Source organism: Amblyomma mixtum, chromosome 1 (genome assembly GCF_055824585.1).
Source record: "Amblyomma mixtum isolate Tamu chromosome 1, ASM5582458v1, whole genome shotgun sequence".
In the NCBI taxonomy this organism is placed as follows: Eukaryota; Metazoa; Arthropoda; class Arachnida; order Ixodida; family Ixodidae; genus Amblyomma; species Amblyomma mixtum.
In genome coordinates, this window is record NC_143012.1 from 203,304,693 (window position 1) to 203,365,640 (window position 60,948).

At 49.1% G+C, this 60,948-nt stretch overlaps 1 protein-coding gene across 1 annotated transcript; it reads left to right on the plus strand.

Moving 5' to 3' along the window:
* Nucleotides 1–53,650: 53,650 nt before the first annotated feature.
* Nucleotides 53,651–60,512, plus strand: LOC149370582 (uncharacterized). The gene is made up of 2 exons (XM_089578039.1): nt 53,651–55,164; nt 60,334–60,512. Exons 1-2 carry the CDS (start codon nt 53,901–53,903, stop codon nt 60,510–60,512), a joined length of 1,443 nt encoding a protein of 480 aa, XP_089434165.1. The 5' UTR covers nt 53,651–53,900.
* The last annotated feature ends 436 nt before the right edge of the window (nt 60,513–60,948 follow it).

Below are 60,948 nucleotides of genomic sequence, written 5' to 3' on the forward strand. Positions count from 1 at the left end.
CGCTGACAAAGAATTCCAAAAAGAATTTCGACCTTTGAAACGTTTCTTTTTGTGAAATCAGCAGGATACGTTGATTTTTTAAATTATTTTTAATATGCCGCTGTGAGGCCTCTCCTACAAGGTTAGCATAGTCAAGAGAAGATTGTACAATAAATATGCACGCCTTATTGAAGCAAAATCTCCACTACGGGTCGTCGTGTTTCGATCGCCGGGTGCCTAGTTTTGACTTTGAGATGGGCTAAAGGTCAAATCAAGAAAAAAGAAAAAAAAGTAATGGCATCACTATCCATGACAAAGAGTCGTACCTGCAGCTGCGCGAACAGATCTCCTTTAAGGGCGGCTCAGCGAGACCGCTAGGCTATCGCATTTTTTTATTTTGTGGTATTTATTCTACATGCAGCCAACACGCCTCCTGTTAAACTGCACCGCACTCTCGCGCTGTGCATTGGAGAGCGTCATTTTCATCAACTTCCACCGGCGGCATTGCCTGCTCACCGTCGTCTTCGTAGCACAAATCGGTGCTTTGGTTCCGACTCGAATGGAGTAAACATTCTCTGCAGTTTTATTGAAAGGAAGAGTGCATAACTGGCTCCCTAGGTCAGTGGACGCTTGAGTTGCGCTTTGAGCTACGTGGGGTGATGAGAGAGAGATGTGGGCTGCATGCGTTAGCGCTGGCAACGTTGTGGCAGACAATCGATTATTTGGTTTCCAAAAGTTCATTAATCATCCAGGACTTGCACACACACAGGGGTCGGTTTGGTTCCAGCTCAATTGGTGACCTCATGTTTATGTGGGAAACAGATGTGTGAAAATACGCTGCCCGAACACACTCGCGCACGTTATTAAGTCTCCAAAAAATAAAGCAAAAGAAAGCTTTCTAACCATGCATGCTGAAAAAATTCCGCGCCTCACAGAAGGTAAGCACAGCGACGAATAAAACGTGTCAGCATTAACGTACCATACTAAGCACCTTTCTTAAGGAAAAACAGTGCAGCAACACGAGACAAGAAAGAGCACGATGGCACAACGCGTCATGTTCTTTGTCGTCCCTGTTTCTGCGCTGTTTCTCATTCTAAAGCATGATCTACCATCTTTCCCACGCCTCAGCCTTAGCACCTCTCTTGCTTTGCCGGTTTTCGAAGAATAGGTCTAGGTTTGAAAAGTTTGCAGCTTTGCTTACGAAATCATTTTTATAGATGAAATGGTAGTGAACTAAAGCTCTATAAAGAAAGCTGGCACACCCAATCGCAACATTGGTTTACAAACTGGGCTGCTATGACTCTACTACAGAGCAGAAAGCCACGTCAATCACTGAATAACGTGCACGCAGATTTCCGCATTGGAGACTAGCAGAACAACAAAACTGCGCATTTTTGTTTAAATTTTAGGCTATTCTGTACCCTAAACAGACGCTAATAGAAAACACGAACAGGAACAAGAGCCTACGTTACACTAATCGATAACCCAAAATGCACTTAAACAAGTGATACCCTTTACAGCTCATCTTTGTCTAAACATGCGAAACGCAGTCGTACGCTAAATGACTGTTAAGCCAGCATAAACCGGCAACAGCAGATATTGTATATTAATTTTATCTAACCTCGCGCCACACCTCTGTCAAGCATCCCAGAAAATGCTTGCGCTTTGGGGCGACAACGCGTATGCTGCACTCACCCGCAAGAACGGACAATGGATGGGCCCATAACAAAGACAGCGAGGCGGTGGCGATGCAAGCAACCAGAAATTTAGGCATCCTCAAATATGGCAAAGGTGTGACGAAAAACATTGCATGCAGATGCATGCGAATTTCTTCTGCACGTTCGTCATGCAATGGACTGCAAAGCTCGAGGTAAGGAGCGCGGCTTCTTAAAATAATGGGTGCTCCAAGGTTCCAGCAGGTCTTCCCGAGAAGAGATAGTCTTTAGTGTAGCTGCCCTCCTCGCTATTTGTACTTGTGTCCTGCGTTCAAGCAAAAAATGAAGTTATGAAGAATTTTCTGCTCCAAGGGGTCGTTATCATCTCCGCGTCACTCTTTCTTGGGATTATTTCCTCCTCTGCTCTTTTCGATGCAAGCGTACCGCTGTAATGATAAGGGGCCGCCAAAGGGCGAGGCCTCCTTACCATAGGGGAGGAGGGCAGCATTGCGGAGTGCTGATACATAAAGAGCACATGGTGCCCTTTCCTGTGATTCGTTAACTATGAATTTTCCCACAGATACTGCATCGGGTGGTGGTTTTGCACGTATTCAGTATACCTTGTCTCCGTCCCGTCCACCGCACAAGCAGTTTGAAAAAAAAATAGCGACATTATTTTAGACAGAGTGTAGTTGGAGAAAGCTGTAGACTGGTCGTGCCAGGAAACTTTCAGTAAAGTACGGTCACGTATGCATCGGTGCTTTACAAAATAGCTCACACTTGGGCGCAGTGACAGTAGGGTCATCACTTATCCATCGTAGTCATGATCCACAATTTCAAGTGTGCGTAATCACCGCACTCTGATAAGGCAATGTCTTCACAGTAACAAACAAGCAGGACTGCAACCTTGTAAGCGAATTTCTCTGCTCTGAGTTTGGCCTTCCTGAATAGAAAATGAAGCTTCCAGGCTTTCCTGCCGTTTCATTCGATTAAGGCAAAAATATAGCAGCACCGCAGCTCCTCCGTAAGCACCCCCTCCAAATACCTCAACATCGTCACCAAACGCTACGGATATTTCAGATCGCTCACTTTCTAAACTGCGTGATGTTCGTGCCCATATTTACTTTTCTAGTCATCTCTCTGGCTACCTCGTGTGACGGATACGCGCGACAGTGAAGAATTGTACCACAGGATCCCATAAAGTAGATACAGCTATAAATTATAAGCCACCCAGGCTTCCGTCGGCGCTCCTAAGGCAGCACAGGTTTCAGAGCAGCAAGTTTAAGCTGCTTAGCTGAAAGCATCATTCTGGTATCTTATCGGCATTGATTTTTTTTTGCCAGTTGAACACACCAGTACCTGCATTGTTGGCCGTAGTCCACACAGGCAGCGACCGCGTATAGTGGTTGTCTTTCTTACTGTTTATACAAATAAATATATAACTCTCCTAAAATGGCTAACTTTCATGCTGGGAGACATTGTTTTCAATGTGTTGAGCGCAGCGGTTCCTTCTTTATTTGGCTACTTCCCCTTTATCCGAATGCTTAATCACCATTCAAAAATTGACTGCAATAAAACTGTGCCATCGTGACGCAAACCTACCCGTAACTGCAACGTCGCCTTCAATTCTTACCCTCGTACTGCACCTGTACTCACTCGGCCTCTTTTGTAGATTTTTCTATTGGCTTCAGAGACCATTCGCCCATTTATTTCGCAATTTCTTACACTAATCTCATCGCGTGAGAGCGATCAATTTAATGCGAGGCTGTGCGAAGGCTGATCGCAAGAGAGCTGTTAGTCAACAAAAAATTTTTGATTATTTCTGATCGTGAGTAAGCGCGCTTACAAAAAGTTTGTTTCTTGGTAAACTGAAAATATTACGGGATAAGTACCCTCGAGTATCACATACGCACTCAAGGAAGTGTAAGCGAGGTGGTCTGTTTTTCTTCGATATATGTACCGAAAAGTAAAACACGTGTATCTCGTGTGAATTATTGTGTACTCTGTCCATCGTAGGCGAAGACAATTTCTGATTAAACGCCAGCAGAAAAGAACCTTCCATTTTCACTTACGGCTTAACCAGAACAGTTAACTGCTCTCTTAAATGATCTGCTGCTCACTGCTCTCTGAAAGCGCCATTTCTTCATGTCAACGCCATTCTGTCACATAATGGGTTGCGCTTACCTTCTCCGAATTCTTGATTTTCGCTTGGCCCCTTAAGCGCAGGATGACAAGCCTTGGTGGTTTTTTTGTTCCTTCTAAGTATAAGCATTCCCCGCGCTTCGCCGATCCCGGCGAGGTTTCAAAGGAATTCCCAATAACCTATTATCTAAAACATCCAGTTTCTCCATCCGCCTGATGTTTGCTTCTCGAAATGTCAATCTTTCTCTCCTCGGCACAAAAGTCAACCACAATTGACGCCATCGCCTAAGGTCTCGCTTCCTGATTTTTTTCTTACTTTGTGGTGACAGCATTGACCATGCTTAGCTTTCTGGTAAATTGAACAAGAGACATGTGCCGTCTTAATGCGTGCCTTTGTGGAAGATGTGATATGTCATTAGTGGAATGTGATAGGACATGATATGAATAGGCCTTGCGAGATAGGCGCGTGCACGTTTGGCCCCAGGCCACTGATCAGCGATTTGCTATCAGCACCCCCCACCCCATTTTTAGCTCTCTATTTTGCAACCACCGGCGGCTCGCAGCGTATAAGAGGATGTGCTGCAATATTTCAGGGAAGTCAACAACGCTGTCGAGGGAACGTTGTGAAAACCTGCTGGTAAGTGCATTTAATGTACGCATACCACAACCTTCATGTTCGCTACTCCGAGCACCGTGTTATCGGTGCTTATCGTTAAGAGGAGAGCGATGCCAAACGTGAAGGGCACAAGGCGGCAGACGTCGTAGAGAATTACGTGCTTGAGAAGTTAAGTAGACGCGAGTGCAAGCTTGCGGGCACACTTCTGGGGAAAAAAAGCTTTTATTCTTCAGAACGCTTACGTGTGCTCGCAAGAAATACCAGAAAGAATTGGGCACTCGTAAGAGGCTTTCAAAGGGCAGGACATCATCGCCGCTGGCTAAAAGGAACTAACCTGCTACTCAGAGAAGGTACGATACGTTGGCAGTACAGACACATATGATCAGGGACAAACCGAACTTGCGGGTACAGAGAGCAGAGGTAAAAGAATTGTTTATCATTTCACTATATTATTGCCCAAACTTTCCGTCACAGGAATTCGAACCATCGCTTCGCTGTCCACGATCATTCGCTAAGAAAAATACTGTTTTAATGCTCAAAAAAGTGCAATGCACAAAGATCGTTCTCATGTAACCACCATTCCGTCCATTTTCTGCTGGCTTAATTTAGGGTGCCCAAAAAATTTATGCACTATATAAGGCAATCAAGGCAATTATGAACTGTCGTTCATAAGACACACCTTGTTAGCGTCGATGTTTAAAGGCGCAGAAGAGGCGTTTGGGGTGATACCTCATGTGGAGGCTACGCGTCTCCACGGCTAAGCTAAGAGAGAGAGAGAGAAATTTTAATCAAGAAAGGAGACATCTGTATGGTTATTAACCTAGCATGCTACTCCAGAGCTAAGCTAAGGGTAGCCCATATTTTGCAGCCGGTATTTTTTCTTCAATTAAAAAGTTGTGAAGCATCTCCGATGTAGTGTCTTTCGCTGGCTATGGGAAATATCAGTCAGAAGAAGCGCCCTGTCCTCTCAGTTTATCGCTCGTATTCCGACACATGTGCCGCAGAGCAGGTGAATATATCCACGAGCGACTCTACCAGCTGGTTAAGCAAGCTTACTGGGGCATGATTTTATTTATTTATTTATTTATTTATTTATTTATTTATTTATTTATTTATTTATTTATTTATTTATTTATTTATTTATTTATTTATTTATTTATTTATTTATTTATTTATTTATTTATTTATTTATTTATTTATTTATTTATTTATTTATTTATTTATTTATTGGGACATACTGCAGCCTCGGCGAGGCTATTGCAGGAGTGGGCTAAAGTACAGAGAACGATACAAAGAAAGAAAACAATGATGCAACATTAGGAACAGGCTTCACAGAATTATCCTAATGATAACGAACGGGTGTTGCCTGGTAACAAATTACGAGCTTCAATGGAATCAGGAAAAAAGTTTTACTTAAAAAGTTAGTGCGGGTATAGAAGGGCGAGAAATGTTTAGGATGTGGTGACTCCTTGTAGATGAAGAGTTTAAAAATGTCAGATAATTATCTAGCGAAAAAAAACGAGGTGAATGGAATGAAGTGTACATGAATTTGAGGCATCCAGTGCTATGACGTGCGGCAAGCGTAGTGAGGCCTAGTTGGGGAAGAAAAAGCAGCGAAAAATCCATGTCAAATCGCCTGCAAACGAAGCGTACGGCCTTCTTTTGCACAGATTACGGTTGGTTCATCTCATACTGCTTATAGGGGTTCGAACCAACACAAGTGTATTCGAGGATGGGCGAGTGAGTGTTTTATACGTTAAAATCTTGGTTTCTTGAGGAGCAGCGCGCAAGGTACGATGTAAGTGTCTTAGTCTTTTAAGGGCCTTACTCCAGATGACCACAATGTGTTTTGACCATGACATGTCGTGCGTTAGCAGAAGATCGAGATGTCTGTATGCGTACACTGTGTAAGTTGACTGTTTATTACGAATATGTGAAGGAGGAAGGTCGTCAAAATGACATACAGACGGTCTTAGAAAACTTAATTCATTTGCCACGTCTTGCACCAGTTGCAGAAATCAACGAATGAATTTTTTTAAGAATAACATGATCAGTTGGTTATTTAATAGTTCAATATAAAACGCACTCATCGGCATAAAGGTGCACTTTTACTGAAGCGTGAAATGGTAGATCATTAATGCACAGAAGGAACACAACAGGACCAGGTAGAGAACTTTGGGGAACCCCATATGAAACGTTAGCTGAAGAGTTTGTTGAATTGAAGTGTGCATACCGGGAGCGCTGGAAAAGAAAGCCCGATATCCAGTTAACCAGGCACCAGTTTTTAGTATAGCAGCCAGCTTAAGGATTAGCTTAGGGTGTGAAACTGTATCAAATGCATTTGCGAAATTAAAAGAATTGCGTCAACTTGCTTACCTGTATAGAGATAACTGCTGATGTCATGTGCGAATTCCGTCAGTTATGATACAGTACTGAAGCTTTGACGCAAACCATGCAGGAAAATGCTTAGTCTAATATCAGGTTCAAAAAATTCCCTGGTATGTTTAAAGACAAGGTGCTCCAGTATTTTGCACTCATGCGCTGTTAAGGATATTGGCCTTAAGGTAGATAACAATTGCGCATCACTAGATTTCAACGAGGGAAAACCTTAGCACGTTTCCACGAGGAAGGAAGATTGCTGGTTGTTAGTGATTTCTTAATGGTCACTCTAAGGTACCAGCTGGACCAAGGAGAGCAGCGAAGGAGAAATGCAGGAGTTGGCAGGGGTTCAAAACTGGACTCTTACTCTCGCAATGACCATCGCACCAATGTCATATTGACGAATCAGTTCGTCCGCCCACGGGGGAGCGTTTTAAAAGCAGATTCAGTGCAGAGGTGGGCAGTGCGGATAACTGAGCAATCGACCTTCGAGATCTGGCAGCTGGATTCGTCGGGTTATAGGACGTCTGACCGTCAAGGAAGAAACTAATTGCACAAGAGGAAAAAGAAGCCAAAAAAAAAGAATGCAAACATTGTTTGTGATCGCCGCTTCTGTTGTATAAATCTTCTTCATTCGTATAGGCAGATTGAGGTTTCCTATACGAATCAATCACAAAGTCCCCAGTAACGACATCACGTCATACCCAGAAGGCGGAGCTTAAGTTTCCACTCCAATATTTCTTTCTTAGAGTTTAAGCGAGTTAGGCAATGAAAAATAGGCACACCCAGAGAGCACCCGACCGTGACAAACACGGCACCACGCATGGATCCTGCATGCAACAGTAGCGGCTTTGCCTTATAACTTAGATGCGTTAAAGAAAAAGATGGCGGTCATGCGCGCGCCTGTGCTCCCATACGAAGGATACACAATTAGCTTAGTGAGCTGTAGGTTGCCTCGGTAAGCGTCGAAGGTGCACAGAGACACCTTGTATTCGGCTCGTTACCGCCACATGGTCGCTCGCTTACTTGTTCGTACCGCTGGGTATATTTTGCTCTCCGTCGTCGACATGAGATCCGCCACTCGTTGGTGTTGCCTAAACAACACTTGAATATATGCGACCATGGCAGACCTTTCACTCTTCTAAACATCAAGACATGATCAACCTCAAGACACACGACCTGGTAAGTACGGCACATGGTAAGGCACTGCAATGTTTTCCCCAGAAAAAAAAATTGAATCCGTAATTTGTTTTTTTGAAGACGCGCGAAAGAACACAGTCACCTTTTAGTGGACCTCGCGGGTGCATCTAGAGCGCATTGCAAAAAATTATGGCTGTGTTGAGGTATGAGAGGTGTTCTTGTCATACATTTCAGGGTGGGTGGTGGTGGTGGTGTAAACGCAAACGCGGGATTAGCCTTACAGTGTCCTATAACTGCAGATAGAAAACCTCAGGCCGATCTCGCTTACGTCATGTCTGGGAAAACTATACGAGCGAGTGGTAACGCAGAGACTTCAAAACTACATGGAAGACAACGAACTGATCCCTCACAGCATGTTCGGCTTTAGAGCAAAATTATCAGCTCAAGACGTACTCCTCCAATTATATGAAGGTGTACTTCGGAACGTTCCTCGGGACGGAGAAAACGTGATAATGGCCCTAGACATCAAAGGCGCTTTTGACAATGTGAGCCACGAAGCAATCCTTACGGGCCTGGACAACCTGAACTGCGGGCGCAGGATTCACAGCTTCGTCAAAGCATTTTTATCCAACAGAACTGCAACCATCGGCATAGGAGACCTTCGGTCCGAGAAGTTTCGAACGCCTAACACGGGAACACCTCAAGGGTCATTTCACCCACGCTATTCAACGTGGCCATGATCGGACTGGCGAAGCAACTAAAAGAAATTGACGACATCCACCATGCCATTTATGCCGACGACATCACAATATGGACTAACACTGGCTCACTCGGCGAGAAAGAGGATAGGCTACAAGAAGCAGCCACCTGCGTTGAAAACTATGTCAAAGCAAGAGGGCTAGCGTGCTCGACCGAAAAATCTGAGCTCTTAGGGGTTTGGAGAGGAAAACGGAACCGAACAGTCCCTACCAGTAAAGAACTTCGACTACAAGTTTACCTCGAAGGAGAACCAATACCAGAGAAGACACTCATACGGGTACTAGGGATGTGGATACAGTCAAATCAACGCTGTACTCACACCCTTGCGCTATTAAAGGCATCTACACTCCAAGTGGCCCGCATGATTACGCGCATCTCACACAGACGTCATGGCATGCGAGAAGAAGACACACTCAAGCTGGTCAGGAGCCTAGTGGTCAGCCGGGCGACATACAGTCTCCCGTACTACAATCATATCAAAAGTGAAATACAACAGGCGGACGCGATTTTACGCAAAGCGTATAAAACCGCGCTTCGACTACCCCATAACACCTCAACTGAAAAGCTTTTAGCCTTGGGACTGCACAACACGTTCGAGGAATTACGGGAAGCGCAGCATGTTGCCCAAATGCGCAGACTACAGCAGACCCCCACAGGCAGAGTTCTTTTAAAGAAATTGGGCTACACCGAACAAATTCGAGAAATATTGAGAACTAAAACGATCCCCGATGAGTACCGCAGCATGCTCAGGGTGGCACCAATACCAAGAAACATGGACCCGAACCTCCACAAAGACCGAAGAGAGGCAAGGGCCGACCGCTTACAGAAAAAACACGCATCCCAGGATACAACAGTGTATGTCGACGCTGCCACATATGCCATGACTAGGGGACAAGGCACCAACAACGCAGTGGCAACTGTAGTCAACTCGGAATTACACGAGATTACCAGCGCCTCCCTGCAAGACTGCACGATAGCTGAGGCTGAAGAAGCGGCCGTCGCTCTAGCGGCAGCGGAGGGCTATCGGACTGGGCGGTCACTGACAATTCTTACTGATTCACAAGCAGCCTGCCGCAACTATCTTTGCGGCAGAGTCGGTCACAGAGCGCTCCGCATACTCCGCTCTGTAGACTGCAAGACGCAACAAACACATGCGAAATCACACAAGCCGATCAAACATAAGATCATCTGGGTACCGGGGCACACGGGGGTGGCAGGAAACCAAGAGGCAGACAGGATAGCTCGAGTATATACTAACTACCGGGCATCCAACGTCAACGACCTCGAGGAATCCCTGCCAGTACCTCAGGAATACTCGGCCATACTCAACAACTACAAAGGCAGCAGGATGCGGTACCCACCACCACACAAATCTTTAAACAAAGAAGAGGCTGTCACATGGAGACAACTTCAAACGGGGTCATATCCAAATCTAAACACACTAAGTAAAATTCACCCCAAACTTTACGCACACAATTGTCCGTGGTGCCATGAAAAACCTACACTGTATCACATCACATGGGCATGTCAAAACGTCGACATCGTCCCAGTTATACAAAACCCAAGTGTGGAGCAATGGGAGGGTCTGCTCTCCAGCGACTGCCGCGATGACCAGATCGGTTTGATACGGCGAGCTCAGCTGACGGCAGCATCCAGCGGAGCCCTGGAATAGGGGCAACCGACCGTTGCGGATGGACTCATCTGACCACATAAAAAAACCTTGTGCTAGAGCCGAATAAAGTTATCCTATCCTATCCGCCTGAGTAATTGATTTAAGTGAATGTGTCAATACCACTGCTTAATAAGGCCACTGCCCTCTAAGAACTTCAAGAGCTAGTCTGGCCGGATCTCTCAATAAAACTTTCATATCAACAAATTATCATTCCCTGATTTAGTATTCTAATTCTTGTTTATTTTTGGCTTTAAAAGGCTCTTCTATGTGATCAGAAAAAGTACCCATAGCTGCATGGAGTTTATATATGATACACAACAATATTTTGCTCTAATGCTGCAACCAAGGAGTGTTTTCAAAACTAAGGATCGTACAAGTCTTGTCGTTCCAAATACAACCCACTCTATGCATTAGCGAAAAATAATGTTCTAGAGAAAAGGGGTTATTTAGTTTGCAAATCAGAAGCGCAGCATCTGATAACCGCAGTTCGTGAGATGATTGCGCGAAACCTGCCAAATCTCATAAAACTGAGTGTGTCGAATCTTTCTATTTTGATTTTAGTCAAGATATAATCTCAAGTGGTTTGTTTTTCTTTCTAATTCCTGTTTCATAACACTTTCCTAGAGTATGCTAATAAACTTCGGGCATTGGCACTTATTTTAATTCTCTTAAAAGTGGTTTGTAATGTTTCAGATATAGAACATGCATTATCGCTTGAACGGCCTTTTTAACACGATGGCGTTAAAGGGCTCGTGCCACAGAATATCAGGCGTGGCCGTCGGCGTCATAGACCGTGAGCACGACCCCTTCACCGCGAGCTCCTCAGCAGGCCGCTCCCGAGGAATGTGCACCCGTCCCACCATGAGCAGCGCCGCAGAGCAGGTGCGAAGGCACTCCATCGAGCGTACGGCCCCGAGCCGGAAGCCGTATGGGTGGACGCTGCCTGCACGAGTGATGAAGCGACAGCAGCTGCGGTGGACTCCTCTTTACCCGCCCTCCTCACACTACCTCTCCCTCCAGACACGTACCCAGAGTCTGGAGAGGAAGCCGCCATAGCACTTGCTATCACCCGCACGGAAGCCCGGTACATTTTAAGTGATTCTAAAACTGCGGTTCTAAATTTTGCTCGAGGCCCAGTCGTCCATATCCCTTCTTTTGGCATACTGGACTCGCCCGATGCACCCCCGCCCCGTCAAGTGGAGTTGATATGGGTGCCCGCGCACTCCGGGAATCCCGGAAACGAGGCCGCCAACCTTTTAGCCCGAGGTTCTTTAAACCGGGCCCAGGTGGCCTCGGATCGGGGATTCACGAAGGAGCGCATGCACTCATTCGGCGAGCTGACCCAGGCCTACAGAGCCTCACGTCAGCTCAACCCCCCGCCCCACCCCTCCCAAGATAACAAACAAGCAACACTCTGGCGCAGACTACAGACACGCTGTCTCCCCTCACCCCTTACCCTAGCTCACTATCATCCCTCCTTCCCCACTCAGCCATGCGCCCTATGCCCAGAACCCTTCGCCTCTTCCCTCCACATACTTTCCCTCTGCCCGGCGGACCCTCCCCCGCGGGACCTAGAGAACCTCAAGACCTGGGAGGACTGGGAGACCCTGCTGCGCTCGGCGGACCCGGCCGTGCAGACAATCGCCACCGGCCGGGCTGCCAGTCTTATGGACCTTATGAACATAAACACTTGAGTGCATTGGGGTCTTGCGGGTACCCTGGGGCGTGCCCCGAATTCTTGTTACAATAAAGTTTTTCTCTCTCTCTCTGCACCATGGCTGGTGCCAGTTAAATTAATGATTGGTTTGCTCGTGAAGAGGAAGCTGGGTAGCGCAATCCCCACTGGTGGCAGAACCTGACGTCACAGGTCAGCAGCGCATTTCTTTAACGCTGCAACGTTGCGCCAGGAGTGGTATGATGGCTCCTAGTGATCTATCATTGTTAGACAATGACCAATTGTGCATGTATGGGCATAAACCCATTAAGCTATCGCTTGATATCCTTACGGTTGAGCTTAGGAGTCGCTTCCAATTTTTTTGTGCATTATATGTAGCTGATCATTGTTTCATCAAACGGACATCTCCCATATTAAATGACAGCTGCCGATTATTAACCCTTTGACAAACTCAGTCAGCTTTCCTATAAAACAAAAACCCCTTTACCATGGCGAAGCGGCCCGTCCTAGGTGGAGAAGTTTGGTGCAGCGCTAAACACTTCTACTACAAGCCTTATGCCGTGAAAGGGTGCTGCATTAATTTGACATTAGGCGTCTCCAGTGCTGTACCTTATGGTGAAGGGGCTTGCTCTATGCAGAGAAGCTGTCTTCTGGAATTTTGCAAAGGGTTCATTGATATAGAAAGCGAGTTATAAAAAAGAGTCTTACAGTTACGAGGAGGCAATGCCTCAGTTTTGAAAGAACTCCGGATACTCGGGATATTTTTGTTCGTGTCATGTCTACTTGCACATTCCAAGACATATGCTGTTCAAAGAGCACTCACAAACAGTTAACAAGAAGTACAAAGTCAATGCTCAAGTTATCGAATAAGGAGAGCTTATGTTTCGTTTGCATTCATGACAAGAGAATTTGCGGTGGACTAAGTTGAAAGATTTATTGTATAATTGTTGCTAATACAAAACTTGAGCGCATTTTGATTTCGCGACATATTGAGGCAGAAAACTTACACGACGCTTAAGCGGCCGTAATGAGTGCAATGCAAAACATTACCGCTTTTTCGCACAAGGCCTCTAAACTATGGCACTGTGCGAATGTTCCTCGGTAGTGTAGAGCTGCGCGTTGCAACCCTTCCCCGGTTGCGGCGTCCTATTCCGCCTTCGCTGTCCCCTGCTAGAGGGCATTGCAAAGTGCGTGTGCCTAGAGTCATTGAAAAAAAATCCGGAGTACCGCAAAGGTCGGAATTTGACTGGCAACACTGAGCGGCCACTGCCATTTACATTCCAAGCCAACTGCGTCGCAGGAAGGTCGCCGTGTTGGAAGAGCTTGGTATTCGGTGACATATCGGGTTGAGTGTACACTGAAGCGCAAATACTTCGTGCTCGGAGACAATGGTTACTCAGAAGAGAAAATAAATTGTTATTATGTGCGAAGTAATGCAGCCGGCGGTTGTTTTGCTCCGCGGTTGCGTTTACTGCAGGAACTGTGATATGAATGTGAGCAGCATCTTAGCGCTGCTATCGGGAGCTTGTGCACGCCTTTTTTCTCTTTCCGCGGAGCAAGCTACGAAGGAAACATTTCCCCACTCCGAGCAGCAAAGAGACTAGCTCGTGCTTTTGGGCAGTGAGCATTGTGGACCGCCATGGGACCGCCGTCTCGTTCAAGCAGGACGAAACTACTTGACATTAGCTTCTTCTTCCCATCCACTCTAGGCTTCTCGAAGTCTTCAGCACAAAAGTGGTCATGCAAATGTTTGTTGTACAGTTAGAAGAGTAATGATGGTCACCCGAACGCTGGGCTGCCCAAGGAGTCTCCCAGGGCTTTTTCGAGTGAAGCCCTGTTTCAAACATGTGGAACAAGAAAAACATGGAAGATAGCTGTAATAATAAGCTGAAACACCCAAATAAAGAGGCGAAGAAAAAGAATACGTTATAAAGGTTTCTAAGTTTACGCAGTGACACTTAAAATAGCTCATTTGGGATGTAAACACGCATGTCGCCGCAAACACGCAGCTTCAAGGATTGCTAACATTTGACCTATTTCTTTTTTTCTACCAGTCCCAACACAACTGAACAAAAAGCGGCCGTTATGTGAACGTAAGACTTGCCCGGCCATGCTTTTATTGACTGCGATCGTCACGGTCCGCGAAAAACAAGCGCCACGGGTCGAATGACTCGAGGCGCGGAAAGATCGTGCGAGTGCTTGGTGCACTTTAAGACGCGGAATACTCGCGCGACAAATGTGCCTTCGCGTGCCACAAGCACGGAATAGTCGGAAGAGCCGCGTGTGTTGAGTAACAAGCGCGTACACGTGTACCCGCGTCAAGCGGGCAAGCCGCGAACGATCCCTGCGCGACATGCGCGACGGCCTTGCTGTGAACTCCTATTTTCTTAGCATCCTATCGCTAACACCGCGTGCACTGCGCTTACATACCTTCTAAAACAGCACCAAAAAGCACAAGCAAGGTGCACTTGCCTCGCACAAGCGTGTGGTTTTTGAAGGCTTGAAGTCTTCCCGGCCGATTCTGTGCAACCACGCAGTACGACGCTCTCGGTCATTTTTCCCGGTCGGAATCGAGAAAAAAGTTTTTCCGGATTCGGTTCGGTTGCTGCATCCGAAGGCGCAAAAGGCAGGCTTAATTTCTTCAGTATCAAACACGAGAGCGACAGTTGCAACACGAGAAACGTCGGGAACCTGCGCTCTTCTCAACCGGCCCGACCGGCGCTTGGAAGGTATATGGCACCCCAAGATCACGTGGTACGGTTGGGCCAATGACCGCGTCGGCGGCGCGGGGAAAAGGAATGCGGTACTCTGAAATTTTTTCCAGTGACTCTACTTCCATTGCTTAAAAAAATGTCTGCCTCTCCCGTAACCGAGAGTATAAGCATGAAATGTTTACAGGCCTAATGTCATCTCGGTGGACACCCGAACCGCACCGTACAGGAAGGGAGGAACGCCACCACCCGTTCAGCGCGATGCCTTGCCATTTGAACGCAAGGTTTTTTGAGGAAAGGAAATGGCGCAGTAATTCTCTGCCATCTCGGTTCCAAAGGGTACCCGCAAGACCCCACTGCACTCAAGTGTTTATGTTCATAAGGTCCATAAGACTGGCAGCCCGGCCGGTGGCGATTGTCTGCACGGCCGGGTCCGCCGAGCGCAGCAGGGTCTCCCAGTCCTCCCAGGTCTTGAGGTCCTCTAGGTCCCGCGGGGAGGGTCCGCCGGGCAGAGGGAAAGTATGTGGAGGGAAGAGGCGAAGGGTTCTGGGCATAGGGCGCATGGCTGAGTGGGGAAGGAGGGATGATAGTGGGCTATGGTAAGGGGTGATGGGAGAGAGCGTGTCTGTAGTCTGCGCCAGAGTGTTGCTTGTTTGTTATCTTGGGAGGGGTGGGGCGGCGGATTGAGCTGGCGTGAGGCTCTGTAGGCCTGGGTCAGCTCGCCGAATGAGTGCATGCGCTCCTTCATGAATCCCCGATCCGAGGCCACCTGGGCCCGGTTTAAAGAACCTCGGGCTAAAAGGTTGGCGGCCTCGTTTCCGGGATTCCCGGAGTGCGCGGGCACCCATATCAGCTCCACTTCACGGGGCGAGGGTGCATCGGGCGAGTCCAGTATGCCAAAAGAAGGGATATGGACGACTGGGCCTCGAGCAAAATTTAGAACCGCAGTTTTAGAATCACTTAAAATGTACCGGGCTTCCGTGCGGGTGATAACAAGTGCAATGGCGGCTTCATCTGCAGCCTCTGGGTACGTGTCTGGAGGGAGAGGTAGTGTGAGGAGGGCGGATAAAGAGGAGTGCACCGCAGCTGCTGTCGCTTCATCACTCGTGCAGGCAGCGTCCACCCATACGGCTTCCGGCTCGGGGCCGTACGCTCGATGGAGTGCCTTCGCACGGGCTCTGCGGCGCTGCTCATGGTGGGACGGGTGCATATTCCTCGGGAGCGGCCTGCTGAGGAGCTCGCGGTGAAGGGGTCGTGCTCACGGTCTATGACGCCGACGGCCACGCCTGATATTCTGTGGCACGAGCCCTTTAACGCCATCGTGTTAAAAAGGCCGTTCAAGCGATAATGCATGTTCTATATCTGAAACATTACAAACCACTTTTAAGAGAATTAAAATAAGTGCCAATGCCCGAAGTTTATTAGCATACTCTAGGAAAGTGTTATGAAACAGGAATTAGAAAGAAAAACAAACCGCTTGAGATTATATCCTGACTAAAATCAAAATGGAAAGATTCGACACACTCAGTTTTATGAGATTTGGGAGCTTTCGCGCAATCATCTCACGAACTGCGGTTATCAGATGCTGCGCCTCTGATTTGCAAACTAAATAACCCCTTTTCTCTAGAACATTATTTTTCGCTAATGCATAGAGTGGGTTGTATTTGGAACAACAAGACTTGTACGATCCTTAGTTTTAAAAACACTCCTTGGTTGCAGCATTAGAGCAAAATATTGTTGTGCATCATATATAAACTCCATGCAGCTATGGGTACTTTTTCTGATCACATAGAAGAGCCTTTGAAAGCCAAAAATAAACAAGAATTAGAATACTAAATCAGGGAATGATAATTTGTTGATATGAAAGTTTTTTTTAGAGATCCGGCCAGACTAGCTCTTGAAGTTTTTAGAGGGCAGTGGCCTTATTAAGCAATGGTATTGACACATTGACTTAAATCAATTACTCAGGCGGAGAAATTTCCGATATTACACTGTAAGGCTAATCCCGCGTTTGCGTTTACACCACCACCACCACCCACCCTGAAATGTATGACAAGAACACCTCTCATACCTCAACACAGCCATAATTTTTTGCAATGCGCTCTAGATGCACCCGCGAGGTCCACTAAAAGGTGACTGTTTTCTTTCGCGCGTCTTCAAAAAAACAAATTACGGATTCAATTTTTTTTTCTGGGGAAAACATTGCAGTGCCTTACCATGTGCCGTACTTACCAGGTCGTGTGTCTTGAGGTTGATCATGTCTTGATGTTTAGAAGAGTGAAAGGTCCGCCATGGTCGCATATATTCAAGTGTTGTTTAGGCAACACCAACGAGTGGTGCATCTCATGTCGACGACGGAGAGCGAAATATACCCAGCGGTACGAACAAGTAAGCGAGCGACCATGTGGCGGTAACCAGCCGAATACAAGGTGTCTCTGTGCACCTTCGACGCTTACCGAGGCAACCTACAGCTCACTAAGCTAATTGTGTATCCTTCGTATGGGAGCGCAGGCGCGCGCATGACCGCCATCTTTTTCTTTAACGCATCTAAGTTATAAGGCAAAGCCGCTACTGTTGCATGCAGGATCCATGCGTGGTGCCGTGTTTGTCGCGGTCGGGTGCTCTCTGGGTGTGCCTATTTTTCACTGCCTAACACGCTTAAACTCTAAGAAAGAAATATTGGAGTGGAAACTTAAGCTCCGCCTTCTGGGTATGACGTGATGTCGTTACTGGGGACTTTGTGATTGATTCGTATAGGAAACCTCAATCTGCCTATACGAATGAAGAAGATTTATACAACAGAAGCGGCGATCACAAACAATGTTTGCATTCTTTTTTTTTCTTCTTTTTCCTCTTGTGCAATTAGTTTCTTCCTTGACGGTCAGAGGTCGTATATCCCGACGAATCCAGCTGCCAGATCTCGAAGGTCGATTGCTCAGTTATCCGCACTGCCCACCTCTGCACTGAATCTGCTTTTAAAACGCTCCCCCGTGGGCGGACGAACTAATTCGTCTATATGACATTGGTGCGATGGTCATTGCGAGAGTAAGAGTCCAGTTTTGAACCCCTGCCAACTCCTGCATTTCTCCTTCGCTGCTCTCCTTGGTCCAGCAGGTACCTTAGAGTGACCATTACGAAATCACTAACAACCAGCAATCTTCCTTCCTCGTGGAAATGTGCTAAGGTTCTCCCTCGTTGAAATCTAGTGATGCGCAATTGTTATCTACCTTAAGGCCAATTTCCTTAACAGCGCATGAGTGCAAAATACTGGAGCACCTTGTCTTTAAACATATGAGGGAATTTTTTGAACCTGATATTAGACTAAGCATTTTCCAGCATGGTTTGCGTCATAGCTTCAGTACTGCATCACAACTGACGGAATTCGCACATGACATCAGCAGTTATCTCTATACAGGTAAGCAAGCTGACGCAATTCTTTTAATTTCGCAAAGGCATTTGTTACAGTTTCACACCCTAAGCTAATGCTTAAGCTGGCTGCTATACTAAAAACTGGTGCCTGGTTAACTGGATATCGGGCTTTCTTTTCCAGCGCTCCCAGTATGCACACTTCAATTCAACAAACTCTTCAGCTAATGTTTCATATGGCGTTCCCCAAAGTTCTCTACCTGGTCCTGTTGTGTTCCTTCTGTGCATTAATGATCTACCATTTCACGCTTCAGTAAAAGTCCACCTTTATGCCGATGAGTGCGTTTTTTATTGAACTATTAAATAACCAACTGATCATGTTATTCTTAAAAAAATTCATTCGTTGATTTCTGCAACTGGTGCAAGATGTGGCAAATGAATTAAGTTTTCTAAGACCGTCTGTATGTCATTTTGACGACGTTCCTTCTTCACATATTCGTAATAAACAGTCAACTTACACAGTGTACGGATACAAACATCTCGATCTTCTGCTAACGCACGAGATGTCAAGGTCAAAACACATTGTCGTCATCTGCAGTAAGGCCCTTAAAAGACTAAGACACTTACATCGTACCTTGCGCGCTGCTCCTCAAGAAACCAAGATTTTAACGTATAAAACACTCACTCGCCCATCCTCGAATACACTTGTGTTGGTTCGAACCCCTATAAGCAGTATGAGATGAACCAATCGTAATCTGTGCAAAAGAAGGCCGTACGCTTCGTTTGCAGGCGATTTGACATGGATTTTTCGCTGCTTTTTCTTCCCCAACTAGGCCTCACTACGCTTGCCGCACGTCATAGCACTGGATGCCTCAAATTCATGTACACTTCATTCCATTCACCTCGTTTTTTTCTCGCTAGATAATTATCTGACATTTTTAAACTCTTCATCGACAAGGAGTCACCACATCCTAAACATTTCTCGCCCTTTTATACCCGCACTAACTTTTTAAGTAAAACTTTTTTCCTAATTCCATTGAAGCTCGTAATTTGTTACCAGGCAACACCCGTTCGTTATCATTAGGATAATTCTGTGAAGCCTGTTCCTAATGTTGCATCATTGTTTCATTTCTTTGTATCGTTCTCTGTATTTTAGCCCACTCCTGCAATAGCCTCGCCGAGGCTGCAGTATGTCTCATTAAATAAATAAATAAATAAATAAATAAATAAATAAATAAATAAATAAATAAATAAATCATGCCCCAGTAAGCTTGCTTAACCAGCTGGTAGAGTCGCCCGTGGATATATTCACCTGCTCTGCGGCACATGTGTCGGAATCCGTGCGATAAACTGAGAGGACAGGACGCTTCTTCTGACTGATATTTCCCATAGCCAGCGAAAGACACTACATCGGAGATCCTTCACAATTTTTTAATTGAAGAAAGAATACCGGCTGCAAAATATGGGCTACCCTTAGCTTAGCTCTGGAGTAGCATGCTTGGTGAATAACCAGACAGATGTCTCCTTTTTTGATTAAAATTGCTCTCTCTATCTCTCTCTTAGCTTAGCCGTGGAGACGCGTAGCCGCCACATGAGGTATCACCCCAAATTCCTCTTCTGCGCCCTTAAACATCGACGCTAACAACGTGTGTCTTATGAACGACAGTTCATAATCTCGTGTTTTCATCGCAAACGCGGCCCTCTGCACTCTGGCACATCGCTGTTGATTGCTTTATATAGTGCATAAATATTTTGGGCACCCTAAATTAAGCGAGCAGAAAATGGACGGAATGGTGGTTACATAAGAACGATCTTTGTGCATTGCACTTTTTTGAGCGTTGAAACCGTACTTTTCTCAGGAAATGTTCGTGGACAGCCAAACGATGGTTCGAATTCCTGCGACGGAAAGCTTGGGCAAAAATATAGTCAAACGATAAACAGTTTTTTTACCTCCACCCTCTGTACGCCCAAGTTCTGTTTGCCCCTTATCATAAGTCTCTCCACTGCCAACGTATCGTACCTTCTCTGAGTAGCAGGTTAGTTTCTTTTAGCCAGCGGCGATGATGTCTTGCCCTTTGAAACGCTCTTATGAGTGCCCTGTTCTCTCTGGTATTTGTAGCGCGCCCACGTAAGCGTTCTGAAGAATAAAAGCTTTTTCCTCCCCAGAAGTGTGTCCGCAAGCTTACACTTGCCCATACTTGACTTCTCAAACACGCAATTCCCTACGACATCTGCCGCCTTGCCCTTTGCGGTTAGCTTCGTTCTCCTCTTAACGATGAGCACCGATAACACGGTGCTCGAAAGGCCTATTCATATCATGTCCAATCACATCCCACTGATGACATATCATATCTTCCTCAAAGGCACGCAGGTAGACAGCATATGTCACTTGTTAACTTTACCAGAAAGCTGTGCATGGTGAATGCTGTCGCTACAAAATAAAAAAAAATCAGAAATAGAGACCTTAGGCGATGACGTCGATTGTGATTCACTTTTGTGCCGAGGAGAGATAGATTGACATTTCGAGAAGCAAACGTCAGGCGAGCGGAGAAACTGGGCGTTTTAGATAACAGGTTATTGATAGCACCTTGGAAACCTCGTCGGGATCGGCGAAGTACGGGTAATGCTTATACTTAGAACGAGCAAGAAAGAATAAAACACTATTGAAAACAATAAACACGAAGGCGTGCCATCCTGCGCTTAAGGGGGCAAGCGAAAATCAAGAATTCGTAGAAGGGGAGCGCTGCGCATTATGTGACAGAATGGCGCTGACATGGAGAAATGGCTCTTTCAAAAAGCAGAGAGCAGCAGGTCGTTTCAGAGAGCAGTTAACTATTCGGGTGCTGTCGTAAGTGACAATGGAATGTACGTTTCTGTTGGTGTTTTCATCGGAGATTTAGAAAGTAACGAACTTTATCAAATTGCCTTCGCCTACGATGGACAGAGTAAACATTAATTCACAGGAGGAACACGTGTTTTATTTTTCGGTACTATCTCGAAGAGAAACAGACCACTTCGCTTGCGCTTTCTTGAGTGCGTACGTCATATTCGTGGGTACTTATCTCTCAATAGTTTCAGTTTATCAAGACAAAAACTTTCGTTAACCGCGCTTACTCACGATCACAAATAATCAATTCTTTTTTATTGACGAACATCTCTCTTGTGATCAGCCTTCGCACGGCCTCCCATTAAATTGATCGTTTTCACGCGATGAGATTAGTGTAAGAAATTGCGAAATAAATGGGCGAATGGTCTCTGAAGCCAAGAGAAAAATCTACAAAAGAGGCCGAGTGAGTTCAGGTGTAGTACGATGGTATGAATTGAAGGCGACGTTGCAATTACGGGCAGATTTGCGTTACGATGGCGCAGTTTTATTGCAGTAAATGTTTGAATGGTGATTAAGCATTCGGATTAAGGGGAGGTAGCCAAATAATGAATGAACCGCTGCGCTCAACACATTGAAAATAATGTCTCCCAGCATGAAAGTTAGCCATTTTAGGAGAGTTTTATGTTTATTTGTATAAACAGTGAGAAAGACAACTACTATATGCGGTCGCTGCCTGTGTGAACTGCGGCCAACAATGCAGGTGCTGTTGTGTTCCATTGGCAAAAAAAAACAATCAATGCCGATAAGGTACCAGAATGATGCTCTCAGCTAAGCAGCTTACACTTGCTGCTCTGAAACCTGTGCTGCCTTTGGAGCGCCGACGGAAGTCTGGGTGGCTCATAATTTATACCTGTCTATTTTATGGGATCCTGTGGTAGATTCTTCACTGTCGCGCGTATCCGCCGCACGAGGTAGCAGGCCCAATATACCAGACTCACACAAACCTCCACAGGTCGCTATATCCTGGACTCCCTCGGAATAAAAATACCCGCCAACGACCCAACCCACCTCGCCATCCCACGACCCCTTCACCGGGAGCTCCTCATTAGGCCGCTCCCGAGGAATATGCACCCGTCCCACCATGAGTAGCGCCGCAGAGCCCGTGAGAAGGCACTCCATCGAGCGTACGGCCCCGAGCCGGACGCCGTATGGGTGGACGCTGCCTGCACGGGTGATGAAGCGACAGCAGCTGTGGTGGACTACTCTTTATCCGCCCTCCTCACACTACCTCTCCCTTCATACACGTCCCCAGAGATTGCAGAGGAAGCCGCCATTGCCCTTGCTATCACCCGCACGGAAGCCCGGTACATTTTAAGTGATTCTAAAACTGCGATTCTAAATTTTGCTCGAGGCCGGGTCCATGTCCCTACTTTTAGAATACTGGACTCGCTCGATGCACCCACTCCCCGCCAAGTGGAGCTGATATGGGTGCCCGCGCACACGAGGAGTCCCGGAAACGAGGCCGCCAACCTTTTAGCCCGAGGTTCTTTAAACCGGGCTCAGGTGGCCTCGGATCGGGGATTCACGAAGGAGCGCATGCAGTCATTCGGCGAGTTGACGCAAGCCTACAGAGCCTCACGCCAGCTCTACCCTCCGCCCCACTCCTCCCTAGATAATAAACAAGCAACACTCTGGCGCAGACTGCAGACACACTCTCTCTCCCCTCACCCCTTACCCTAGCCTACTATCAGCCCTCCTTCCCCACGGCACCATGCGCCCTATGCCCAGAACCCTTCGCTTCTTCGCTCCACATCCTTTCCCTGTGCTCGGCGGACCCTCCACCGCGGGACCTAGAGAGCCTCAAGACCTGGGAGACCCTGCTGCGCTCGGAGGACCCGGCCGTGCAGACCATCGCCACCGGCCGGGCTGCCAGTGTTATGTACCTTAGGAACATAAACAGTTGAATGCAGTGGGGTCGTGCGGGAACCCTGGGGCGTGCCCCGCATTTCTCTTTAATTAAAGTTTCTCTCTCTCTCTCTTGCCATATACACGCACAAAAGTGTTCACACCACAAGTGTCCGCAGTGTCCAGAAGTGTCCAAAACACGTGGGGGAAGCACGCACTACAACTAGCTTGCACTACCACCGCGCGCACACAGCACACTCAATAAGGCAGGAGCCGCACCGTCACGAGGCCCCTGTCGACGGCGATGAAGCGGGTGCTTCACCGCCGCAGGAACTCGTCTTCGGGTAGCGTTTGGAAGAGGCGCGCTCGCGCACGCTGCGGCAGGGGGAACATGGCGCGTTCAGGCCGGCCCTGTAAGGACGCGACGCCACGCTGGCGCCACAAAACAAAAGCGCCTACGCAGAGCAATACGTGAACAAAAAAGTCGCGCGGCCTTATGCGCGCGTCTAGACTACAAAAAAACATGCATGACATACGTCGCCAAAATATGCGCACATCAGCGACAATTCTGGTGCCTGCGCACTCCGGGAATCCCGGAAACGAGGCCGCCAACCTTTTAGCCCGAGGTTCTTTAAACCGGGCTCAGGTGGCCTCGGATCGGGGATTCACGAAGGATCGCATGCACTCATTCAGTGAGCTGACCCAGGCATACAGAGCCTCTCGCCAGCTCTACCCCCCACCCCACCCCTCCCTAGATAACAGACACGCAACACTCTGGCGCAGATTACAAACACATACTCTCCCCTCGCCCCTTACCCTAACCCACTATCATCCCTCCTTCCCCACTCCTGCTTGCGCCCTATGCCCAGAACCCTTCGCTTCTTCCCTCCACATCCTTTCCCTCTGCCCGGCGGACCCTCCCCCGCGGGACCTAGAGAACCTCAAGACCTGGGAGGACTGGGAGACCCTGCTGCACTCGGAGAACCCGGCCGTGCAGACCATCGCCACCGGCCGTGCTGCCAGTGTTATGGACCTCAGGAACATAAACACTTGAGTGCAGTGGGGTCGTGCGGGGACCCTGGGGCGTGCCCCGAATTCCTTTGTAAATAAAGTTTTCTCTCTCTCTCTCTGAAAGTTTGACTGATTGCTGTCCGCAGCGCTTCTCCCACGGGCCCCCGTGCGCCTGCGCGGCTTTGCTTCGATGCGCGAAGCCCCTAAGAGACCACGTATGACAACGAAGTGTATCGTGGCATTTATGTGCTTTTTGCACGCGTTATTAGAAATCGGAAATTATAATTCCGTGCATTATCAAACGCACAGCGACTGATATCTTCATAAACATTGAGAAGGCACTGGCAGCAGTTATTTTTTGTGACTCCTTTGGAGACCAACCGGCGCTTGCATGCCGGTCGCGAGCCCCCCCCCCCCCCCCCACCCCCCCCCCCACCCCCACCCCGTGCGTCGTTGCTACGGGAAGCTGATTCTTCTTTGTCCAGTGTACGTTCTATGCACTATAGGCTGTAATTTCTGATATGTACGGTGTGTTAAAATAAGGTCATGGTGTTTCTGGGTGGCCACCCACTTTGTATACATTTGTTTTGCCCTCAGTCATGAGTGTGTTTCCAATGTTTTGTTTGTTTGCACTGTTGAATAAACTTCCCTTTTGTTCATAGCCCGGATGACTGGAATTCAGCGCCCGGATGAGTGGATTTCAGTGCCCGGATGAGTGGATTTCAGTGCCCGTATGATGGCTCTCGGTCTCGGCGTGACGTCACCACACGGCCGACAAGGGGGCTAAAAGCATTTCATGCTTAAAAAAATTACCGACGATTACGTTACTTCCTAATGCGAAATTTGAGCGCAGCAAATAAGCTGTTTCACCTTTTCGATAGATTGAGGCGAAGAAGTCGAGCAACACATGTATGCGCTATCACAGAATTTTTTTTTATTTTTCACACGTATTCACAATTTCGGCTCGGGCGGTGCACATATACAGATCCGCCGCCACCGATCTGGCTCTCTGATTGCCACCGCACAGGGGTTGCATTGGAGGAGTAGCGAAGAAAGGAATTAAGTTCGAGCCGGCGCTTTGACAACCGGAGACTCGCAGGAAGAGGGGGGAGGGGGGCGGCGTGTACACCCAGCGGCAAACGATGGGGGCAGAAGCGCGCGCAGCAAGCGGACAACACGATAAAGGGAGGAGGGAAGAGATAGCAGCGACTGACTGATGCCGCTGACGCCGATAGCGCTGGGGGGATGAAAGGGGGCGGAGCTGGTTACGAGGCCGACGACAACGCCGATGACAATGGGGTAGCGGGGACAGCGGTGGTTCTTAGGACGGATGAGGAGCAGTTCGGACTTCTCTGGGGAGCAATACAGTCCGATGGTCCGTGCATAATTTTGGGTGAGTGTGGCTGCTTCCTGTAAGGTGTTCTCTATGCCGGCGTCACTGCCGTGGGTGGTCCACAGGGTGATATTGTCGGCATAAAGAGTGTGCTTCAGGTGGGGAATAGTTGCCAATTTTCGGGCTAGGGGGATGAGGGTAATGTTAAACAAAAAGGGGGAAAGGACGGACCCTTGAGGGGTGCCTATGCTCTGAAGCGTGTAGGAGGGGGAAGACAGAGGGCCGAAGTGTATCTCAGCCGTGCGGTCAGTGAGGAAAGCCTGAATGTAGGCGTACGTGCGCACACCCACATTCAATGGGGATAGAGCAGTCATGATCGCCTGATGTTGAATGCGATCAAAAGCTTTGGAAAGATCCAAAGCTAAGACTGCCTTGGTGTGACCAGGAAGAAGCGGGTCGAAAATGTCGTGTGTGTGTTGCAGCATGGCTTCCTGTGCCGATAGATGGGGGCGAAATCCCAGCATGCTATGCGGGTAAAGATTGTTGTCCGCCATGTGACTTGTGAGTGTCGCTAACACAACACGCTCGAGGAGCTTCCCGAGGCATGAGATTAGCGAAATCGGGCGAAGGTTTTGGATGGTAAGTGGTTTGTTGGGTTTGGGTATGAATATTACCTTCGCGTGGCGCCACGACTGCGGGAGGCTACCCTCCCTCCAGCACTGGTTGAAGTATTTCGTAATCTGGGTGATCGATCCGTCGTTCAGATTACGGAGCATGGAGTTTGTGATTTGGTCTGCAGCAGGTGCAGAGTTGGCGCGGAGAATCAGGAGGGCCGCTCTGCCTTCCGTCTCCGTGATGTCGGTGTCGAGTGTTGGATTTGCTTGTCCTGTGTAGTGCGGTAGAGGTATGGGGCGGCCTGGAGATGTATACATGGTTTGAAGTGTGTCTAGAAGGGTGTCGGGATCGTCAATGTGTTCGTGTGTGAGGCGGGTCACATGGTGCTGTGTTGCTGATTTGGTGCGTGCGGGGTCAATGAAGTGTCGGAGGAGTTGCCATGCGCGTTTGCTGGACAGGTTTGCGGCGATGCCGTCAGATATCTGTCCCCAGTTGGATCGGCAGAGCTCCTCAGAATGCTGTTGGATTTGTGTCTGCAGCGCTGCCAGCCGCTTTTTAAGCGTTCTGTTGAGTTTGTTGCCTTTCCAGCGTTCCAAGAGGCTGTGATAAGCCTCCCAGAGGTGGGCTAGGCGTGTGTCGAGGGTAGGGGTTTCGGTTGTAGTTTCAATCTGTCGCGTGTTGTGGCGAACGTCATGTTTTGAGTGATTGCACCCATGCGTCGATATCTGCGATGGGTGTGTCTGGGAGTGCGGTGCGTGCAGCGCGAAAGGCATCCCAGTTAATGAGTTTGTGTGTTGTATTTGCGTGACGTGGTGGTTTTTACGCGACAGTGATTTGTATAATGTAATGATCGCTGCCCATTGTATGTTGTGTTCTGTTCCATGTAACGCCGAGGATGCAGCGGCTCAGCGTCAGGTCCGGACTGGTGTCCATGCTGACACTGTTGCCGATCCGCGTAGGCGTCTGAAACGTGTTGTGCACAGTGAGTTGGAAGTTCTGCAGGAGCAGCCAGAGCCTGCGACCTCGATGTGTTGTGGTTGTGTATCCCCAGTCAGTATGCTGACTGTTCAAGTTCCCACCGATGAGTAGGGGATCGTAAAAACCGTAGCGCAAAGAGACGAGGACACAGAAAGAACGAAAACACACGGCGCTAACTTCCAACAGTGGTTTATTACAGAAAGAAAAGTGGGTCTATATCGACATCACGACCAACACACCATCAAACCATGTGCTAGCAAAGCGTATCAGCCAGATATGCGAGCTCTTTTGCCAGCAATGATATAGAGGGGGTACTAACACAATCATCTTTCAAAAGTGATATCCATTCCGCTTATATGATTTCTCGTGTCAACCGGTTATTGTGCACTTTTAAAACCATGCATTGTTCAAGAAGCGGTATGCAGTGACACGAACGGCAATGGGCTGACAACCCTTTTCCACGCATATGATCTACGTCACGCCCAATGAAATGAAAAATGCGTCAATGAAAAAGCGTGTGAAGCTCTGTCCTCCGCTTTTAACTGCCATCCAACTGTAAACATTTTAAAGAAAAAAGCTGAAGCGAAGAAACTTTGCAAAAAGTTAGACCTTGGTTCTGTTTTGAAAAGAATTACGGATTGTAAAAAGGACTTTCTTCACGTTTTCTTCAATGCAAAAACCCATAAAACTGATGTTCCTTTCCGTGTTATTGTATCGGAGAATGGTACTTTGCAAAAATCGGTTGCCATGTGCCTACAAGAAAAACTAAAACGGCTTTCCATTCAGGATCCCTTTCTTTTCCGTAATTCTGAGCAGGTTCTGGATTTTTTCAAGTCACATGAGGGACAAGGCCTATGCGCTTTCTCTGTGGACATAAAAGATCTGTATTATTCCATTCCGCATGATGCTTTGTTATCCTGTATTGAAGAATGTATAGACAAGCAAGGGCCGATTGCTTTCATCTCAGTGAATGGATTTTTAGAAGTTTTGAAATTATATCTCAAGTCAACGTTCACAGTATGGGATGAAAAACCTTATCTTCAGAAAGATGACATCTGTATAGGTTCATGCATTGCACCCATCCTCAGCGATTTGTTTTCAGCCCGTTTGGACAGGTCTTTTGCTGATATTGTAAAAGATACCAATGTAGTCAAGATTTTTAGGTACGTTGACGATTTTCTGATTGTTCTTAACAGTAATGACAGTTCCTTTATGGCTGACGTTCTTAATGTTCGCACACTTTTTCGTAACCATTTTAGTCCTCTTGAACTAACGTTCGAACTACCTGAAAACAGGGTTATCCAATTCCTTGACATCAGCATCACAATGCATCATGACCGGACGTGCTGGATGTTCGAACCTCGCGGCGAAAAACCATTGTTACGTTTCCATTCAGCCCATTCTAAGCTTGTAAAAAGATCTATTGCTAGCCTTTCATTTTTTAATTGTTTGAAGAAGTCTTGCCCGCACCTCATGCACAAGCTCTGTCGGGGTCTCATTCCAGTACGCATTGGAGATGACTCCGCGTACTGCTCTGTCCGGTGGGGCTATGTAAGGTGCGACGGTGAACTCCTTTCCTTGGTGTGTGATGGTGTTCACCCGAACCAGAGCGAGCGCGTCATCCTTTAGGGGCGTGCTTACAGTGCAGGTGTTGTTGACCGGGTGTACCCTGATTTGGGTATGCGCTGGCTCCTTAAGCTGGGACGCCGTTTGGAGGATGGCCTCTCGTAGTTGTCAAGGTGGAAGCAGGTCCAGCTGCAGCCCGCCTCGTGATCTAAAAATGATCTTGTAATCTGCAGCAGGAAGCGGTGGCTGCTGCCGCGAACGTTGCGCAGCTGTGCGCGTTGCTTGCAGGTGCGCTGACTTTTCAAGGCATGGAGACTTGGGGGTACCGGTAGCAGAGGCTGCGGCCTCCTGGCGTCGGGTTGTTGAAAGGACGTCCTTGGAGCGGGCACGCACACTACGAATGTGCGTCCAGTCCCTTGGGTCGTAGTCGTGGGGGTTAAGAACCTCTCCCTGCACCTGCACCTCCATGATGGTGTTGGTGGCGGAAGCGTCCGTCGGAGTAGGCCTAGCCCCCAGCGGAGCGAGGCCTAGGTCAGGCGAAGAGGTCACAGAGAAGAAAGGGCCGTGGGTGCCCGAAAAATGGCGTAGTCGGGCCAAAAATTGATGGCGTGCAGCGCTCACATTCGCAGATCAGTGGGTGGTGAAATTTTGGCTGATGATGGTGGCGATTGGCGAATTCCACTCTCTTTGTGCGGAGCGGATGTGGGGTGCGTCTGTACTACACGGCCCCCTAGCGGCCAATCTGTATATGGCGACTGTTGTCGCTTTATTGTAACTCTTTTGTGACGAGTTATCGGGCGATTCCAGTCCCTGTGTTGCAACTTTGTTTACTCTGAGGGACTGTGATCCCTTTTACGCATTTTTTGGGTCCAATAAAATTCTCTTCAATGTGGTCTTCGTCGTCGAAAACGATACAGCTGGTGTGCGAAGGGCGCTGACATTCGACCTGCATCTGCTTGAGAGGCGCTACCTTATTCAGTCCGTCATTCTCGGTGCGTTCTGGTACCTCTGCTACACTTAAACTACACCTCAGTGTCGTAAGGCGGGTGCAGACTACAGTTTTTTCTTTCTGCAGCGTTAACGTTGCAGCGTTAACGTTGCAGCGTTAAACGCTGCAACGTTGCGCCAGAAGTGGTATGAGGGCTCCTAGTGATCTATGAGTGTTAGACAATAAGCAATTGTGCATGTATGGATATAAACCCATTAAGCTATCGCGTCATATCATTACGGTTGAGCTTAGGAGTCGCTTCCAATTTTTTTGTGCATTATATGTAGCTGATTATTGTTTCATCAAGCGAGCATCTCCCAGATTAAATGACAGCTACCGATTATTAACCCTTTGACAAACTCAGTCAGCTTTCCTATAAAACAAAAGCCCGTTTACCATGGCGAAGCGGCCCGTCCTAGGTGGAGAAGTTTGGTGCAGCGCTAAACACTTCTACTACAAGCCTTATGCCATGAAAGGGTGCTGCATTAATTTGATATTAGGCGTCTCCAGCGCTGTACCTTATGGTGAAGGGGCTTGCTCTATGCAGAGAAGCTCTCTTCTGTAATTTTGCACAGGGTTCATTGATATAGAAAGCGAGTTATAAAAAAAGAGTCTTACATTTACGAGGAGACAATGCCTCAGTCTTGAAAGAACTCCGGATACTCGGGATATTTTTGCTCCTGTCGTGTCTACTTGCCCATTCCAAGACATATGCTGTTCAAAGAGCACTCCCAAACAGTTAATAAGAAGTACATAGTGTTGTGGCGCACAGGAAAGCTCGAACCCGGGCTCCATTTGGTAGCGTGTTGAGTCGTCGGGCTGAGGAATGTCTGAAGCTTCGAAGTTGGAGATACGAAAACAAGCAGATTTAATGGCAAGAAACTAAGACACTTATTTGCATACATTTACAAAAGAAGAGCAAGGAATCAAAATTTAAGAGTTCATGACGTCGATCGACTGGATGAGCCTTTTTCCCAGGGCCCGGAGCGTTCGTGCTCCCTTTGGGCGCAGGTTAAATAGCCCAAGGCTCCGCGCTTTCACCAGGCGGCAATTCATCGTGACACAAAAGATCGGCACCACACGTCACAGCCAACGAAGACACCTGCTGAGAGCCCACACGTGGGAACTGGCGAGGAGGAGCGTAAGTCCGCATCTTTGTCGCACTGCGAGGCAACCATACTGTTGTCAGCTCGCGTCCATCAAACACAGGTGTGGCCTGATGACGTCGCAGCCGCAGCTGCGCCGGCTTCCTCTGATTCGTTCCGGGTTTTTTTCAGACGAGGGGGCACCCGCTTTTCCCCGGTCGTCGGTCCTTCTAGAAGGTCATTGGCACCGAGCTGTGGGGTCATCTTGGGGGTCAAACGACCCGTCGAAATTGCCGCTACTGTTGAATCCACCACCGTTCCATCACGGGTCTCAAGATGGGTCGTAACAGCTATCTCCCCGCCAGACGAGTCTCGGCGAGTAGCAGTCATCGCTGCTGCACGAAGACACGACTTGGGCTAATTGCTCGCAGAAGTATGCCAGAAGCCCTCTGCCGCTCGCAACGTGGTCTTCTATTACGTCGGCCAAATTCTTTGAGGTGTCTCTGAAACTTCAACCACATGCGCAAGCAAGCACTCAACCTCCCTCCGAGCAAACCAGTTCCAAAAGAGGGATTCAATTTCGGTAGTATAGTCGTTGTAGAAAAGCTCACACTGAAACCTCTCAGGACCCACGCAAGCTGAGAAAACCAAACCTGCCACTATACACATTTACACTCAAAAACGCACGAAAAAAAAACTGAGTAGCAGTTTTAGTTACATGAAGAGAACCCCGGACTGCTTAGAAAGAACGGCTAAGTGCGTCCGCGTTTCCATTTAATTTGCCCTTCTTGTACCTTATCTCAAAATTTTACTGCTGCAGACTCAGGCTCCACCTCAGAAGGCGACTGTTCTTTGATGTCGAAGTTTGCAGCCACGAAAGGGGCCAGTGGTCTGTCTCTACGACGAATTTGGAGCCTCCGAGGTAGCATTGTAATTTCTGGATAGCCCAAACAATGCAAGCGCACTCTTTTTCCGACGCGCAGTACGCCATCTCTCGAGAGCTGAGTTTTCGGCTTAGGTAGAGCACGGGATGTTCGTTGCCGTTGTCATCCCTCTGGCAGAGAACTGCACCTAGCCCTCGATCACTGGCATCACACTGGACCGTGAATTCTCGGTCGTAATCAGGAGCTCGCAATATCGGGCGGCTAATTAGTGCTGCCTTCAAGTTTAAGAACGACGCTTCCTTTTTTTCGTCCCAGACTACATTTGTCGGCTCTGTCCTGCGGAGAGCATCGGTCAGGGGGCTTGCCAAAGCTGAATAATCACGAATGTAGTGATTGTAATATCCCGTGAGCCATAAGAATGCCCGAATGTCCGTCTTTGTTCTAGGCCGCGGGTAGTCTGCCACCGCCGAGATCTTAACCTCACTGGGTTTCCTGAAACCTTGGCCTACGTTGTGACCCGAATAGTCCACTGTTGCTCTCGCAAGGTAACGCTTCTCGGCCTTTACAGTGAGTCCAGCTTGACGCAAACGGCTTAGCACTGCTCTCAGATGCGATACATGGTCCGCCCATGAATGTGAGAAAACAGCAATGTCATCCAAGTAGGGCACCGCAAATGCTTCACGGCCCTTCAGAACCCTATCCATGAGGCGGGAAAACAAAAGGGTGCATTTTTGAGCCCGAAACTCATCATTGTTGGTTGATAGCTTCCCGTTGGAGTGACGAAAGCTGCGCATCTGCTGGCGCAGTCAGTGAGCGGCACTTGCCAGTACCCTCGAGTAAGGTCTAGCGTGGTTACATAAGCTGCTCGGCTGACCTGTTCCACTCTCTCCTCGATATTGGGAATAGGATACACTTGATCCTTGGTGAGAGTATTTAACTTCCGATAGTCTACTACCGGCCTTGGGTCTTTACCCGGAGCTTCCACCAAGATCATAGGCGAAGCGTATTCGCTTTCGGAGGGCTTGATTACTCCCAACTCCAGCATGCGCTTTACCTCCCCATCAAGGATATCTCTGCCTAGGAGAGAGTCGATAGCACCTTGACCGCACTGGCCTCTCGGAGGTTAACTCGATATCGTGCTTAATCAAATCAGTCCTTCCTGGCCTGTCTACGAAGCAGTCATCAAACTCTGCTATCAGATCGCCGAGATCAGACAACTGATTTTCTTTTAGTTCTCCTCTCTGCTTAGTCCTCTTGAGAAGTCCCTGCGCGCTGCTTTCCTCTCCGCTTAGACAGATAAGGTTGTCTTCCATCTCCTCAGGAAGGTTAAGCGTTATATTTACCGCTGCTTCTCTCTGTACGTAAGGCTTCATTAGGTTGCAATGGTAAATGCGCACTTCTTTGCGCTTTCCTGGTGTTTTCACCACGTAATTGGTGTTAGAGAGCTTGGCAACTACTTCTGCAGGCCCTTCCCACTGCACTTCGAGCCTGTTTTGCCTTGAAGCTCTCAGCAACATTAATTTGTCACCGATGCAAAACATCCGTTGACGCGCTGTCCGATTATAATAGACCTTCGAACGAGCCTGGGCTGACTTCATGCTGGCCTCCACGAGTTCTTTAGAGTTATGTAGACGATCCAGCAGAGTCAAGACGAACTCTACTACTGTCGGGTCTTCCCCGCGCCCTTTCTAGGCTTCGCGTACCATTCGCAAAGGTGAGCGCAGTGACCTTCCGTACACCAACTCGGCGGGGCTAAATCCTGTGGATTCATGCGGCACTGACCTCAAAGCGAAAAGCGCTGCAGGTAGGCAGGCGTCCCAGTCGCGTTTGTTTTCGTAGCATAGTCCCTTAGCACACGCTTTACATGGCCAGGATTCTGGTTCATGCGCCCTTAGTTCACAAATCTGCCACCACGCGCCGCATGAAGTTGAGCTCCTCCTTCTCCTCTTACATTCCTCCTTCCTGGGTTGGGGGAGAGATGCCTTCACCTTCCCGCATTCTCCACTTTGTGTGCGCTCCCCTCACGTGAACCCAGCTTTTCGGGGCCCCGGCAGAGATTCTCTGTATTCTTTTGTCACCCAGCGTATTCAAGGCGCGCTGATTGTGTCGCTCCCCTACTCGCTCCCTTCTTTGCTGGGGTGAAAGAAAAGAAGCCGGACCGTGGCTAGTGCGGTGTACGCATGCCAATTTCGTCAAAAAATTTGGGGGCGGTTTAGCCCTGCTAGCTACGAAATATTTTTCGAAAGCAAGTTTTTTATGTGGTCCCGACGCGCTCGCTCGTGAGCGAGCGCGTCGAGACCGGCCGTGCTATGCTTTGGTTGTTTGCTTTGAGAGGTTGAGTCGTGCCACATGAAGGCGTACTTTAATCAAAAGTGCTCCCATCGGAGTGAGGCTATACCATGGGCTGCTGCATAAAGTGCGACAAGAAAGCGCGCCCGGGGTGGATAGAGGAGATTACAAGGACTCTTTTGCGTGATAGGTGCATTTTTTATTAAGCGCGTACAGTGACCACATATGCATAATGACACTGATATTGCGTACGCATTAACAATACAAAAGCAATGAAACTTCCAGGGACACTCGTTCAAGCAGTGAAATGCGTAATTCCCGACGCTCATACTTAGAGCTCACTCACGAATACTTGTATGTGGCTCTTACTCTGTGCATTAAAAATATTAAAATCGTGTATTAATCACTGCATTTCAACACTCATGTTATTGGCCTCGATAGCAGTCAGCTCTTCGAAACTTCTGTCGATGTGGCGAAAATGCAGTACGAATGCGTTGAGTGAGCAAGTGCTGCAGTATAATAAGCGGCAACACCTGATGCTGCGCTTCATGCTTGTTTCACTGACTCATTGTGCGCGGTACGTGATTTATCCAATGTAACAATTAGTAGTGTGGTAGTTCACATTTTTTCTAGGTTGGTAAAGTGCCTCCGATGATTATTCGTTCACCGTCGATAAGGGCTTTACCACTGCTGCAAGCGATGCTAGTTTTGGAAAATATTCCAGTGGTGTACGCAAACTATGAAGAGCTAAAGAAGACTTCACAAACGGCATGCTGGGAACTATTCCGAAGCGTTTCCCGTCTGTTCGGCAAGAAACTACGCCTTTACCCAGAGCAGCACTCAAGAGTCAAACCTTAGTTAAATGTTGTTGATTATGATTTAAATTTCTTGAGAAATGAAGAGAAGTTATTTTTAGATAGCACGACGTTTAAAAGCTGACTGGGTTTCTCAAGCGCGGCGGCTTGGCGCTCCACCCCGCCCGCTTGTGCAGTGGGCCGCTCGCGCGATTCATTAGCGAGAGGACGCTACGTGCGCGCGGCCCTGAATATGCAGTGAATTTACCCGTCACGGATGCGAATACGTGCAACAATACCTAGGCGCTCGCACGCGAGTGGCGCGAACATATAATTTTTTTTTTCATTTTGGAATGTTGTGCAAAGCTACCCCTGCCTTTTTTCTCTGTCGCTCCGCTACGTACTTCTCGCTTTCCTCTCCCTTTGCCTTTAATTACACCGGCGCAGCTCCAATGTTTGAGGTCATCATCATCATCATCATCAGCCTGACTACACCCACTGCAGGGCAAAGGTATTCGATAGCACTCACCGCAGCCGGCAACATTTTTAATTTCGTTAGTTTATTTTTGTCAACTGTTATTGCCTCTGGCAAACCACTACTACTACTACTACTTCTTAAAGGAGGGACTGCAGGGGAGTTGCAGGTTCTTTTTAAGCCCACAAACGCGGGTTAAGAAGAGGGAGCCATTTCCAGGGAACGATTAACATTCCCCCGCGACTTTTAAATCAGCCAGGGCAACAGGTTGGGCATGTTGGTTACTCATTTGCATTTGTGATGGAACAGCGCAAAAACCTGTGTCCCGGTGTTTTACTCTGTTCCATCACACACACAAAAAAAAATTAACTGTGCCATGACTTAGGGCCGTTTCACATGCATGCGATTCTCACCTGCGACGCTGTGATTGGGGAGGTCCGTCGGTCTAGCCGCAGACGGCCTGCGACCAAGTTCCGTCCGGTTGGAATTCAGTCGCAGCGTCGGTGTGTTCGCTCTGCGACTGACCAATGGGCAGCGCCGAGACGGCGCGTGTCACGTGGGAGCTGTTGCCTCGGCCACGGCCGGTCTCGAGGCGCGCGTGTCGAGACCGCCGCGGAAACAGCTCCCACGTGACGTCACGTCACGCGCCGTCTCGGCATGGGGTCACGTGGGAGCTGTTCCCGCGGCGTAATCCAAACTGTTTATTCTAATCACAACATACCAAATATTGCCTTGCATCTAAAAACACGCTGGCCATAACATCGTCAACACATTCCGTGCAGCCTTTCTGTCGCGTTTAATCGTGGGTTGCCTATGCAAACATCGACCAACCTTGCGTGTCCCTCCGACCGAATTCGCTGGGTACGCGTTGCATGTGAAAGCACATTGCGAAAATCGCACTGCGGCGTCACCGACTTGGCCGACTATTTTCGTTCTGCGCAAATCTGGCTCGGACTCGAGCACAATGGTTCTATTGAAGTCAGTCCTGTTGACAGACGCCTCGAAGGGCTAGGCCACCGCGCTTCGCTCTACGTTCATTTGTTTGACGTAAGCATTGTGCTGCTTCACCTTACCGCCATATTTCACAGCCTACGACACCAAGCACTTGAAGCAAGGTATTACATACCACGCCTTAGGCCTTTTCTTTAGGATGACTGTCTTTGGGACGGTGGAGGAGGCGTCCGATAATGGTGGCCGGCTTGTGTGTAGTTTACATCCCTTCCTTTTTGAGAATACTGGCCAAGGTATCGCTGACTTCGTCTTAATCAAAACTTGCTTGCATTTCACTGCCCTTCGGACATGACTTTTTGGCAGTGTTCTTCCCACAAAGGCAACAAGAACAAGACGCACTGTTGGCAACATCAAACCCTACTGAAAAAAAGGTCTATGATGCAATAACCTCACAGAGGCTTCATCATAGAATATCGTGCAATTTTTATGATATATCATACAATTTGTATGATATTCTGTGACATCTCTATGATGACTGTGTGATTTTACAGAAATGTATGACATTTCTATGATAATTTTCTATGATTCGTATGATAAGTATATGATATTTGTATGACAAACTGTATGAGTTTATTGCATCATACAACTTTTTCCAGCGGGGAACTGATGAAGAAGGGGGAGGTGTAGTATCATGAAGGGCGAAGGATGAAGTGACTCATGTGAGCTGTTGCATAGGTAGAGAGAAATTGTTGTTATTTTTTAAGAGCGGTTATTTTGCAACGGGGGATCGGTCGTGGGTGGTAAGGGGGCGGGAGAGAAAATGACAGTAGGGGGGTCTCCTGTTGTGCCTTTGCCTGCCTTTCTTTTTTCCCCCTTTTACTTTTCCTCGAGTCGTAGAGCGCAGACCGTGGTTGCTTCTGGAGTGCGCTGTTTTTCTGCTCCCTACAGTGAAACAGGACGGAGTCAGCGCCTCTGCGAAAACGGCCCGGAAAGGTCTCATACATGAACGCACTCTTGTCTCTAGGCTTTCATAAAAAAAAAAAAACTTACAACCCGTAATGTGTCAGTCCTGGCGAAGGGTCACTCCATGCGCGAAAGAAATCTCCCAAAAATGACATCAGAGCTTTTGCAGAGGATCAGTTACATTCTTTAATGCCTTCCACCAGCTTAAGGACTTCCACCAGCTTTGTTAAAACCAGAGCGCGTGGTCATGGCGTGGTACGAAGAGTTGCACAAAAACAAATTTCGGACGATTTAGCGCGGTTACTCGACATGCGCAGGTGCGCCCGCACTCCGGTTTTCACTGCGGTTGCGGTGTTCGGATCCATTGCGCACGGATGCTGTTGAAGAAATGATATCCAAGACACAGCGCAAGAGACTGGTAGTTTAAGATGCATGCGGGATGCTCGGTTGCGGTGATGTAGTTGTCTAAAATTGATCTGTTCGCGCTGGCCAGGGTTCGAAACCCACTCGCGGCCGCAAAACATTTTCGATTATTTTATTTCACGTGAAGCAGGCTTCAGACATACAGACAGACCACGTCGAAATCGAGAATTCAAGCCTTAGTGCCGCACCAAAAAATGCGACCCCGTCAGCTGGCTGGCTGTTGTTTTACCAGTTTGTGGAGGTGGCGGTTGACAAAAAAACGGCCGCTCGATGGAACCGCATCACCGAGTGGCCGTGGTTCTCGTCTGCTCACTTACTGAAAAATACGGCATGCTGAAAGGCTTTTCCTAGAGCCTTTACTTCGTTCCTTCTCATTAAACGTGCGTGCACAGTGTTATTATGGCTTGTGTGCAGTATCAAATAAAACAAACCATTGGGAACGGACGAGACCTTTCAGCGGCCACGTAATTGGTCAAAGCTTCAAAAACCGCGTGTTCTCTCCTTGTGTGGCTAGAAACCAGTCGAATGTAGCAAACTTTCCGTTTCTCCAGAGATCATCTGGCGACGACAAAGCGTCGAGGCTCCAATGTCACTATATCAAAAACAAAAAGAAAATGCTCAGAGTAGAATGCAAAAATCACAGGACGTGATTACCGCTGTAGAACGCGAGATTTCAGGTGATGAAATTCGTATTTCTTATTGCCATTCATTTTCATATTGCTTTCAATACGCATGGCCTCACTATTCTTTCACTCGTGATGTAACTGTGCTCATACCTCTCAGACATCAACACCAACACCGACAATGCACAACCGAGAAACATGCCCTCAACAGCTGTCGATGTTAATACGTCGCAGAGCGTGCACTGAGAATGCAGGCAACGAAGGCAGCTCCGTGGAAGATACCCGCTTTCGCTGTGGGTCGCTTGGCGGCCTTGATGTCCGCTGACGCACCCTAGCATACTCTCGACGTGCCGGCATTCATTGTGTCTGAAGTAAATGGACAACTTGCAGAATTGCAGGAAAGCTTATTTTCATGAAGGTCTCTTCAAACCAAGAACCCTCGTTCACAGACCGCGTTTCCACTTCCTGCTCGGCTGGCTCAAGGGGTTAGCGCGAAGGGGGATGATACAGTAGCCCTCCATTGTGTCGTTCTTGGAAGAAGGTGAGGGGGGCTGCTCCCTAATATGCCGGAACCTGAAGCCTCGACGCACGCCTCCAGCCATCGAGATAGTGTAAAAAGAAGTTGCCGAAAGGTTACCATGATGCGTTCTCGTGACAATCACCTGTCCCGACCCGCTCCTCACATCCTTTCCACAACTTCTGTCTTATATTGACAAAGGGACATCTCCCCCCTCATTTTTCGAACGAGAATGTTCGGTTGAAAAATTGTTGAGGGCACTCGATATGCTGAAAGTGTGCTCCAAGGGCCCTTCTTTGGCGTACGCGCTCAAGGTGGGCGCTCTTGGAATACCACAGAACCGGTATAAGCATGCGCACTATAGGAGACGTCACCGGACCACCACCGGAACGCACGGGCGCTCGCGCACGCGTAGGAAGCGGGGTCCGGTTTACGACATTCAGAGGACAGCGGAGCTCTCGGCGACTCTTTTCTTTATGGCTTGAAGCTCTATCAAGTTCCCAGAACTTTTCGCGGTTCGAGTTGCCCTTCAGAGCACCCAACCTCTTTTCTTCACGGCTCGAAATTACTTCCGTCCGCTTCAGAGGGGGAGCCAGCCAGCACCAAGAACATGGAGGTGCATGCCCTTTTTCGGCGCCCGTTCGGCGTACGCCGTCGCTGTACTGCTTGCAGCATCGGTTCATGTTTGGTAAACTTCGGTATGCCAGGCACTCGGGCAAGTGGTTTGTCAGCGGAACGTTTTATCATATCCGTTCTAGAAGCCGCGCAGCAGCTGCGTGAAAGTGTGGAAGTTAAGCTGAAATTGATCTGGCTCCCGTAGAAAGTCGGAAAGAGGAAAACATATTGCGTTAGAGCTGCGCTGGCTGGACTGTACAGAACAAAGACCCACACGTACTGGTAGTACACGAATCCGTGTAGGCCGGTTTATTGAAGTGAGCGTAGTTCTAACATTGCAATCGCACCAACTAACCCTGTTACAAGTAGAGATGCCGTGTTTTCGGTATCCGTTAAACTCCGTTAAACTCCGAAAAATGGCCCCCGCGGCATTTTGATATGAATGCTGGAAAACCAATGAACACTTATTTTCAGCCGTCCTTGAAGAAAAGAATGCCAGTTTCAAGTGAAGAAATGTACTCTACTTTTTTTCTCTAGTTCACCCGGAACACAGCCGCACTGAACTGTCCTTGGTACCATTCCTTTCAATCGAAACCAAATTCTGTTGTCGCGTTCCTTTGTCTTCTCTTTACCAGCGTGACGGTTTTCAAGTGTATAGGTCAGGCATAAGTTTCCTGTAGCGAGGAACGCAACAGGACACGAGAGTACCCAGGACAAGCTCCCCACCCGACAAAATCTTCTGCTCTTTCGGCTCAGCAGTGCTTACCGGCTCCAGGGGAATACGGCGGGATTTTCACATTGCCTGCACGTCTCTCTCATTGCCAGTTTGGCAACTTGCCACTGTGGCTCCCCTGAGAGCTGGTACTTTTTTTTTTAGCGTTCATTCATGTTCTTGGTTTCTGGAGAGCAATCAAACAAAAGGTGAAAAGCTCGAGAACCTGCTAGCAGTACTCGCTATCCCCGAAGACATGACTGTATATATAGTTTTTGTGGAGTGTAATCGCGTGGTATAGAACATCGAAGCAATAAACACAGCAATAAAATCATTGGAATCAGAGGAGGCACTTGTCTGCTGCGTGTACTCAATCCTGGTTCATCTAGCCTGCACCTTCACTGGTCAATACCTTCCTGAATGGTCAGCGTTTGGTCCGAAGACCGATATATTCGCTACTCGACAAGCTATGAAGTCCGCGAGAAATATATGCGCAGCTTCCGCGAAAACTCACTTGATAGCGATGACTTCTGGCATCAAGTGCAAGTTGTGGACCCGCCCATAGAGCAGGAATTGATGACAAAGAAGTCTTTAATGGATTATTTTCGCCTGTTGTGAGCTCTGCACCACCCGTTTTTGAAAGAAGGATCTCAGAATAATCGCTGTTCAAAATTACATCTGCTGACGTTTGCTTTCACAGCATATGGAGAGCGCGCTGTAAAGAATGGCCGGTCTTGTTAAAACCATCTCTTGATTTTCTTGCCATCCCCCCATCAAGCGCAAATGTAAAACGTGTGCTTTCTGACCGCATTCCTCCGATGGCTGACAAATCTCTCAATGTACTTGTCCATTTTTTTTCACTACGTGTAAATATAACATTTTATACTCTTTAAAGCCTTATAGTTCCATTACGAGAAAATCCGGCGCCGTGCGTTCGTCGTTCCAAGTATTTGCGTGCGTATGTACTACATACACTACAGACAATCCAAGCGATGCCATCACTGGCAGAGGCTCAATGCGGTGGCAGTATTCCCAACTACATTCGTGCCAAAATTTTGAATAACCTTACGTCGTACAGCGTTCCGTTGCTGTCATAACATTTCTCTTTTATTTTTACTCGTTTGGGCATTAATTCATTGGGTAGGGTGTTTGGTATGTGTTTAATAAAAAAATTCAGGTGCGCTATATTTTCTCCAGTAACTATACAGCCGCTTTACAACACCTATCCCGATAAACGCCGGTTTCTCTCCGGCATTGAAAGTAGAAAGCGAAAATCATCGAACCAAAGAGAAAAAATAAACCCCATATAACCCCCAAATGGAAAAAAAAAAGAAATACTGAAAACACGGAACCCTAGGTTTTTTAGTGAAACGCCTTAGCAACGAAATAAAGCACCCAAGCGCTTTCCAAGAGGCGCCATAGGGTGCGTGTGTCATTATTCCAGAGGACGAGGCAAGCACAAGGGCCCCTGCCTCATTCCAGATAGACGCAATTGCAGGCCAAATCTATTCAGGGTGTTTCACGGAACTTGAACCAAAGATTAAAAAAAAGGGTTGCTGCGTAGCCAGGTGAAACCAACGACATGTTGTTGCTCACTGTGTGGCGCTCCTCAGAGTATTTCTTATTTTCGCTTAATTAGTTACTTATTTAAGATCAATTATACATAATTTTAACGTTTACTGTAAGGGAACGTGCATTTTGTTAAGTTGTACAGGGTCGTTACGAAAGAACCGATCCAGTTTTTTGTAGCAACGTACGTGGCCCTTTTTTCGAGTTTTCATGGAATGCTCGCTAAATATGAAAAAGAAAAAACACTTCATTGCGCTCTTGTGCTACTGCATTGTAGCGCTGCCAAGCGCGTTCTGAATGAAGCGTGCGCGCTCACCTTCTGGAAGTGAGCAGTCGACGCCGCTCTTAGCATAATCTTGAAAGTGCGATCAGCACATTCTTCCAGCATGGAAAGCGCACGGCGTGATCTGCCAATTGCGATAGGGCTTTTATGAGACATCGCGCAGGCAAACCAAAAAATGAAGTGAAAGTAGTGAAGTCGTGTATTCCAGTGTAGTCTTCGTTTTTTTTTTTGTTCATAATTTTGCAGCCCGTCGAACTACGCCCCGGCCGCTTACTTGGCCACGGTGAGCGCACACGCTTCGTTCATTCAGAGCTGGCTTGCAACGCGACAGTACGGTAGCGCAAGAGAGAAAACACGTGGTGTTTTCATATTTCGCGGGCTTTTTTAAAAAAAACTTGAAGAAAGAACCACGTAGAAGACACGCTCCTACAAAAAAACTTGATCGGTTCTTTCGTAACTCTCCTCTACAACTTAACAAAAGGCACGAAAATGTGAATGTTTAAAATTTAGCATAATTAATCTTACCTAATTAACTAATTGATCGGAATTTATAAAATACTCTGAGGAGGACCATACGACGGGAAACACTCTGTGGGTGGTTTCACGTAGCTCTGGAACTCCATTTTTTTATCCTTGGTTTAATTTACGTTAATCACATATTATACTTTTTTTCAAGAGCCGATAATCTGAGAAGCTGAGAAAGTCAAAATTGTCGAATAGAACTCAAGAACCGTAATCGACAAATTCCGCTGAAAGGAGGCCTTCCGTCAAATGCCGTCTGCCGGGTTTCGCTATCGTCGTGTTTAATCTGCCTAATCCTCAGTAATCCCATTTAACGTGCAAAAACTCGTGATGACAGGCTGACAGGTACAAGATGTCACGGCGTCATGCCAATCGGTGAAGCCATAGGGTGTATTCGTCGTACCGTTCATGAGTTGTATCGATCATCAAGCCTTCTATTCTGCGCTCGCACTTTGGTTAGCCCCGCCTCACTATGAAAAACGGAGCTGCTCAGAGTACCTACAGCTTACCTGGCAGCGTCTTAGTCTGCATTTCACTGGCCAAACACGTAAAGCCGAATGTATTGACGCTGAACTGGCATTCGAATGCCCAAATGGCACCTTCTTTGTTTTTGCTGTTTCTTGCGTCTGGCGGTTTTGACTTCGTGGGCGCGCACTTCCTAATAATGGTGGCATCGCAAGATCGCGCGTGACTCTGCCCACCGTTGAAGGCTTCGTTCAGTTCACGCAGGATCAACACATAGGCGCCGCTTGCGCTCACCGTTTCAGCATTGTTCGCGAACTTTCGGAGTCCTGCTTCCGGTGACTGAGACTGCTTGCAACGAAAGCTAGCGACTGAGTGACGGAGCGCTGACAACAGTGCTGGAATGGCCGAAATATGTTTTTTTTTTTAAAGCTTTTGGAGAACAAAAATGGACGTTCTGGGGCAACTATGGAACGAAAAATGTGCATTCTGATGCAGCTGTGAAGTAGAAATATCGCCATTTTGTTGCAGTAATACCAGTATTGTGGAGCTCCAATACACAAAATATTTATTAAAACAACCCCTCATGCTGAGAAGTGCTGGTGTGGTGGAAAGTTTTGTTGCTTCTGAACCAACTATCCCATTTACCTCATCCTTCACAGTTTGGATACCTTCCCGACCATGTTGTTAATGATAGCAACTGTCAGGCTTTTAGGGCTCCGCTCTCTGATTATCGCAGCAAAATCTTGTCCCGTTGTCTCGAAAAAGTTCTGTGCCGCTTATGGGACGTTTAGTCATGTCTTATGTTATGTGTATACTTGCAGTAATTTTTGACAAATCATCGCTCGAAGTCGCACGAAGAAGGCACAGAGCCCTGTTAGCCGCGACCCGACTTTTCCTTTTCCTGCACGCCAACAAAGGGAGCACGGGGGGCAGCCGCACAGTCAGCCCGCCTTGAACACGCTGGGTGAGAAAAGAAAAAATAAACGCACTACGGCTGGTTTCTTGACACACAGGCTGAGGACACGTGGTTTCCGAAGCTTCCACCAATTACGTGGCCGCAGAAAGGTCTTGCTCCACATGGCAGTGCAACAACAGCGACCTGATGCGATCAAAGTTTTTTTTTTTACTCGGTGCTGAGGCTTCTTAGTGTTCGCCTAGGTCCGTCTGTATGTCTGGAGTTTTCTTGACCTTAAATAAAATTAACTAAACGAAAATAGCTTACGGACCGAGTGGGTTGCGAATCCGGACGGCGCGTATAGATTAGTTTTGCTGGCCACTGCATCAGACCACTACATCACTGCCTTTTGTTCTATGTACATGAACCGTGTTCAAACCATACGGAAAACAGTAGCAGATCGACATGACACGTAATACGACACACCTCAGCACCACAGCACTCGCTCTTACATCACCGCAGCCGAACATCCCGTGTCCTAAACTACCCGTCTCTCGCGCTGTGCTTTGGGTATCTTCTGCATCAACTTGCAGCCGTGATCAGCGGATTCGAATATCGAAACCGCAGTGCTAACACATCTAATTCGCATTTGCCGTAGCCACGACAAATGGACCAAAATTTCTTTTTGTGCCACTCTTTGTGCCTTGCACTGCTCTCTTCGCAAAGCTGGTGGCAGTCCTGCGTAACCAGGACGTCAGAGAATGCAACTGATTCTCTCCAAAAACTCTGATGGGATTTTTGGGAAATGTTTGACCGCTTCAGTCAGGAGTGGCACATTAGCAGCTGTAAGGGTTTTTTTTTTTTTTTTTTACGTGAGCCGGCAAGGATGCGTTCATGCATGAGACCTTTCAGGACCGGTTTGGCAGACGCGCCAGCTTTGGCGTTCTTCAGCGTCGGAAGTAAAAAAAACAGCGCATTTTAGAAGAATTCGCGGCCTGCGGTCCACGGCTCGAGGAGAAGTAAAAGGGGAAAAAGAGAAAGGCGCACACAAAGGTACAGCAGGAGACAGCACCCTCTCCCTACTGCCCTTTGCTCTCTCCTCCCCCTTACCCCCGCAACCGGTCACCTACGTACCTCTTGAAAATAACGCCCATTTCTCCCTGTGTTCGTCATCCATTTAATTCTGCGAATCTTGTGTCGCGTTGTCATAGCCTTTCTGAGAGGAACATATTGTCAAAGAGTTGTGTCGAAAGGGTAGCGTGAAATTCAAGCAAGTTTAGGTTGAAAGCGATGCCCAATTCTTCCTTATTTATTTTAAAATCAGCGATAGCAGTGCTTTTAGCATGCGGTTCGCGGGCGGTTCGGTTGTTCGATTCCCAGTGCTCCCCGGGTACCTATCGCTTTCCAATGCATACAAATTTTTTCGTGGTTTCTCTGAGGTGAATTGACTCGAAAAATGTCTTTCACCTAACCTTATGTAGAAGAAAACACTGTTCCATGGCGCTCTTTGGTGCAAGGCGGCCCTTGCACCATTAAAACTTGTCAACAAAAGAAAACATCCTTATGGGAAAAAACGCAACGAAAACAATTCTACGCGTAGGCTAAGTACACGCCAGGAGCAAAAACGCGTATGCAATCTGTACGTAAAAGGCGTCAGCAAAACATTGGCCAGCATTCGCGGAAAGGAAGCGGTGGAAACTGGGTACCAGCCGGACATCATTATCAGGCGCCTCCTCCCCTGTCCCGAAGACCCATCGTCCTACAGAAAAGATGCAAGGCGTGGTACGCAAAAACCCTGCTCGAGTGCATGGTGTCTAGAGCGGCGTTTACTTGAAGGGGTTTAGTTGAGGAATTCAGTTGAAAACCGGTTACTGGTTTCATGTAAACACCGCACAGTCGGTTCCGGGAGTCGAGGAAGTGAGTCCAGTCAACTCCGCTGCAGGGGGGGGGGGGGGGGGGGGGGTTGACTCGCTCAATTCCAACGGAAGATAGCACGTAAACCGGATACAGACGAAGAGTCGGGTTAGCGGGAGTGGAGAGCATAAATTACGATCCTGCTTTTACGCTTGCGCCATCGCGCCTGCGAGACAGCGGTGCCATGCCGCAATCTTGGAGGCTGCCACTGCCCTCACCCGCTGCGCTGCTCGACGCTTGGTGTCGCTGCAGTTGAACCGGTCTCGACTCGCTAAAATCTAGTTCATGTAAACACGCAATCGTCGAGTCGGGCTGACCTTACACAACTTGACCCCCCGATTCGATCTACCGCAGTCCGGTTCATGTAAACGAGGCTTAGGCTGGGGACACTAACAATATGACGGAAAGAGTGAAGCAGCACAAAGCTTATGTCAAGCAAATGAACAGAAGCGCAGTGGCCGTACTTCCCAGCCATGCCACCACAGGGGTGACTTTGACGGCACTATTGTGGTGGAAACCGAACCAAACTGCGCAGGAGCCTTCTACTTGAGTCATGACGGAGGAGAATGTTGAATGTTTTCTGGGAATAACTCCCTTTTCCTACATCCACGGTATAAGCTCCATGACCCTGCGGTCGACCTTATGTGGGCTTAAAAAAGGCTCCGCAACGCGCCCGCAGTCGCACCTTCAAGAAGTAGTAGTAATCGTTTACTGACAAAAAAATACAAAAAGGAAGCACGAGAGCTGCAGCCGGTGGAATTCACGGAATTCAGAGCCGGCGGAAGTCACAGAGAGAGGATAGCGAGGAAAAGTACGCAAGTTCTCCATTGGACAACTTGCAAAACTGCGGGAAAGCTGACTAACAGGAAGATGTTTTCCAACCAAGAACCCTCGTTCACAGACACGTTTTCGCTTCCTGGAATGCTGCATGAAGGGTTTAACCGCGAGGGGAGATGAGTCAGCAGCCCTGCACTGTGTCCTTCTTCGAAAAGGTGTGCGGGGCGCCCCACAAATCTGCGTGAACCTGAAGCCCCGCCAGACATTGCCAGCTTTCGAGGTAGAGTGTAAAGGAAAGCTTTGCAAAGGTTACAATGATGCATTCCCTTGACGACTGCCTGTCTCGACCCGCACCTGTCCTTCGCGTCTCGGCTCTATTGTGTCCTTTCAACAATTTCCCTCCCATACAGATAAAGGGACGGCTCTCCTCTCTCTTTTCGAAGAAGAATGAGAGATTGCCGTCTGCGTACGAGGGTTCTTGGTTGGAAAATTGTAGAGGGCGCTCGTTATTCTGCAAGTTGTCCAATGGACAACTTGCAGACAACTTGCAGAAAGTATCAAGTTCGCGCCGCTCGCAAGCTAGTGCCTAAGCTTTGTTGTACACATTTACAACGCACGTAAATTAACTGCATATTCTAGGCCGCGTGCACGTAGCGTCCTGTCGCTAATGGACAGCGCGAGCGGCGCATTGCGCAAGTGGCCTGGATGGAGCGCCCAGCTGCCGCCTTAAAGCAGAAACAGAGCCGGCTTTGAAACGTCGTGTTATCCTACAAGAACTTATTTGGCTGGCGTTTACTTCTCAAATAAATGCAAATTATAGTCATAAAATTTTAATTGGATTTGCCTCTGGGTTGCAGCTTTGGGAAAAGGCGTAGCTTCCTGCACAGCAAATGGCAGATTTGTCAGAATAGCTCACAACATGCCGTTCTATGAACTCTTCGTTATCGCTTCATAGTTTGCACACACTTTTGACATGAACGCGGAAATTAGCAGCGATTACGGCAATGGCAAAGCCCTTAGCGACGGCGAATGATCGAATAACTGGAGGCACTTTAACAACCTAGAAGAAATGCTGTGAATTACCACACTACGAATTGTTACACTGGACAAATTGCCTAATGCGCACAATCAGTTAGTGAAACAGGCACGAAACGGAGCACCAGGTTTCTTGCATAGAATCCTGCAGTACTTGCAACGTACAAGCTTATGGGCATCTATATATGTACAGATGACAGGAGTACAGCAAGAAGCCAAACGAATTCGGCTTGATTGGGCTTGTACCCTTACAGAAATAGCTTTATATTCAATAAGGAGACTACAGAGGTACACTGATTTCAACGCATCCCTGCTGCATTTTGACCGCATCGCCTAAACTTTCGAAGAGCTGAACGCTATTGAGCTTTAAGATGTAGCGATTAATGCGCTAATACCTAAGTTTCGTGGCTTTGTATAGTTAATGCGCACGCATTTCCACTATCACTCATCCTCAAGTAGCCACTGTACGCGTTTGCAATAGTAAATGTGTCTGTAAAGCTCTGGAGTTTGCTTATAGTCCTCTATAATACCCATTCATGGCGAGCACTTTCTTGTAGCGGCCCATGTTTGTGTGCCTACATCCGATGGGGACACTTTTAATAAAAGCGCGCATTCACAAGGCGTGACTTGATCTCCTTAAAGCAAGCAAAAAAAGCGTAGACGTGCGCCTAGCCAAACGCACCAAGAGAGGGCGCCACACGTTTCTTGCCGATGCTGAGGATGCATGATGAATAGAAAAATAGCCAGGGAAAAATTCTGCCTCTTTCAAATGTAAAATACTTTACATCTATTAAAAGATGGGACATTTCGCTACCTAAAGCTCCTAGAGCAGTCCGATATATTTTAAATCATGGCAGCGGTGAGTGATCAAGTGAGGACAAGTGGGCTTTTTTTCGCGACCTCGTCATAGGCATCATGCGACCATATCTCATCGCGCAGGGTAAACGCAATATTTAAGCCACAGTGATGAAACTTTATTAAAAGAAACTTTATGAGGTATTTAACCCCTCAGGGTCAGAGCTCGCTTGTAACTGTTATGCGTGACGAGATATTGATTTTTTATTTTTCATCGCCATTCAGTTACGCGCCGCCGCGCCGCCGGCTGTCGCGAGATGGCGCGACCGGTTTTCCGAGGCGCATGGGCCGGAATCCTGGGGATGAGAACAGAATGCCACCTTTCTACGCTGTTGCTCTGCGGATGATGGATTGATATATGCACTATCTTAATGCCGCACCGCTCTAGAAATAAGGTAGTGAGGGCACTTGTGAATACACTACCCTGATCACTTTGGATCTCGGAAGGAAATCCGACTCGAGCAAAGACTGATAACAGTGAATCCACGACGCTCTCTGACATCACCTCGCGCAGCGCTACAGCCTCTGGAAACTTCGTGGCAGGGCATAACATGGTGAGGATGTAACGACACCCTGTCTCTGTCACGGGAAGTGGCCCAACTACGTCTATCACCAACCGGTGAAATGGCTCAGTAATGATTGGAACTAACACCATCGGTGCTTTCCATTTATCTTGCGCCTTTCCGACCCGCTGGCACGTGTCGCACGACCTCACAAAACGCTCCATATCCTTACAACATCCAGGCCAGTAGTACTCTTGCAAAAACCTCTGCTTTGTCTTCTTGATTCCCAGGTGGCATGACCACGAATTGCCGTGAGAAATTCGAAGTAAGTCTTGTCGGTACTTCTGCGGAACTACTAATTGGTCTCGCTCCTCTCCCCGCTTATCCGTGTATAAACGATAAAGCACACCACCTCTCATTCGTAAGGCAATATTCCCCTTTGCTCTCTTATTTGTTCTGTGGAGATCTCTGATCTTCTGTATTGTCTGGTCATTTGCTTGCTCCGTAGCCAGCTCCTCTCGGTTCCCGCTCAGGAGCGTCGTGAAACTACTTGACAATGCCGGCAAAAGGGCACTGTCGATTATTTCCTCGTTCTGCGGTTCGTTAAGCTCACCACCAGGTTGCCCCGTCTCGGGGGCCTCACTAGCGCGATTTTCTGAACCCTGTTCATCCGTTTCCTCCACCAATTTCACTGCCGTTTCCTCCGTAGGGGAATTCTCCTGAGTAAGCTGTGTTGCAAGTTCTCGCGCCTTCGAACGTGTTAATGCCTGCACAACTCGGTCTCCAAAAAGGATCCCCTTCTCCCTTAGTAACATATATGAATTGTTGGAAAACAAATACGGATAGCATTTAGGTAGCTTTCCTGAAACTGCAGCTTCGGTTGTAAGCGTACCGAAAGGGCCCACAATTACCACTGTCGCTATAGACAAGCACACGGTTTGTTCGTCCACTACCTGGCGGATCCATGAACATTGGCCTGTGTAATCGGATGGTGACACATACGACGGATGGACAACATCCATCGTTGCGGCTGAGTCGCACAGCACCTTGCATGGCTTCCCGTTCACTACCAGGTCATGCATGTAAGGTTCCAGCAGCTTCATGTTTTCATCGCAGTCACTGACATACGAGAACGCCACCTTTTCTTTTCGGCAGTTCATTGCTATTTGACCCGGCTCATTGCATCTGTAACAAGTGAGCGGCCTCCTAGCCTCAAACGCGGCCTTTTCTTTCTGTGCTTTGGCCACTTTTGCACCCTTCTCACTGTCGTCCTGTTTTTGAGGATTGTCGGAAGGAACCTTCCTTTCTTCCTTCTCGACTGTAGAGCTCGCAATGTGCCTCTCGGGACGATAATTCGCACTCCTTACGAAATTACGGGACCTATCAACTCTAGTGGTGTTGCTAAACTGCGGCGCGAAGCGTACTCCTCAACGAGTTCGGCAGCTTTCGTCGCCGACGCTACGTTGTCCCGGTTCCTTAGCCAATTTCTGTCCTCTTCAGGGAGGCAGTTGTAAAACTGCTCCAACAAAATTCTCTCAACTACAGCGTCCCGGTCACTATATGACTCCGTACTCTTTAGCCACTCAACCAAGTTCACTTTCAAATTGTATAAGAAATCGGGATAGCTCTCTTCCCTCGACTTCTTAGCACCCCGAAATCTTTGCCGGAACGCTTCGGCACTAAGTCTATACTTTCGTAGAAGGCAAGCCTTGACCTTCTCGTACTTGTCCGCGTCCTCCTTGCTGAGCCGCGCGACAACCTCCGCTGCCTCGCAGGGCAGAACCGTCAGTAACCTTTGAGACCATGTTTCTTGACTGTAGGCGAGGTTCTCGCAGGTTAGTTCAAAATTTGCAAGATACAGACCTATATCCCTTGATACCACATATGGCTGCATGTGCTTAGACATCTTGAACCCTGTCTCCTTGCTGAGAAGAGATACCGCTTGCTGGGGACAATTGCCCGACCTCTTGCTCAACTCCATTTCTAACTTATAGAGCTCAATCTGCCGCTCCATTGTTTTTGCCTCATTCTCACTTTCACGCTCACGCCTCTTATTCTTTTCTTCCCGCTCTTTCTGCTGTCTGAGCTGCTCTTCTTTTCGTTCTTTCCTGTTTTGCTCGATGAGGTTCCATGCTTCACTGAGCTCCTCATCATCTGCCCCCAAATCAGCAATTGCCTGAATGATCAGGGGTTTTCGTGCCAAACCCTTTGTCTCAATCCCCAATTCCTCACACAACTGCAACAGGTCCGGCTTCTGCAGCTTCTGCAGGTCCATGATAGCTCTGAGTCTGGGCTATTTCCAAAACCACTATGCCAAGAATACCACACCTCTAGGATTTAAGCACAGGTCTCTACCAGTTCTAAAATTTAACCCTCTTTTAGAAGCTGGTTCACATCAGAGGAAAAGCCAGGCACTCACCCACACATATGATCATGTCCTGAGACAGCTGCCCTCTCGCTGGCCGACCGTTTTTTCCGCTTGTAGCTTCAGATCCCACCGCTGATCACCAGTTGTTGTGGCGCACAGGAAAGCTCGAACCCGGGCTCCATTTGGTAGCGTGTTGAGTCGTCGGGCTGAGGAAAGTCTCAAGCTTCAAAGTTGGAGATACGAAAACAAGCAGATTTAATGGCAAGAAACTAAGACACTTATTTACATAAATTTACGAAAGAAGAGCAACGAGTCAAAATTTAAGAGTTCATGACGCCGATCGACTGGATGAGCCTTTTTCCCAGGGCCCAGAGCGTTCGTGCTCACTTTGGGCGCAGGTTAAATAGCCCAAGGCTCCGACCTTTCACCAGGCGGCAATTCAACGTGACACAAAAGATCGGCACCACACGTCACAGCCAACGAAGACACCTGTTGAGAGCCCACACGTGGGAACTGGCGAGGAGGAGCGTAAGTCCGCATCTTTGTCGCACTACGAGGCAACCATACTGTTGTCAGCTCGCGTCCATCAAACACAGGTGTGGCCTGATGACGTCGCAGCCGCAGCTGCGCCGGCTTCCTCTGATTCGTTCCGGGTTTTTTTTTTTTTTCAGACGAGGGGGCACTCGTTTTTCCCCGGTCATCGGTCCTTCTAGAAGGTCGTTGGCACCGAGCCGTGGGGTCATCTTGGGGGTCAAACAACCCGTCGAAATTGCCGCTACTGTTGAATCCACCACCGTTTCATCGCGGGTCTCAAGATGGGTCGTAACAATAGTCAATGCTCAAGTTATCGAATAAGGAGAGCTTATGTTTCGTTTGCATTCATGACAAGAGAATTTGCGGTGGACTAAGTTGAGTGATTTATTGTATAATTGTTGCTAATGCGAAATTGAGCGCATTTTGATTTTGCGGCATATTGAGGCAGAAAACGTACACGACGCTTAAGCGGCCGTAAAGAGTGCAATGCAAATCATTACCGCTTTTTCGCACAAGGCCTCTAAGCTATCGCAATGAGCGAATGTTCCTCGGTAGTGTAGAGCTGCGCGATGCAACCCTTCTCTAGTTGCGGCGTCCTCTTCCGCCTCTCCCGCACTAAACACGGGCGGCTCATACTTGACCGTCTCAACATCAACCCCATAGGCGACGTCCACCTCATGACGCCCATTCCGATAGGGGTCTATAGCCGCCTAGTTATAAAACCAATCCCCAAAAACATGCTACCTGGCCGCCATGATACGCGCCGTCAGCTGAAAGCCCAAGCACTAGATGCCACATACCTTGCCGACGAACACGCAATATACGTAGATGCTGCACGGCAAAGTGCAAACACATACGTGGCTTGTGCAACGACGCCACAATCTACTCTCGTAACCGCCGCCACAGTAGTAGCTCACTCTTCGACAGCGGCAGAAGAAACCGCCATCGCGCTGGCCATCGCTGACCCACGTACGCGCACAGTCCTAAGCGACTCCAAAAGAGCGATACAAAATTACTCGGCAGGCTTTATCTGCCACCCCGCTGCACGCATCCTTCGCGGCTGCACTCTCGACCATAAGATCAACCTGGTCTGGGTACCCGCCCACGCGGGAAACTCTGGAAACGAAGGGGTCGACCGACTAGCCCGAGGACTAACCAACCGGGCGGCCGGCCCCACGGACCCAGACGCTCTTGCCGAGGCTCCCCAGTCCTTTGCCGAAATTACCAACCTCTACAGAGAGATGAGACGCCAGTTCCCGCCTCCACACTCCGACTTGAATCGAGCGCAAGCCAGCTTGCTCCGCAGGTTGCAGACGCACTCCATCCTTAGCCATTCTAGACTTTCACTCATCACAGACGGGGAATATGATCCCGTCTGCCAAAATTGTTACCAGGGAGAAATCGCCACCCAGGCACACATCCTCTGGGGTTGCGCGGGAAATCCGCCCCCTCGAACCTTACTGCCAGCTCCCTCCGAAGAAGGATGGAACCAACTCCTCAAAAGGCCAGACAAGAGCATCCAACTGGCACTCATTTCGTGGGCCCAGGAAGTCGCCCCCACCTGGGGGCCTCACCAAGCCCACCTGCCCTAAATCCCTCCAATCTATGGCAATAAAGTTGCTTCTCTCTCTCTCTCTCTTCCGCCTTCGCTGTTCCCTGCTGGAGGGCGTTGCAACGTGCGTGTGCCATTGCTTAAAAAAGGAAAGCTAAAGCCAGAAAGGGCGCGTCTTCGCTTGGAGCAGGGTACGAGGTGCGTGACCCACACTTTCGCGTGCCCGTTCCCATGTAAAGGCTGTGGACTCTATAAACGGCCCCCATAGATACCCATGTATGTGCTGGTTTACGATTCGACAGCCAATTCATGGCTGACTCAAGCTCCGACTAGCAGTTTTGTGGTAGATCTTGCGCTGGCTCGAACATAATCAACCACGCACCTTTGCGACATTCAAAGGGCCCACAATCTTTCCGCAGGTAATCGCCTCACATAAGCAAGGCCGTGCGTCGACTTCAATAAATCGTCAAACGTGCGCCTTTGAAACGGATAGCAATCAGTCGAACTTTCTGAATTGTCGCTGTGGTCTTGGTCGTAAGGAGTACAATGAGACAGCATTAGAGATGCATACCGCGTAGGGTCACCTTCTCTGTCGCCTAATTTCCGCCTGTGTGACCATACAACCGGAATTGGTCATTCTCTATTTTACATTCACATATCGTGCAGACTCCTCGTACTAGACTCCTGCTGGTGCGGAACGCGGGCGTTCGCATGTGGCGTTCGCACTCCACATCGGCTCCGTGTCTTTTCGAAGATTCCGACCGAATTTTCACGTGGGCCACCGAAACTTTTCGGCTACATCGACGGATAACGTCACCTGGACCACGGCGACACCACTCTTGAGCCGGTAGGCCCATTTTTTGGACTTTTATCGGACTTTTGAGTGGCCACCTGCGGCCGGGAGCGCTGAGCCTAGCGTAGGCCTAGCGCGCTCCCGGGGCGGGCCCGTGCGGTGCTTGCGTGTCTAGACATCGGCCAGCATGGAACCCCGGGACGCTGACGACCCTATCATGAATGAACCTACCCGGACCTCGGCCCAAGGTTCGGCGAATATTGAAGGTACGGGAGAATCTCCTGCCGCGTCGCCGGTCAATGCGAGTCCCGGACTCGGGGACGCAGTGACCGAGGCCATGGAGACCTCGCCACCGCAGCGGGACGACGGGGCCGACATCGACCCACTGCAAGACGAAGACATGGATCGTTGGGAGCTTGTTTCTTACAAACGGCGCCTAAAAAGGAAAGGCTCGAAGAAAGGCTCGAAGGGGCCAGGCGATCCCCGGGAAGAAGCAAACAAGATAGCGCCGACAGCCGCAGCTGGTGGAGCAGAGACGCAAGCGAGTGGCGTGCCGCGCTTTACATTAAAACCACATCTGGCGGGAGCGCAGCGGCAGATAAGGCCACGTCCGCCGCCGCTACCGAAGGATGATATCAAGATCATTTATCGCCCCAAGGGAGGCCTAAAAATCAGCGAAATCCGTGTCGACCAGGCAACGCAAGCCCTCGTCGCGGCCAGCGGAGGAAAGATCAAGGAAGAAGACTTCATCATGAGACTCCGGCCCGGATCGAACATCATGATTGCGAGCACGCCCGACCTGGACATCGGCGACGTGCTCAGGAAGATCGAAAAGCTCACGATCAATGACCAGACGTATGCAACCAACACCTATCCAGCCCTACCGGACGACTTGAAGCGTGCGGTAATCCACGGCGTCATGCCGGGACAATCACCGGCCCTACTGAAATCGAGGCTGCGGCTTCGATCCCAAGGAGTGAAGATCCTGGAAGCGAGAATGCTGGGCAAGTCGGAAACGGCGCTCATCACGTTCGACGGCCCGTATATCCCGCAGTGGGTCATCTACCGCTCCGGAGAATTCAAGACCTACCCATATCGTCCTACGAGGCAGATCTGCTACGTGTGCGGAGAGCAAGGCCATCGTTCGGACGTCTGTCCAACGCCGAACACCAAGCTCTGCAGGACGTGCGGCACACACGACCCACCAGAAGGCCACCCGTGCAAGGCCAAATGCATGGTGTGCGAAGGCGACCACGTCACCAGGGAGTGCCGTCGACGCCTCAAGACTACTGACGAGCTCCGGGGCAGCACGACCGGCGGCCGGCAGTCCCGGAAACAACAATGGCAGCAGCAGCAGCAGCCGCAGCAGCAGCAGCAGCAGCAGCAGCAGCAGCAACAACAACTGACGCAGCAGCAACAACCGCAGCAGCAGCAGCGGAACCCGCATCTGAGTCGAGAGCGCCGACCCAGGTGGCTTAGCTCGGAGCGGGACCATGGCCGCTCCTCGAGCCGAGGCCCTAGCACCGTGCGAGATCGCAGCCAGAGCCGATCCAGGGATGACTCTTTCCCGCCGCTCAACCGGTCAACGGCCAAGCCGAAGCAGCAGCAGCAGCAGCCGCCGCAGAAACAACAGAAGAAGGGCGGCGTCAAGGTGAGCTGGGGAGCGGGCTCTCCAAACCCACTGATTCCGCACTCGGATCAAGATAATATTACGCGTAACTCGAAAGAAATTAAAGCACTAAGAGAGGAGAATGCACATCTCCGAAAAAAAATCTATGACCTCATTAAAGAGATGCAGGCTCAGAGAACAGGGCACGTACCGCGGCCCCCGACCCCGGCGGCCGAAGTGCAACGATCTCCAACCCCCTTAGCAGTGAACCCCGAAGAATTAAGAGCTTTCATGCAGCGCATGGATGATTTCATGATTCGCACCGAAGGACAGTTCCGCCAAACTCATGCAAGATTAGATGCCATGCAGGTCCAACTCAACCTGTCAGAACAGAACGTCACATTACTACAGCAAAAAGTTTCGTTGCAGGACCAAAGTTTCCGCAACCACGTCAAAAGTCAAAATACGCAACGAATAACAAACGAGGCCCGGGACAGGCTCATACACGAGCGCCGTTTCGGAACTGAAGGCTCCAATCAGAACAATGCCCAAAACCATGGCTAAACAAACTACACTTGAAATCTGGCAATGGAACTGCAGGGGGTACCGCCAAAAGCAGGGACTCCTAATGCAGTTTTTACATACGCAAGGCTCCACACCCGATATAATAGCTTTACAGGAAACTAACACGACACCGTCACTCAAGGGATATACGTGCTACGATAGCGGACGCACGGCAACCTTGGTCAGCAAAAAGTTGGTAGCCATAGCCCATGACCCAATTCCCAACACCAAAATTGAACACTTAGTGACGGAAATTATTCCCAAAAAGAAGCGTAAGGAAAAGAGTGTCTTTATCGTAAACCTCTACAGCCCGCCTCGCCAGCGGGACGCGAATTTTGATACACTCTTTCTAGGGGCCAGCAAACTTGCGAAAAGCAACTCGTTGCTCATTGTAGGCGACTTCAACGCTCGCGGACAGCAATGGGGATACCCCACTAATAATCACAAAGGTATACAGGTCGAGGACGCGGCGGAAGCGATCCAATGTACCCTCTTAACAGACGAACTTCAACCCACGCGCCTTGGCTCTTCGATCTGCCCGGATACGTGTCCGGACTTAACGTTTGTCAGGGGAGTGAAGCACGCAACGTGGGAGAATCTGCTGGAGAATCTAGGCAGTGACCACTATATCCTGAAGACCACGATAGCAGCCACCAACATCAAGCGCAAGCTCGGCACAGCCAAGATCACCAACTGGCCGGCTTTCCGCAAGGCTTGCGCGGACCTGGAAGGGGGGATTACTTCCATAGATGATTGGTGCCAACAACTTAAAGACATCCAGAAGCGGTACACTCAGGAAGTGGATCGCACCGAGCAAACACCAGAGGTGGACCCTCGGCTCATCAGGCTATGGGAGGCACGTCGAGGACTCACCAAGCGCTGGAAGAAGCAGCGCTTTAACAGGAAGCTCAAGCTCAAGATCGCAGAAGTCACCAAGATAGCGGAGGAGTACGCGACCCAACTGGCCAGGCAGAGCTGGCAGCAGTTCAGTAGCTCGCTGGACGGCACCCTCAGCACGGCGAGAACGTGGCGTATACTCAAGACCCTCCTCGACCCTACCCAAACCAGGGCCGAAAGCGGGAAAGCTATCCGCAGACTCGTCCACACCTTCGAGGGTACGGAAGAGGAACTGCTAGATAAGGCCAAAGAGAAATGCTACGGCACGACCTTGCCTGCGGCATACGCGCAACCATACCTGGGGAAACCGAACACCCACTTAGACAGGCCGATCACCAGGGAAGAAGTGTTCGCTGCCATAAAGGCATGCACGCGCAACACTGCGGCGGGAGCAGACAAGATCCAGAACGCACTCATACGCAACCTCAGCGACGAGGCGGTCGACCAACTGACCACCTTCCTCAACGGGCACTGGGCCGCAGGAACGGTTCCTGAAGAGTGGAAGCATGCAGAGGTCGTAATGATCCCCAAACCGGGTAAGAAACTCCAGATCGAAAATCTCCGACCTATCTCACTCACCTCCTGCCTAGGCAAGCTCTACGAGCGAGTCGTTACTCGGAGGCTCCAAAGCTACATGGAAGACGAAGACCTGTACCCCCACAGTATGTTCGGCTTCCGAGCCCACCTCTCCACCCAGGACGTCCTCTTACAACTCAAAGAGGAAGTCCTCACCAACGTCCCGAGCGTAGGCGAGAACGTGGTTATGGCCCTGGACATCAAAGGAGCCTTTGACAACGTTAGCCACACGGCTGTAATGGAAGGACTTGACAACCTCCACTGCGGCGAGAAGATTCACAGCTACGTGAAGGCCTTTCTCTCCAACCGCACTGCAACGGTTGGGCTCGGAGACCTTCGCAGCGCTAAATTTTCGACCCCCAACAAAGGCACACCTCAAGGGTCCGTCATCTCGCCGCTACTTTTCAACGTGGCCATGATCGGCCTCGCGAGACAACTCGAGAAGATCGAAGGCATACAGCACGCAATATACGCTGACGACGTCACGGTCTGGGTTACCACTGGGTCGCTCGGCCAGAAAGAAGAACGACTGCAAGCAGCGGCTACCTGCGTGGAAGAATATGTCAGTGCACGAGGCCTCGCCTGCTCCACCGAAAAATCAGAACTCCTGCGAGTCCACAAAGGGAAACACAAGGAAGGGTCCCTCAATGTCTCCCTCGAAGGACAGCTAATTCCCGAACGAGACAAGATACGAGTCTTGGGAATGTGGCTGCAGAGCAACCAGCGATGCGGCCATACGCTCGGCCTTCTCAAGCAATCGACCACTCAGGTCGCCAGAATGATCACGCGCGTGTCGCAGAAGCGGAGCGGCATGCGAGAGGGGGATACCCTGCGCCTGGTTCAGAGCCTGGTGGTCAGTCGCGTGGGTTACGCCCTCCCGTACTTCAGCCTCAACAAAGGAGAAGTGGATAGTGCAGATACCATACTCCGCAAAGCTTACAAGACTGCCCTGCATCTACCAATGACCACCTCCAACGAAAAACTACTGGCTCTTGGAATTCACAACACCTTCGAAGAGATCAAAGAAGCCCAACTGGTCACGCAGTTAGCTAGGCTCCAGCAGACTCCTACGGGGCGCTCGCTCCTTAGGCGACTGGGGCTAGGCCGAACTGCGGAATTCGAGAATCGTACTGCGAGCATACCGGACGCAATTCGCCAGACGCTAAAGGTTCGCTCCCTTCCCCGGAACATGGACCCCAACTTGCATGCGGCCCGTAGGGCAGCCCGGGCGAGGTATGTACAACAAAATCTAGCTACAAAATCCACAACGGTATACACGGACGCGGCTCCGTATACAGGAAGCTCACATAACAGCACAGTGGCGGTAGTTATTGATTCGAACTTAAAGGAATTAGCTAGCGCCTCAGTGAGGATAACCGAAGGGGAGGAGCTGGCCGTAGCTCTAGCGGCGGTAGCCGGTTATCGAAGCAACATGTCCCTTACCATCCTTACAGATTCGAGAGAAGCGTGCCGTAACTACATGAACGGCCGCATAGGTCGCGCCGCGCTCCGGCTCCTCCAGAGCGCGACCCCACCAAAAGTCACACACAGCATTTACTGGGTGCCAGGACACACCGACATAGCCGGGAACGAACGCGCCGACGAGGTAGCTCGAGGGTATACGAGCCGAGCTTCCTCCCAATCGGACGATCTACCCGACCGAGTCAGCCCTACGTACTCAGACATTCTCAACTACTATAAGGGGGTACGGATCCGCTATCCGCCGCCTCATCCTGATCTAAATCAACTAGAGGCAGTGTATTGGCGAAGATTGCAGACAGGAACATTCCCAAACCTGCATATCCTTAGCAAGATTTACCCGACGCAATATCGGGACACTTGCCCGTGGTGTGGTAGCAAACCATCGTTGTACCACATCACGTGGGAATGCAGTAAAAACGACAACTTTCGCAAAGACCCGAGTGCAGAACAGTGGGAGAGCCGGCTCTCCAGCGGCGATCTGGGTTGCCAACAAGGTCTTATCCAGCACGCCCAACGAGCAGCGAAGCTCAGCGGAGCCCTGGAATAGGGGCACCGACCCTGTGAGAAGAAGGAAGATGGACCTCCTCTTTCTCGTCTGCTACTAGCACCTTTCTAGAGCAATTAAAGTCTTTCCTACCTACCTACCTATCCTCGTACTACTCCTGCTGGCTCAGTGGTGGCGCGGTTAAGCGATGCGCCACTGGCCCTGTAAGTGGCTGGTCACCTTCACAACATCATGTACAAACTAGGCCCAACCCAAGTTTTATTGAGGGTGAAACACAGCCACGGGTGGGGATTGTGAGACCAAGGTTGCTCTTCTCCAGCAACCTCGGACAACCAAGGGAAGTATGGGAATGATTGAAGAAGAACTACAAACCGCGGCAACAATAGTTCAAAATTATGCACAGGCGTGTGGAGTAACCTGCTCTCCCGAAAAATCTCAACTCATAGTCTTCCCTCAACGCAATAATCAGCACACTGTCAACATCCGCATTGACAACTCGGCCATCAAGGCAGTAAGGTCAGACCCTCAAGATGCTAGGTCTGTACATAAACAACAACGGCAATAACCTCCTCACCCTACAGAAACTACGGCTCGTGAGCGAGCAAGTCGCCAGGATGATGGGGGCGCTGCGAGCGCGTGGAGTGACCAGAGGTGCGGTGCATCGGCTCCTGCTATTTTCCCCAGGAATCGTGGAACTTTTCGTGTGACCCCACCGAAATCGTTACTATCACCTTCCCAACATCGAGAGGAACCTGCCAGTACTGGTCCTGAACAGGTAGGCCCAAAACTGGCTGTTTTATGGCAATTTTTCATCATCGCCACGCCGCGGAACGCTAAACCTGCCGAAAGTTAGCCTCGATTCCGTAGGCGCGGGAACTTCCCCGAAGCCACCGCATTATGGCGACCACTACCCAACGCGGCTATGATCCCACTGCAATGGCTTGGACTGAAATCGACATTCAACAGCCTGAACAGCCTCTCCAACAGCCTCTCCTCCCATCGAAGATGAAGGCTTCTTTACGCTGATTTCCATGCGCAAGCGGGCCCAGCGTCCCAAGACATCCAAGGGCGGTGCACCGATGGCGTCGCTCAAATCAACACAGGCATCCGGCAGCGATCGCGCTTCGCTGCCGCTGTATAACAAGACTGCTCTTTGGCGCCCATAAGAGACGCCGAAAATGAACTCCGAAGACATCATTGTGGCTCTCAAGAAAAGGAAAACCATGGACCTCAAGGTGATTTTCCGGCACGGCGAGTTGAGAGCGGCTATTGCCCAGTATGTGGGAGGAGACGCTGGCGCCGCGCTCAGCATATGGCCAGTCTGGACCCAGAATCTCGTGGTTTGTGGAACTCAACACATCGACGCAGCAAATAAGTTGACTAAAGACTTTGACCTCAAGACCGGAGCGGACTCTCATCCATTTCGGGGCCACGTGAAGCTTAATGGTGAGGTGTGCCGGGGTGTGATCAGTGTGCGGGCTGATGAGACGACGGCTACCCTCAAGAATAAGGTGCAGTGGCGCGGAGGCGAGATAGCCTTTGTGCGCAAACTGGGTAACACAAATGTGGCGGTGCTCGCCTTTGTGGGCCGCAAGGTGCCCC

Excerpts from the sequence above, each read along its gene's own strand:
- LOC149370582 (XM_089578039.1), top strand. The coding sequence starts at position 53,901 with ATGGAACCCCGGGACGCTGACGACCCTATCATGAATGAACCTACCCGG. Across the intron at positions 55,165-60,333 it reads GCAGCGGAACCCGCATCTGA|CCTCTCCTCCCATCGAAGAT; the intron begins GTCGAGAGCGCC and ends CCTCTCCAACAG.